The sequence below is a fragment of the Sinohyriopsis cumingii genome, chromosome 12 (assembly GCF_028554795.1).
Source record: "Sinohyriopsis cumingii isolate HCF-2022 chromosome 12, ASM2855479v2, whole genome shotgun sequence".
NCBI lineage: Eukaryota > Metazoa > Mollusca > Bivalvia > Unionida > Unionidae > Sinohyriopsis > Sinohyriopsis cumingii.
In genome coordinates this window covers 106,108,873-106,180,961 of record NC_142972.1, presented here as the reverse complement: position 1 = coordinate 106,180,961, position 72,089 = coordinate 106,108,873, and the positions used below count along the sequence as shown (strand labels likewise).

Below are 72,089 nucleotides of genomic sequence, written 5' to 3'. Positions count from 1 at the left end.
TAATCTTCCTTAGTGATTAGTCAGACAAACAAGAAGAGCTTACTATCAATAAGGATACTGGTAAAGCCACAATTTCTTCCTCACCCTTGTATCTTTGTACACATAAGATTATACGAAGTGAAAGCCAGCCAAAATGTATAATCTCCTTTAGATCCGTGGTCACTCTGCAAATATATATATTTCAGTATTAACAGAATCAAACAAATGCTGTCCTTAATTATCGTCTCTTTTTCAGCATAAGTTTTGTGTCAAGTTGGAAATCCTATTCCTGCAAGAATAGTTTAGATTTTATGGTCATTTTCGCACATTGTCTGACAATATAGATCTTCTTTAAGGTCATGACTTACATACAACGGTAATTTACAGCTTTTCTTAAAAATCAGTTCCTAAAAATCCATACACAAGATTTTTCTTTACTAATTAAAGTAGGAAACTGCCATTCTTTTTCGTATCGCGTTGTATCCGTGATAAGAAAAGCTGAAATGATTCAGATTAATTGGCACACCATTTCAATTTATTTCCTTGCGTTGTCATTAAAATCCTTTGGTTGAAAATTAAATGAAGACATACATTTGCACTGCTTCTACCACAAAGGGAAGATAAGCGTCGTTTTTGACAGACAATGTTCCATCCAAAAACGGTGTACAATACCGGTCGATTTTTATTTAATACGTAGTCTACTAATGTTTTATGTATTTGACATTCCATTTTTCAGGGACGAAATTGTAAGGGATCAATTTTCATATTTGCTGCTGGAAACTACGATTCCGAAGGAAACTGTAATGCAGACGGGTACATAAATACAATCTACGGAATTACTATATCGAGTGTAGGAATCAACGGCACGAAACCATTCTACGACCCTGTGTGCGCCTGCGCCCTAGCTTCGACGTTAGGGGATGGAAATACAATGACATCTTATTTACTGGTAGTGTATAATCTTCACAACATAAACTATTAAATGTATTTAAAAGCATAATAATTCCAACATTCTGTACTTATTCCAAGGAGATGGAATTCATTCCATTAGACGATGAATTATTATGGGTGGGTTAAACATGAAGACATTTCGATATCATGAGTTTCGTGTAATATGCAAGTAATATACCACATGTAGAATATGCATAATTAAGCAATACTATTAGTCGAGAACGTTAACGATGGAAATTTAAAGCAATAAACATTTCTAAAAGCTGTATTTTAATCTCGCAGTTCCCCTTTTTAAAGATGAGAAAGAGATTGTCAGTTTGAGAAGACTGTTATTACGCGATAACGTCCAACTAAGGAAGGTGTATACATTCAGAACACATTCAGCAAAACTCGATTTATAGACCAGTCATGTCTAATTTTATTTCTTCGTTAATATGCATGTCAATTGCGAATCGTTACAACTTTTGTAAATATCTGCAATTAACAAATTTTCTCAGTATTTTCAAACAAATCATTTTCATTTCACCAAGTTGAATAAGTACATTATAATCTGAACTGCCATTTTCTTTTAAGTCTACTACAGGTCGAAACAATTCGTGTGCAAAAGCTTTTCATAGGACGTCAGCGTCCGCCGCTTTAGCAAGTGGAATCATAGCCTTGACACTGGAAGCTAAGTAAGTAATCACGTTTAGTTAATAGTTTCCTCTAATTTCATGAAAACACAAACGGGTTGGGATTCAAAGCAAACGCTTATTTTAATCATTTGATGCTTAAACGTTTATCTGCATGAATTTAATTAAACTGCATAACACGGTCACTACGTGGATAGCAGTGAAGACAATTGCACTTTGATCATTAAAGTCAAATGTATACAGCCATAAGAAACACCAAGGCTGAATAACAATAATAATAGTACAAACCGCAGAGGATACGTGTAACACGATATCACGTGATCAAAAAGCAAATTATAAAACGTGGATGAAAGGCACAGAAGAAACTGGGAAACAAGGCGACCCTAACAGTGACATTTTCCGATCTTTTTTATCTTCTCTTTGAATAGATCAGCTGAGGAAGGGCATGAAAATCATTATATTGCATGCATCCCTGACAATTTATTAAACGTGCAATGTTTAAGAAAACTGGTCATTAACAACTGATAAAAACGTGCAATCTTTATGCAGGAAGAATTTTCAATTAAAAATGCACTGAAATTACACGCGTATATTTGCTTTCCTGTCTCTTAAGGCTGTCAGAATACATATGTGGCAATGCACAATAGGAAGAAAGATATACACTGATGAGTTATGGGTGTTTTACATTTAACTAGAGGAATAATAGAAGCTAAGCAGCAGAATTACCTTTGTTCACTCATAACATTGTTGTCATTGTCTAAAAAAGTTTTATTTAATGTCAAAACTTCACGAAATCTGTTTTATCATAAAATGAATAAATATCGCACATAGTTTGACAAAAGTAAAAAGTGTATACACTGAGAAGTTTCACGTAGTGATCAAATGTAAGCCTATATATTGATCTATTGTAAAATATAAGCGCTAGAGTTTCAGACGCATTGTTTGCTAGATATTTATTTCTCGTGAATGTACTATAAAGCGGTGAAAAAAATACCAGTCCTCATATAAACGTACATAAAACAAACTTGGCTACTAATCTTACAAACTTAATCTATGAAGGAGTTGGAGCTACTTGTATTTGGTTGTACCCATAATTCAGTTTATTTTCAAGCTGTAAAGAGGAAAATATGCCACTGTATATTCTTAATCCTATATATTTTGACAGTCCATCCCTGACTTGGAGAGACGTTCAACACATCATTGTTGAAACTGCCTCATCTAAGGGATTGGAACAGTCTGGAAAATGGATGGTGAATGGAGTTAATAAGAAAGGTAAATGTATATGACATTTCTTTTTTTAACATGATTGAAGGGATTGTTTTGCCCATTATCAAATTACATCACTTACCATCATTCAAAGAAATATTGGTAGCGTGATTCCATTACTTAAATTGGTGATGATATAAGCAAATGAAACTACAGTAAATATTAATATATAATATAATACATTTCCCAAAGATATCTACTTATATAATCATAATACACCTTTACATGTATTTCTGCTTAATTTAGTTAGTCCTTATTTTGGATTCGGTCTGATGAATGCATCAGCTATGGTCAAGAAAGCAGAGACGTGGCCATTGGTGGGACCTAAAAGAGTTTGCAAAACAAAGTTCAGTGGCAAGTAAGATACTTCAATTACCTCTTATTTTTGGCTATGTAAACGAGTAAAGTAAAATGATTTTCTTCCTTGTCGCTGAAGGCTATAAAAGTATGTGCGATTGTTTGTTCTGTAACTAGAGACAGACACCTTTTGCCATATTCTTAAACTAAAATACATACAAACTGTGGAATCTGTACCTAAAGGGAACAACTTCTTTTAATGTTGGCTACTGCGTATAGCTCACTATAACGATTTCTTTAACAACGAATCACTGTATTTGAACCTTTGGAAGTTATTTATCTTAATTGTTTGTGCGACAATTAAAATCAGTATTTGTAATCAAATTGATATTTGTAAAAGTGTTTGTGTTTGCTTTTTCATGCTGATTGTTTGTTTTTAAAGAAGCACATCATCCAAATGTTCATGAGCATGCCCATTTCCTTGTTTGGTTATCTGACGCAATATGGTGAACTTACGAATCGCTTGTTGTATCTTTAAATTATTTTATACCATTTGCTATTAGATAATTGGTTATTCGACCAGTAATCTAACCTCAGACTTCATGACTATCACTATGAAATCCGATCAATTAAAATACAATTTTGACATATTTACTAAACTTAATTTTATTTTACCTTTATACAATAAAAGAACCATGCAGGTACATGATACAGGCTTTAACTTATTGACTTTATTTTTAGGGGTGATGAACAGAACGTTTCACAAGGAGTTTGGGAAGTAACAAGTAGTGTATGGACGAATGGGTGCAATGGCACTGATTTTCATATAACGACACTTGAACATGTCCAAGTGAATATTTCCATAGAGACAAGTAACATATCTGGCATCGAAATATACTTGAAATCGGCAATGTCAGCGAATCAACTTTCATCTCCCTTATTTACTCGAACAAAAATTTCAAATATTGACAGAACTCCACAAAAGATATCCTGGGTTTTTAATACAGTTCATTTCTGGGGAGAAAATCCCAACGGAATGTGGATAATTTCGATCCAGTATAATAGTGAGTGAAGTAACTTTTTATATCAGTGGTCGGGTTTCGACTGGTTTTAGGAGTACGCTTGTGTGATTTTAGTTTTACAAAATAGACTTTTAAAAGTGACTTGAATATAGGGCTTTTTCCGGTTTGAAACATTTTCATGCAGGTATTTTAGGTAGATAATGAATGTAGTAAATTATAGATCATGTACAAGTAATGATCACATGTGTATTGTTGTGTGCAAGTATTTGTTAAATGACTTTGGAAAAAAGTAAACTCTTTGAATCAGTCTCTTTGCTCATGCTGTAGAAAACGTTTGCACGTAGGAGTTGATCATGTCAACGAATGTGTTTGAACCAACCTGCCCCAGCCAGATGTTTGTGGAATTTATTAAAAAAGGAAGAAGTAAAACAAATAAACGTGAAATTTTATAATGAATATAAGAAATAGGAGCGCTCTCAATAATAATGAACACAATGTATAATTCGATGCATTTTTTCAGTTTTAAAACAATTTATAGACCTTTTCCTGCCATGGACAGAAGAATATTCAATGTAGTTATCTCTTTTCAGCCGCTGAAAATACAAAAATACTTGAAGCGGAATTGATTTTGCACGGCACAAATACTAAATTTACATCGTCTGAGACATGCAACCGTACAGGTAAGACATTCTAGACGTAGGCAATGGTATAGTTATAGCAATCGTACAGGTGTACCGGTAAGAAATTCCATTCAGGCAATGATAGTGTGACAGCAATCGTGCAGGTAGAAAAGTCTAGTCAGGCAAACGTAAAGTGATGAACTGTTTGAAACGAAAGCCGTCAGTAGCTCTTAGTGTCAGCATATCTTAAATTACAGCCTTTTACAACTTTTATGGTAATTGAGTTTACTTAAACAAAACTCATGCTCCTTTACCTGCATTTTCTTAATAAATATAACTTTTATCATATACAGAATGATGAAATCTTTAGTGCTTACTTATTACACGTTCAGCTTATTGTCGAAAAACGATAAAACTTGAAGGAATAGTTTAGGAACAGGATATTAATCATAGACGTTATAATGTGAAAAATAAATAGATGCGGAGAGAGATTAACGGACAGGAATACAAATATATATTTAGATTGATCGTTCTCTTGATTTTTTTCAGCGAGCAGATTGATTCATTGATGATTGATTGATTGATTGATTGCAATAAAATCTGTTTATAATTATGTATGTTTTGTAGATGATACAGATGCGCTTGAAAAGTCTCCATCTGCTACAGGAAACGAAATGAACACAACATCCAGTCTTCCTTCAAATATAAATGTGAATGAAAGCAATATTCCAACTATAAGTCCAACGGTGATAATACTTATATCTGTGTTCGTGATAGTTTGTATTGCATTGTTGGTTTTCACTGCATATAGACTCGGACTATTGCAATGTTTTTCACCGCTTATACAAAGATTACGGAATATGCAGTCGCGCAATGCCCCAGTCACTTTTTCCCGATTACTAGAAAAGGAGCAAAATGACGAAGATATCGCTTGAATAATTTTCGCCCTTTCTCAATCAGTAGTGCCTGGCTTAATGGAACTGAACGTGAATGATTGAAGTTTCTTTTAAACATTATCGCAGATTTTGCCTTTCTATAATAAAACTTCAGAGTATATGCAAAAGCTATTAGCCAACTATATAATCTTTCGTCCCTTTTTGTGCACACCAAAGAATCAACGGCGTTTATTTTTAGTGAATTATAAGAATTGATTTATTCTTTGTTTCCATTAGTGTCAGTAAAATTATTTATTGGCCACCAATATTCTTATTTGGTTATTAATCTGTATAAATAAAATATTTTGGCAACTGTTTTTCCTTCCATAACCATGTTACAAGAAAGACATTTGTTATAATTATCACATAGTAGGTATAGTTTTCCTATTGTATGTACGGTTTCATATTTTGTATATCACCACGCGTCAAAATATCACTTTATGTAATTTTGATTGGTCTAAATAAGCCAATGAAATTGTTGCGTATTTCTTATTGATTGGCTGTGATCGTGGGAAAACTTTTGTACCCCCGACTTCTGGATTTTAATAAACATTTGTGGCCGCCATTTTTAAAATCGACTCGCGAAAAGAAATTGGGGGAAAATGGTCTCGTCTCATTCAATATGGCCAATTTACCTCGATGGGGGTTTGTTATGTAAAATTTGAAATATCATAACATGACAAATGGCTAACACCAAAAGAAAAAAACAATACCAACAACACGAAAAACTATGGGTATTGTTTGTGTGCGGTAGGGGTTAAGGAAGGCGGTATATATGAAGCATGGATCCACCCTATATGCCAGCGTGGTTTAAATATTAACTTACAGAAGTAATTAAACCCACCTCTGTTCACATAAGAATGTGGGTATAAACAAGTCTCCAAAATTGACAGAAATTTCTCCAGCCACTGCATATTTGCGTGGTAAATATATGATGCAATTCCAATTCAAAATGAATTTTTTTTGCATATTCTGTAGTCTACGGTTCGAAAATCCGGTCAAAAATACATTACAGTGTATATGGGGATTTCTGCAACCGGTAAACCTTTTTTTCAATGAATATGCAACATCAATGCAATGTTTAGTTGTGAAAGTGACACTTTAAGGTTATGTAAACATGGATAGTCAGCTCTACGGGTAGTGCATCAAACAATGCAACATCAGACATATTGGACAATCTTTGTTGAAAAATGATTTTTTTTCTGTGTAAAATGTGCTGTTTATTATTCGTTCTTCTACCCATCTGAACAATTTCCACTAAAACACTATGTGCTAAAATGTATATCAAATGGATAATGATGTAATTTTAAATTTATGAAACCCGTGAAATAATGTCCAGTTTTAGCTCGCCTAGGATCGCAAAAGCAAGACATTCTTAACTCGTTTCGTAAATCCAATATTATACATTACCCATCTGAGCTCCTCTATTGATCAAATCCGCTACGGCTATGTCATTAATATCAGGGCATAATTTGGCAATTACTTTGGAAATTCTATATCTGCATTTTTTTTCAATCCTAACAAATATCACCTCAATAAGGATATAATTGTAATATCCTCTTCTACTCTAGTGTCCCATGCAAGAAGAAACCTTTGCATGCTAATATTGGCCGTTTGGAAGTGACGTCATATCTGCTGTTATTTCGTTAGTCACAAAGACTAGATGACGTCTCATCACATTTACCAACGGAAGCAATAGATGGAAACTTTTAAAACTTGTAGTCTTTCTTATTTGATTCTGCTAAGTATGTGTTGAACATATGAATTTTCAATATCATGGTTGTCTCATAGTTATGTCCCTTTTACTAGTTTGACAATTTCTGGAAAAACCGTATGTCTTGCGTTGCACAATCGGACTCAGTTTTGTAGTCATCATAAGGTAAAATAGTTTACAAAGTGTTACCGATCTTATTTACTGCATTAGATTAGTTGATCGCAAATCAATATTGTTTCTGAAACTACTTATATGTTATGATCAGCAAATAAATGCTATTGAAACAGAGGTGAACTTAAGAAAATTGTGGGGGTAGGGTGGGATTTTTCACTGAGTGTGCGAACTAACCGGTTTAATTATAACTGTTTTATTGTTAGGTCTCATTGGAAAAGTAGCCATAGATCAGTTTAAGATGGGAATATTGTTACAAATATATTTTCATCCATGTTCAAAGTTCACGTCAACGTAATTTTGTTCTATTTTTGAAATTGTGCTTAAATTGGTCGCATCTCTAAAATTCATAATAACATACCTTCATTCGCGAGAGAATGCTTTTTTGATAGCCACTATAATTTCACATCAAACTAAAATTAGACACGTTAGTATTTGTTGAAATCTTATCACTGACTGAGTATTGATTTTTTCAACGTTTTTAGCTTTACTCTTAGATGGGTGTTTAATTTGCATGTTCATGATTCTATACACGATAGTATGCTCACGCGCTCTCAAATACATGTGCAACGAATTTATACAAATGTCCACACAGGGACATTTATTAAAATATAATTGCTTATAGCTACTTTACAATACATCTGAAATGTGTGTTCATCTAACAGGAGATTTAAGAAATTTGATATCATGTTTATAAATTAGCTGGCTAGAGCCATGATAAAAAATTAATTAGATATACCGGGAACAGGCAAGAGAATGTCACCATTCAAAACACTAAGTGGAGTTTATGCACATATATTTGTGTCCAAAAAGATTAGATGAAGTAGTTTAAATGTTACAAATCTTGCCTAAGTGAAGCGACACTGAGGACAGTATCCACAACGCGCATGAAATTATGATACATGTATTGCTACATTCAACAAAAATAAACTGAACATCTTTTCTGAGAATTCAACAACGAAAACATTCTATTGTGTTTGCATCTAGTGGGGAATGTGTCGTTTTATATTTTCTTCTTTCTACCTGTGAATGGATGTCTCTCCAGCTTTAATGTTTCATGTATAAATCTAACATGTCAGGCTGAAATGCAATGCATTTCCTAAACGATTCCATCTGCCAATGCCATGAATCGAACAACACTGAATGTATGTAAACTGGTCACGGTCTTCTTTTTTCTCCTTTACTCTTTGTCTGTTCTGCGCGTATATAGGTATAGAGGTACTTGATGCCAGTGACCACTCTATCTCCTCCACATATTCGGTATATTTTTTGTACGTCAATAGGCAGACTGCTACCAAATCTTTTGCATTACATTTAAGGGCAGGTAATTATTTTGTCGTAGGAAATCAAAGATTTCAAAAGATAACAACTATGCTATAACTAATTTGCAGAAACCTACAATGGATGAATTGAGGCGAAGAAATAAAAATGAACGTGTTAATGGGCAAAGGCATTTAATCGCCCTTGACTGATATCGAGAATTGTTTATTGATTCCTGACATTTTTCTATAAATGCGGGGCAAGCCCACAGACATATAATGAAGTCCAAAATGTGTAGGCACCTCTGGTTGAAGAGAGGTGCAAAGAGCAAATATATGTATTTGTATGTGATATTAAAAAAATATATGTACAGTATGTACGCTGTATCAGTGATATACCACTCGTTGTATAACTCTTTCATTAAAAAGAAACTCGACAATCCTCATTTCCTTTATAAAGAAAAATATACATCTCGTGGTGCATCATTGAAACAGCGTACATACTATACATATAATCTACATATTAAAATTTACAATTCAGGAACGTGTAACAAGGTATGTAGTCTAGGTATATAACTTGTGAAATGAAAACATGTCTTCGGGCGAGGATACATAAAACTAACTATGAAATAAACATTTTTATAAAACCGGGATAGAGTTATGGACTTTGCATTAAAGAAAAACGTTGACATCGATAATAAATGCATGAAAACACATTAAACGATTATGTAAATACTGTGCATTTAATTTTAATAAATTTTACAATCTGAAATAAGTTTCACTTTCTAAACAATAAAACAGAGCTTAATGTATAATATTATATTTAACACCTCCTGGCTGATGTTGATATTTCTTTTCCTATTTCATCAAAAGTCAGTCTCTAAAATGGCTTATATCAGAGGGAAGCACTCTCTCTCTCTCTCTCTCTCTCTCTCTCTCGTAATGCTAGTCAAGTCAAGCGGTTTTTAAATTATCAGCGACATATATATGTTTCCACTGATATAATTTTATAAACCAGATTCTTGTAACATTTTTCCATCCAACACTCCCAAAGTATGAGATTTTGAAACAAATGACATAAAAAAGACAATTTGCCGATGCAGCTCGACTTGTATATTTATAATAGTACTTCATACGAATATATAAATAGAACACTCTCTGTTATTTGTCAGGTGGTCATTGCGAATTTTCATGCAATGTATTCGTGAATTAGCATTTTGCAATGTTATAACGGAAGAAAGTCGATATCAGGTATTAGCTTTTTGAACCAGCTTTAGAAACTGAAGATAATCAGAATGAAGTTATTTGGAGAGCGATTCTTTTTTTAATTTGAACCATGGTGCGTTTATGGCTGGATACTAAATTCCATAAATTTAAAGCTTAAAAACCGTCATAAATCGGATTTTTCTATTTAAAAAAATAACACTATTTGAATACAATGTGGTGAAATGAGTTTTTGAATGCAAAAGATCAACCTTTCAGGTGAGAGGAATATTTTTTTATTCTTATAATAAGACCACGTAAACAGCCTATTCGTTTATTTGCCTGATTATTTCAACTGTCATCCTTATGTGACAACCGTCGAACATTAGCAAACTCTTTTCGTCCTTTCTCAACACAGGTGAAATAATAAAATGAGGAAGATATTATCTGTTTTTCATATTATATTTGTTTCAAAATCTAACCTAATAAACACTCTCTTGCTTTTATATAAGTTTAATGGTTGCACAATATCTCTTTTAACGGTAACTTCGCTTCGTTCTCTGTCTGCACCGCTTCAGCAAGCGGGTCAAAGACCGGAGAAATTTTAAATCCTGCAGATCTATAGAATTTAAAATTATATATCATCGCAAAAGCCTATGCCATGAAATTTGCGCACGCAGGGATTTCGACAATCGGCAAACCGAGATCACTCGTCTACATAGTTTGTCTGCATATAGGATATATTTAATTTATTGTAAAAATATCAGAAACACATCTAACTATACGGTCCTTATTTTAATATGATGCATTAGTTTTAGTTACTAGGTAAATTTAACATTAAAATATCTACGGTCCAGCCCTTTTTTATTACGATGCATTAGTTTCTATTCTTGGGTACATTTAGCGTTTATAGTGAATAACTGGAAAATTATACAGTTCAAACTAGATAAATGCGATAACAGTATAAAACGATCAACTCGTGATTTGATGAAATTATAAAATATTTTTAGATTATGATGAACAAATATTAAAGCAGATGTTGTGATAACTTATATATGAATGCCGTCATTGAGTTCGGAGTAAATTTATGGACCAACAGACTGGTAAACTGATGTCTAGAGAGTCAGTTAACAATACATATATTACCTGGCCAAGAGATAGTCATAAAGATTGTGTCCTTTAATTCTGTGAAGGGATTAAAGTATACAAAATCACACTGTATGTATTAACTCCCTGAATGTGAACCGTTCATGAAGGGTATTTACAGTTTTGTAGGATAAAGTCAGTCCACGCTGTCTGTGACGTCACATTGTTTAAAGTATCAAATTTATTTGAATAATTATGTTGGTTCTTAGCTCTAATATATGCGTTAGAAAGTATGCTCCACATTGGTCAAGATGTCTCATTCTCATCCGTCTGCATTGTTTGTGTCAATAATTAATTTCGTCCTTTTTTTAAGAGACACTTCAGACTATCTGTTTAAATGTCCCACCTAGCCATGTTGTACAATTGCCTCCAATCTTCATGTTTCTGTCGATTTTAACTGAATGTTGAGACTTGTGTATATATGACTTGATGCAGTGGTTCCTAACTTTTTTGACGGCGATCGTAAACATAGTTTTTTACCCTCGAGATTCATTACCCAGCTTCCATATTTTGATAAGCTTTGTCACCCTTAAACATGCATTCATTAAACAAATATTTATCCTGCAACCGTACTGTACTACTTATATTTCAGTTTTAAACATGCATTCATTAAACAAATATTTATCCTGCAACCGTAGGTCCAACTTGTCAGATATCCATAGCAACCAGATGTGTGTTCTGTACATCAGGTGACTAGCCAAGTACGCTTGCTAACGGTAACATTTCATTTTTTTGCTGCGGACTATTTTGCTTTTGAAGTACAGTTTCTGAATATCGAATGCATGACATTTTTGACAGGAGCGACTCTGGTATAATCGCCTTGATTTGCCTTGTCCACTTTATAACCATTAATTTAAGGTAGATGTAATTATCATTCAGATCGACGTAATCTTCGAGTTGTATTTTAGTTCAAATTTGACAGGCTCCAGAGGAGTCAAACAGGATGAAATTTTACCTATTTCGGATTGTTCCATCGTCATTATTGTCACTGGCCATGTCAAACAGATAGGATCATCTGCAACAAACTTGGTGTCTCATTTTCCTTCTTTACATTTAATAACTAAACATGTCCGATTTTCTAACTGCTGATGCTGCTCTTTTATTACCCTTTTTCTAATCCTGACCATGAGGTATGAAGCGTACTCGTCTTCCCTTTCTTAATTGTCATTTATGTATAGTAGACGGGGAAGTACCGAATCTGCAGTAAGTGTGAAGTGAATAATTATGGTTACTCGGCACCATAAAAAGCATTCTCAAGGTTGAAGTTTCTGACATTTTTTTATCAATGATTACGTTCTGAAGAAATTATATTTCCTTTCATGAAAGCGGCATCTTTTAAGGAACGCAATCCACAAGTCACTACTGCTTTTAACATCATAAAAAGCTGATTGTAACATATCTGGACAAACGGGTACAAACGATACTTATACTAATATTGGCAAAGTCAAAATGCGATTACTGACAGTAAGATAATGATGATAAAAATTATTCTAGGTGAACGTGATATACGTTGCCTCATCATCGTACTCAACTATGACAAATGCTCTTTGAAAGGAATTACTATAAGGAAGGGTAGCAACGGTGAGCCATACGGAGCTGTTCTCGCGGACATATGTCTACAGCAACATAAAATTAATTCCTGTATTCATTTCGGTAAGCTGGCGAAAATGCTTGCAGAGCCAATCGCCGCTGTGAATTTCTGTTGTAGGAACGAAAGAGCTACATCCATCCAGAATATTAAACAAACTAGGGGCAAAAGTAATGAAGTGTTCTGCTGTCATAAACATCCAGTTTAAGTATATAAGAAACAAAGAGAAACAAAATGTTATCCGAGTTGCACACCTTGGTGAATTTCATTCTAGAGCTCTGTCTAATGTAGCGTTGAACATAATTAGAATTCAGCATTAAATTAATATTATATAATACTTCTTACAGTATTTTCAGTTGATGATCGGATGAATATGAATTTTTCTTGAAGTTCATGAGGAGAGTAACTATGAATAGAAGACGTAGCTGTTGTGTTTAACGGCCTGTTTGCCACTTCTGTTTCTCTTTATGATCGATGATGTGTAAGGCTATAATCAAAGAACCAAACAATGTATCATCCTTTCCATCACACATTGGCTTCTAGCCCACTTTACTTGTTATTCTTTCCAACACTTCTGTCCTTTCCAACACACATTGTCTTCTTGCCCATTATACTTTTTATTCTTTACAGAATACGCTTGATATCATACAAGTTACTGTCTTGCTTACTCGTTTGTAGTAACTCAGGCAAGTGCAAATGTTCTTTGAACACTTAGTTATTTATATCATATCTTTAGTAATACATTATTCTGCACCTTAAAAGGAAATATAATAATGATATACAATCACAATTAGTATTTGCATGTTATTTTGGTAATACATCTAAGGAACACACATTTAGTTGTATTATCTAGTCAAGACCAATCGCCAAAATCATCTATATTGTTCAATGCAATTTGGAGACTCAAAGCCACCAATAACTTTCAAAATTATTTCCTTAAACTAATGAAACATGCTGTGCTAGTTGAACAAAGGAAAATTTAAGAACGAGAAAGAAAGAAAAGATATATACTCACAAACAAATAATTTACACTTCTTGTGTTATCTCTTTGAAAGAAGTATATCATAGAAAATATATATGATATTAGTTAATGTCAAGAACACCTAAACGAATTTCTGGTGGCTTTCCAGTGCAAAAGGTAAATGTTATGCTCATTATGATCTTTCCCACAAGAATCTTAATAACCATAATTGACAAAATGACACTTCAATGACTGACTCATATATTGCATAATGATTTGTAGAACTCGATAACATCTACAATATCATGACACAAAATATGAATGTTTAAGGTTCGAAGATTGACAACAAATATAATATTGTGTGTTCCTCAGACGAATGTTAATATATGATGACGACTTTACTGACAAGGTGTACCAATATAAGAATTGTGCAGTCTTAGTAGTAAACTATATGTCTTAATAACCGGTAACTATGTAAAGAAATAGCCAACTGTATCAGGAACTTAGCAATTGCAAGTAAACTAGATTTAGGGATATAAAGGGACTGATTGTGTATCAGAATTATAATTCACCAGAGGCTGATTTTAATAGAATCATATCATCAACAAATACACAATATTCTAATAAATCATGTTCCATTAAATGGGATATCAAACGTTATTGAGTGAACTTACACAAGACCATTGTTCTTCTAACTTTAACAATGAAGTATTCTCGAGACTCAGTAATAATTTGCTTCTTAATTTATCGTGATAACTCAAAAATGAAAACGTATGTGTCCTAATTCTTTAAATATCTTATTGTACCATTTATTTATGTTTTTTATATAAATATTTTGTCACAACTAAATCGTAGTTCGTATTTTCACTCACACATTGGAGAGATCTAGCATGCCCTAAATCAGTCCTCAGTTACGTTAGATATTTATTACTCATGTCTTATACAATTGAACTAAAATAAAAGAACCATTCTTGATTCAGACAAAAATATATTTTAGTAAAATTTAAATGATTTTTCGTTAGTTTCAATTTGTCAAAATTTGGGATTTTGTGAATTAAACTCAGAAAGTTCGTGCTAGTTTCAAAGAAATAAATCCATTTAGTAATTAGGAAGTCGTTAACTGCATTTCCGAAAACACCAATACCGGCTCTATATTTGCGACAACTCCAATACCGGCTCTATATAGCCACTTTCGAAGACTCAGCAGGATAGGGAATGTGATCTGTTGTTGTTCTAGGGTTTTAACGCCGTTTTTTTATCGCACTATATAGGCTATACATGGCGGCCAGTATTAATGGTGGAGGAAGAACCCTGAAAAACCCAGGGAAGAACCACCGACCAACGAGACCTTACTGGCAGGCTTTCCCACGTACTCACGTTAGCCGAGCCTTGGACTCGAACCCACGCAGACAGAGGTGAGATGGCAGTGATCCGGAATGGTGAGCGCTTTAGACCACTCGGCCACTCGGGGCTCCAAATATGCTTGTCAAACTGACATAGAGAGCAATGTTAGGTTGTCAATTTGAAAAGGGCAGAACCAGGTACTCCACTCGAAAATATTATAAAAAATATTCAATTTGATCTATACATTAATTAACATGATCTCACTTGTTAGCAAGAGACGGACATGTTTAAAGCCTGACAGTAACTACAACTCGAGACTTAACATCATTAAATACAACTCTTGCATAGTGTGCCTGTCACGTGTAGGTTCGTGTTTTATTCATAGTTTCACACGTTGCGCTGACCGCAAATACACCGAGTCACACTTTCCACTAAATAAAGATACACTAGGTCACTAACAACCATTCAGTCTGTAACATAAACCTAAAGATGACCTCCTTTGTATAGTAAATAAAATTCATGTATTAAGTCAGTATGTCACCAAATTGGGGGTGAATAGTGTGAAATAAAACACAGAAAAATGTCAGAAGAAAAACAACAAATATTACAACTCAAAAGGAATTACAAAACAAACAGGTGAAATATGTGTATCTACAATGGACAGCTAGCTTATGATATAAAGAAACAAAAGAGACAATATAAACAAAAAGAACATGTCAAGAAAAAGTTCCATAGCCTTAACTTAAACAAATATTTGGATCCCGTGCCCAACTGGTTTAAGGACAATCCCAGGGTACCTGTGATATTAAATCCCTTACAAACACAAGATCGTCAGCTGAGGCAGTGTTCATTTCCATCTGACATATACTGGCTAATAATTGTCCTAAACGTTAAATTCAATATGAATATCTTCACTTTGACACCAACAAAACCCTTCATCGACTTTTTAAACTTTTACAATTGGATAAATTACTAAATCAGTTGTACATACATTTGCATAAATGCTGGTGTAAGGTCTCGGTAAATTAAACAGTACTGTTATAAACAGGCACTGAGAAAGTGACCTTTAAATTATTGAAATGTCATGCATGGCATAAGGGAGAGAACTCGATGAAAACAAAATTAAAGTGTTGTCACGTTTTTTGTTTTTTTTTCCTGTACCATATATAATGTAAATTAGTTTCGGGAAATTTGGATTAACTTGTAAGGAGTAAAAGCCTCCAAATATAAAGTATTGATAAAGTGAAGTCATGTATGTAGCAGAACGCTTGAGAGTAGCTGAATGTGGATCTCAGACGTAAATCAGCTCCCACATACGAAATTATAATGTTTCTTTTTACCAGAATGCTGGTATGGGGAATGTAATCTTCCATCAACATGTTATAACCTCGTGCTGGTCTAGATTTCCTGCTATGGAACACTATGTTTGAATAATAGTGTACATTTGTATGCAAGGAAAGAACAAGATGAGACCAGTGTGGTTTCCGCTCAGAAGAGATTTGCCTTGTTTAATTTCAGGTCAATACGTTCAGGTCATAAAAATGGCCGTTTGCAGGGGAATGTCAATGGAATGTGCTCTGTTCTAGAAATTGCTCTAGACTGGTGATATTATGTCACTTTTAAACGCTAAGTTGATTCCAATGACATAAAGCCATCAAAACATACAAATCCCTGTATTCCAGAACGACATGTGTCAAATAGGCCCCTCCAATGTTATGTATGAAGAGTTCATAAAAGGCATTCTTAAACAGAAATAAAACATGTCAGTATTTAACATAAACGTGTTTACTGCATTAAACTATTACAGTTTATACAAAGTCGCCACATCTCCACGTTTATATGGATAAATTGACTGCAAGGCTGCTGTTCGGGTTTACGTATCACTGAAACAATTCTTGTACCTCTTTGCAAATGCTAGGTGAAATATATATTTTTTAATCCTATTTCAGCTTGCGCGACACTGTTTTTGAGAGCAATATTGGTTTTCTAATTGGGCATTTAAGATATAACTCTACTGGAACTAGACAGAGATAAGAGTCACCGCAAATATATTTTCAAGGGGGTATTAAACACCAAATCCAAGAATAATACAAGAATTAAATAATATAATTCCTAATAATAAAAAGTCCTAACGAAACTAAGTTCGAATCCCGATGAAATCCAAAATGGAAGGCGATGACGTATGCTGTGGACAGGGTCGTCCTGATGTGTCAATATATCTTTGTTAAATCACAGAAAATAATATTCCGGTATTATCGAACGAACATTCTTTTAAATCCAATTTGAAGAAAACATGAATAGTTAATCTCACACGTATCAAGTACAAAACGAAAAGCTTGAATATTAAACACTTCCGGGCCAACATTTAATGTGTGAACGAACACGTGTTTTGATTCCACGTAGGTGCCGTTTTCATAAATGTTTTGTTCTGATTGGTTCAAGTAAGGGATCGACGCACTTGCGGACAAGACATTAGTCAGTCTTGCCCTAAATATATTTGTATTTAGCAGTGAAATAAAAAGGCTTTGTTTCTCTCTTGTGCCGCATTAACCACTTATTAACCCAGTTCAACAGGTCATATGCGTGAGTATTGTTACTGATCCGTGAAAGGACAGAAGGGGACACTCTGGTATTCTTGAAAGAATAGCAAAAGCAGAAAGAACATGGGCCAGGAATTTGCATTAATAATAATAATAATAATAATAATAATTGTTACTGTTGTTTATATTATTATTGTTCTGTTTACGGTGTTGTAACAATAACTTATCTACATCCTCTCTTGGGGCCCCGAGTGGCCGAGTGGTCTAAAGCGCTCTCCGTTACGGATCACTGCCATCTCACCTCTGTCTGCGTGGGTTCGAGTCCAGGATTCGGCCAATGTGGGTATGTGAGAAAGCTTGCCAGTAGCTTCTCGTGGGTCGGTGGTTCTTCCCATTGGTTTCCCGGGTTCTTCCTCCACCATTAATACTGGCCGCCATACATAGCCTATCGTGTGCTGAAAAATGGCGTTAAACCCCACAACAACAACAACAACAACAACATCCTCTCTTAGGGGCCCCGAGTGGCCAAGTGGTCTAAAGCGCTCTCCGTTACGGATCACTGCCATCTCACTTCTGTCTGCGTGGGCTCGAGTCTCGGATTCAGCCAATGTGGGTATGTGAGAAAGCTTGCCAGTAGCTTCTCGAGGGTCGGTGGTTCTTTCCGGGGTTTTCCCGGGTTCTTCCTCCACCATTAATACTGGCCGCCATGTATAGCCTATCGTGTGCTGAAAAATGGCGTTAAACCCCACAACAACAACAACAACATCCTCTCTTCCGTGATTGTTATATCTGTGCCAAGGTGGTAAAATTTGACAAAAAATGGACTGCTTGCATTTTACTAATACACTAAACTTCCAGATTGCCTTGAAAAAAAATCATAGATGCAGTAAGTGTTGAACTTACGATGTGATTTCAAATAGCAACAGTTCTTGCAGGATTTACGAAAGATTCCAAATAGCTATAGTACTTGAATAAATTGAAGCTCAGGGTTGCAGAACCACTGCATACATGTTTATAGCATATCATAATGAGATAAAATATAAAATTATGTAATAACACTATTCCCCTCCTACCAACACCATACTCCTTCTCAGCCCTCTTGATTAACATTATTGCTCTGAGTGGGGGATGACTGTTTGCTCACCTACCAACACTTATTTTCAACCGTGAATTGTTGGAAAGACGGCAGTGATAGCAAAATATATGTAAGTTCGTCTCATATGAAAAGTTGCTGTAGTGCGGCTGAACGAGTCTTTCTCCAAATAAAACTTGTTTTATCCGCTGGTGAGACGAGTGAAAGAGAACTATAATATCCTGATGGAAAGATTAATGGCGAGAATCGTTCCACAAAATCTTTATTGACATTTTAGTTGCGATCGCGCCCCGTACGGCAAGAGTGCAGAAAGTAGGCTATACTTCCGCTAGCGAAATCGCAATTAATGATAACTGCTGCAGGATGCTCTTGATAGTCCATTGCTTGATGCCCGTCATCTATGCATCTTTGTTGCACCACAATTTGAACCGGTAGGTGTCAACCTAATGGAAACAAAGATAATTTAGCACCAGTAATTATTATTTATTGTCGATGTTATCAGCTTGCAGTGCCCGCAGCAACAATAATCTGTCAACATTGACAATGACAGGATGAACGGGTAACAATTAGTATTTTTCTTTCATATTGCCTGGTCTCTCCACCATTGGCGTGTCTTGGCTAACTTAACGCTGGAACTAATTATAAACTACGAAAATGGGTAGAGTATATGAGAATTCCTGTTTACTTTATACAGACATATCAGCTAGTAAAGACATTGATGAACCGGTTCTCTCTTTACACAATGATATGTGACAAAGCATGCGCTCAAAATGAGACGATGTCAATGAGTCTTGAAATGGACTCAAAATTTGCATCAATTTCAAAGGATGATATAGCCTCATTGAAGATTACAAGAAATAAAGGAAAAACTTTTAGAGAATGTAAAGCACATTTTCATGGGATTTTTGCCAAAGCATTAGACAATACGCGCATCCTAACGGGACCCCTTTTGCTGTGTATATAGTTGGAGAGAAAGAAGTTGCTGTTTCAATTCGTGTACCGAAAATGGTACAAATGTTGTCAACCAAAAGAGACTCAATCAAACCAACTAAGACAATATTGGTGGACATATGTGTACTGGGGTAGCCGTGCTAAGCCAGGGAGAGAAAGTAGGGCCAAATGATAAAGGCCGATACTACTGGAACCTTATCATTTTGGAAGGGAGGGAGAAATTTTACAATGAGTTTGAGGGCCATTATGGAAACTCACACTTTACCTGTATTGCTCTAAATGCATTCAAGACAAGAGCGTATATATCTTTGTGTGATGACAACTCTATCCATTGTTTCTGCATTGGCAAACCAGTTTGTTTTTTTTTAAAATTGAACCAAATGAACTTAAGAGAACTTTAGGTGTTGACCTAGATAGAGATGACAGCATATTTACCGTAGCAGCGTTATTCAGCTTTCACTCGATGGAAAAATCATCCATGTCTTTACTAAGAGACTTCCAGAGCAGCCTTTTGGAATTTGCTTCAAAGCAACTGTTTTCAAGTTTCATCTTCCTGACTTTTTAAAAGTCTTGCAAATGAAATGAGCACAATAAAGAAAATTTATTCACAATTTCGAATTGTTTGACAGTTTTGAACTGGAAGAAAGGTATGACATTGTACTGGAAGCAATATGGCTTCCCAACGAATGATATATTCCTGTTAAAACAATATATAACGAATGAATTTTTATAGAATGTTCCTATCCCGATTTTTATAAAATCATGTATTTCATGAAATAGTTATAATGCAACAAATTGCTTCCTATTAGGACTAGGGATTAATATGTATAGAATTATATGTCCGCTAATCATGGTAACTGTAATTGTCTAAATTTTGTTCTTTTAGTGTAACGTATTTCTTCTGATATACATTGAAAGAAAATGAAGAAGAAAATACCTGACCATTGGCATTCTTCATTGAACAATTAAGGTATTTAACAATCATTCTCGTAAAATGTATCCCGAAATTTTAGAATCTAAATTACTAAATAGATTTCAGTGTGCTGTTCCTTTTCAATGACAACAGAAAGGGGATAATTAGTCTGTTATAACAGAATTAGTTCCATCAGTTTAAGGGTTATGTGGTAAAAATTTGTTCCGATAAAGTTTCACAATTTTCTCTGTGTATATGCAGATTATTTCTTTAACATTTATCGCCTAACGTAATAATCAAATTATACAACCAGAATGAGCTTTAAAACTATATAGTAAATTGGATGGATTTAGGTTTATTTTACGTAATTGCAACAGGTATCATCATCATCATCATCATCATCATCATTGGCGGCTCAGGATAGGGCCGACTCATACCAAAGACTTACAAAAATGTTACTAACAGCTGTCTAGCTTGGCGCTCAGCATTAAGAGGCTAGTGATATGACTGGTTGGCCTGGTTTCGGTCAGTTTAATGTGACTGGGTAAAACATCATGTTCCATGTCTGAGGCATGATGCCTCAGTGCTAGACATCACTAAACTGCCACACTGCAGACATCGTAGCATATTAAAGAAAAATTGCTAAAGCTACGATAACAATCCAAGTCACACACGTACACACACAGAGAGTCTCGGGAGATCAAGCGAGTAGCGCCTTGGAGTTTCGTCTCTATCAGGGGTTTCGGCATCTTCTGTTGTGGCTGTGAGAGCCTATGCGCGAGTGACAGTCCATATTGCATTTGATAGAGACGTATTGGGAAGTCTGAGTTGCTGAGGTTGCTCCCACACTCTTCTTTCTGTCACGTTGGCCTGCACTTCCCAGCCGTGTGATGAAATGTCGCATGCCTTCATGTCCCTCTTGCACACATCCTGAACACGGAATGAGGTGCGGACAACTCTTCTGATGCCAGTAGCCAGCTGTCCATATAGGATATCCATTGGAAGCCTCCCATCCTCCGTTCGTCGGACGTGTCCAAGCCATCGAATTCGTTTTTTCCTCAGCAGGGAGTACATGCTGAGGATGCTTGCACGATGCAGGATCTTGCTGTGTGGGTCACAGTCTTGCTAGCTGATTTTCAGGATGCGTTTTAGGCACTGTATATGAATTGATTTGAGCCTCGCTCTTGTCGCATGTAGCTGATCCAGGTGTCAGGCCTGGTAGACTCGGATCCTGTTGTGCTCTGTCAGCGCGTTGTTTTCCGACAACCTCTTTGTTAGTCGGGAAATGGTGGTGTTTGCCTTTCCAATCCTTCTTTCCAGATTCACATCACGCAAGAGAATGTTCCTGTTGGTTGACCCCAGGTAAGTAAAATTGTTGACTGCTTCCAGGGTGACACCGTCGATTTTGATGGACGGGGAAATGGTGGCATCTTGAGCGCTGATGTTTGTCTTTTCCAGGCTCATGGCTTGCCCGATCTGCTTGCAGGCATCACCGAATCTGTCTCCCAGTTTCTGGAGGGCATCCTCGGTATGAGATACAAGAGCCGCGTCATCAAAAAATAGCGTCTCTCTGATGAGCATCGACGTCACTTTGGTGTTCGAGCACTTTCGTGCCAGATATACGCTCTCAGTGGACGAGTCAGAGGTATAGAACAGGGAGAATTTATTTCCCGAAATGGATCGGCACCAGACCGCAGGCTTGCTTCACGCCGCTTTGATGGGGAAGGAGTCTGAGAAGGATCCATCATGCATGACTGTTCCCTTTATATCGGCATGGAAATAGAATGTTATGCTGAGGAGTTTGAGAGGCAGCTGAACGTCCTGATTAGTTCAAATAGACCCTTCGTGTTGACCAGGTTGAAGGCCTTGGTGAGGTCGATGAACATCATCTAGACTGGCTGACCTTGCTATCTGCTCTTCTCTTGGAGTTGTCGGAGGGATAAGATCATGTCTGTTGTCGACCTACGTGCTCTGAAGCCGCACTGGGATTCCTGATACAGACCGTCCACCAGCAGCATCAGCCTGTTGACAAAGATGCAGGAGTACACATTGCCAACGAAACTCAGGAGCGAGATCACTCTGTAAGTGTTACAGTCACAGCGGTCGCCGTTGTTTTTGTAAAAGGTCACAATGCTGGTGTCGCGTACGTCTTGCAGATGCAGAGTAGCTCGTCCAGCGGCGGATGCAATGTTTTGTTTTACCACGTTTGATTGCTTCTGGCGGGATGCTGTCACTACGTGGTGCTTTGTCTTTTGAGAGAGAGTCGATGGTTTTTCTGAGCTCCTCTAAGGTGGGCACCTTGTCGAGCTCCTCCATGGTGAGTAGTTTCTATATGCTTCGGTTACTGACGTTTCTCGGGAGTATAGCTCTCAGTAGTGCTCCACCCATCTGGCCATCTCTTGCTCACGGTATATGATTTTCTCTCCTGTCAGAGATTTCAGGGGGCGATCCCTTTCGCTATAGGGTCTAGGGAATTCTTGATGCCACTGTACATGCCTTGGATGTGTCCAGATTCGGCACTGTCCTGGATTCCTTCACACATTTGCTGACAGTACTCGTTCACGCACTCTCTAGCAATTCGTTGGGTGATGCTTCGGGCACTTATGAGGGCAGCAAGCGCCCGTTCATTGGGGCATTGTTTGTAAGCTATGAAAGCTTTTCGTTTGTCCTAGATTATTGGTTGCATCCTTGAAAATTGTGCTTTGAACTAGCCCTGCGTGGGCCGTTTCTTCTTGCCAAACGTGGACATGACCGTCCTGTATATGACACGTTTCATGGCGTTCTACTTGGCTATGGCATCGTGGTCTGGCAGGTCCTGGAGAGCCTGGTCCCGGGCTCACACGTACTCCTTCACCTTGGAGGGGACCAACATCTGCGCAGTGTTGGTGCAAGGGCGACCTTTTGGTTTGGACTGGTGTAGTGTGTATAGCTGTAGGCGGACCCTGCTGCTCACGAGGTTTCATAGCACGCTGTTCAGGGCAGAGCGCCTGGTGATGAACAAGTCGCGCTGGTGCCAGCGATGAAACCTGACGTATCACCATGATATTTTGTGTTGTGGCATACGCTTAAAGAAGGTGTTTGCAACGTACAGTTCATGGTAGGTGCACAGCTTCAGCAGTCTTTTCCCGTTTTTCCAGTGCCCTGATATGCGAGGAAGATAGGCCATAAACACATATAAACATCATATATATATATATATATATATATATATATATATATATATATATATATATATATATATATATATATATATATATACCTAAGCCAGTTTTTGTAGGTACAATAAGAATTTCCAGAATGTAGTGTGGTATGTTTTATTCGTAATCCAAGTAAGGTCCTAGATCTATAGACTTCTACCAATTCTGGAGCATGATTCAAAGCATGGTTTCATTTACACAGAACCCTAAAATCATATTAAAACTTATATTCCTGTTTCCGAACCCACCCTTTATGTTGTAGAAGATGCACTGGTAAATTGCTCAAACCATCCCGAACTTCCTGACTCTGTATCATCAAACTATATGGGATAAGTGTCACTGCATACACCATAATTGTAAATCTCGTGCATTAAACGCAATTAGCAATGATTGTGCTGCCACGTTATCGAATCTTTAAATCGGATAATAGGATTTGTTCAATGCTACGTTGTTTGTGAAAGTGAAAATCAATAGTAAATGAAATGGAAACCGATTTCAACCCGAAAGAACGAGAACGCTACTAGGAATCGTTTGTTTGTGAAAGTGAAAATCAATAATAAATTAAATGGGAACCGGTTTCAACCCGAAAGAATGAGTCTCTTTGAAGGAAACCGATCAGATGTGTAGCTTTTTTATTATTCATTATTTAAAGTGCAAGAAATTTCTTGCAAGGGTAGCTGTTTATCTTTGAGATTAAGCAAATGAAGGTGACTGGTAAGCATGTTTCAGTCTTGGTGACTAGTGGCACGAACCGAACTTGTCATCAATGTCTTTAGATTATGATCTATACGTACCGCTAAATGATTCTCAGGGTAGAGACATTCAAACCCAGCTAGCTTAATATAAGCGTAATTCATAACGGTATTTCTTGTATAATAAAAATAATAATAATAATAATAATAATAATAATAATAATAATAATAATAATATTGTCATTATTGCCAGAATATCATGAATTACGCTATACTGATTTAGGTGGGTAGGAATATCTCGACGCCGAAAATTATTCTTCGTAATCATCATTATCAATAATGAGAAGTATACGCAAATCAAGCTCTTTGTCTCTCCAATACGCCATTATTTATATTTATGAGTTTAAAAATGAAAGACAAAAATAATTATTTGGATTAAAGTTCGCATTGTAACATTGATTTTATGAAAAATTACGTTTTAATCAAAAACATAATTCAACTTTCTTCTTTCCTTCCTCTAGTGCACAGTTTTTAGAATACTTTAATTCTTTACCTTTCTGCACCTAATACCAGCTGAACTAGGTTAAATATGATTTTTTTCCTTAATCATTTAGATTGCAACTTTCAATGAGAAATTATAACAAATTAGGTAACAAAGCTCATATTTTATAGTACATATTGCATTATCAAAATAAAAGTTTAAATCAGAAGAGTTCAAATTAGCTACTTTTTTCTGGTCACCGTCGTGAAATCACAAACCATGTTTCTTTGCTGAAAAAGACCGGCAGTGGCAAATATCTGTATGTACAGATAAAATTTAACGGACTTGAAGGCTTATAAATCTTCCCTACTCAATGACATGATGTGAGTAAGCAAATAAATTATCCGTCAACTTATCCGTGTGCGTGCAGGTACCGAAAAATTATTGATTGTAGGTTTCGACCCATTCTTATCTGCCCACCTGCCTGTCACCTATGGTTGCTCGCTGTGACTCTTAATCACATATCAGTGTGGACTTAAATTCGTGTCAGAGTCATCTAAGACAACACATCAGTGTGAATGGAAATTCTCGACAGACTCATGTTAGACAACATATTAGTCTGAATGGAAATTCTCATCAGACTCATCTTAGACCACAAATCAGTCTGAATGGAAATTCTCAACATATACCTCAAAGACCATATATCGGTATGACTAGAAATTATCATGTGATAAGTCCTCAGCACAGTAAGTTCATACATCACGGATTATATTACAATTCAGTCAGCCCATCAAATCATTAATATAGAATTATATTACAATTCAGACAGGCAATCAAATCATTACTATAGAATTATATTACAATTCAATCAGCCCAATAAATCATTAATATAGAATTATATTACAGTTCAGTCCTCCCATGAAATCATTAATATAGAATTGAGTTACAATTCAGTCAGTCCATCAAATCATTAATATAGAATTAAGTTACAATTCAGTCAGCCCATCCATTCATTAGTATAGAACTGTATTACAATTCATTCAGCCCAATACAATTCAGTCAGCCCATGTAATCATTAATATAGAATTAAGTTATAACTCTTTCAGCCCATCCAATCATATAATATAGAATTATATTCCAATTCAGACAGTCCATTAAATCATTAATATAGAATTATATTAAAATACAGTCAGCCCATCAAATCATTGATATAGAATTATATTAAAATTCAGACAGTCCATCAAATCATTAATATAGAATTATATTAAAATTCAGACAGTCCATCAAATCATTAATATAGAATTATATTACAATACAGTCAGCCCACCAAATCATTGGTATATATTTGTAATTCAATTCAGTCAGCCCATCAAATCATTAATATAGAACTATGTTACGATTCAGTTAGCCCATTAAATCATTACTATAGAATTATATTACAATTCAGTCCGCCCATCAAATCATTAATAAAGAATTATATTACAATTCAGACGGTCCATCAAATCATTAATATATAATTATATTACAATTCAGACAGTCCATCAAATCAGTAATATAGAATTATATTACAATGTAGTCAATCAATCAACTCGTAATATTTCTGCAGCATTATTCTACAATTTTGTCAACCTATAATATTACGATTGAATGATATTACAATTCTCTCAGCCCACCAGTTACTACTATTACAATATGATTATATTACCATTCTGTCCTCTCATAGTTTGAATAAAGGCTTAATTTTCTTGCTATATACATATTGCGGTAATTATCTATTCATTCGATGAGTCTCCAAACGCCATATCTATATCACATGTCACAATTCGATTATTGTCCCTTTCATGTCGTAATAATTCGTGTTATGTTAAGGTCTTCTCTGTGTAGGCACGTGTAAGTTTCAGTACATAAACTGTATCGTCCAAATAACATTTTCTTCCTTATTGTTTGGTCCCATTGGTGTGAAATTGTTACTATGAGCCTGAAAAGAAAAGAAAAAATCAGTTTTACAGACATTTCTTTGATCATGGTTATGTGTCGCTTAATAGGCTGATTTGTATTTATCCTTTGACAAACATGCTATTCGGCCTCGGCATTATGACTGGACCTTATGTTATTACGTTTTGAAATCGCTGTATCTTCAGCTTAGGAACACCCCATAAAACGTACGATTCACCCAACTAAATAGATATCGTCTGTTGTCCATCAACATTGTTTTACGTCCAATATGCTGAACTATTTGTAAATAAGGTGAACTTTTAAAATGCAATCGCATGCTAAGACGCGAAGAGATATCGTGGTATAGTTTAAATTGTAGTTTTAATGATTGTGCTCCACTCTAGGGTTTTAAACTAAGTAACAGACAAGGGCAAAACCATAATGTTAATTAAACTTCAACAAACAATTGATTACCCTATAACACAAAAGTGAAGATTTAAAACTTACATAATTTTGAATTTAATCTCAAATGATAATAAAACTTCTATTACAAATCCAAGAGTATAGGTATCTCCAAATGAATTCCGTTCGTTTTCTGTATCAGTTCTGATCTTGAATATGCGGATATACCAATCGCATCGAAATTGCCAATATGCTAATTATCTTGATGTATCTCGGTGATCTAATCCAGAATGTCCTTGAATGAATTCACAATAATTCCAGAATAATGATGTAGTCTTAAAGTCAATGAACACTCTGTAAGTCCAATGTATACTTTAAATAAATCACATCACATTAAAACTGAACATGATTAAACGTCTTATTCGACTAGGCAGACATTAAAAGGAAATAAATAATTCTCTGTAAGCAAACGTTTTGTCATCTTAATGGATATTTCTATCAAATTTACAAATAAGATCAGGTCTGTTTATTTAAATATTAGCAGCTAAACTGTAACGTATCCGGTATATCATAGAATTGCCAAGGGGGAACACCAATGTCCTCAACTCAAGTCCAAGCAAACATGGTTAAACATAGTATCTTAAACCTTAGGCTACGCTCATAGACAAACGTTAGCTATGTAATTTGTTACTTACAAAATGACCCTTACAATGTTCAATCATGAACAAACAATTATTTGATGCTGATATCAGTCATCTTGTGGTCTCGTATTGCTATTCTTAAGAAAACATAGGAACTTGTTTCTCCTCTTGAAAACGTGTATCGAAACATATTATTTATTTCCTTTTTAAATGATATATTTTAACATATGACAACGATAAATTACTGTTAGTAGTGAAGGGGGATCCTATAGGGTCTATGGGATTTATCATTAAAAATACCCTTGGGACAATATAGGGTCTATGTAAATTTAACATGGAGAAAAATCGTGGGACAATATAGGGTCTATGGGAATTTAACATGGCCAAAAACCCTGGGACAATATAGGGTCTATGGGAATTAACATGGCCAAAAACCCTTGGGACAATATAAGGTCTATGTAAATTTAACATGGCCAAAAAACCCCTAGGACTAAATAGGGTCTATGTAAAATTGAAACAGGGAGGGTCTCTATTTTTTTTTATAAAAAATAAAATAAAAAAGGGGTAGGCAATGGAAAGGCTATCTCTTTTCGAGATATATGGCTGGCCCTGAAAAGGGCCTTTTGTTTATGTTAATATGCCCTTAACATAAAGGGCATTTGCGACATCTTCTTGTCCTCAAACTTCGTCTTACAGCAGGGCCATACATCAGAGTTCTCTTGAGGCAACCTTGTCTCTCTATATAGACTCTTCTTATCCACAGGCTGCTGCTGGTCCTGTGGACAACGGTCCACTTGGATCGGACATACATGAGCATGTCCGTCCTGAACATCATTGTTGACACAAGGGTTGAAGATTCAACGTCTGTCCACATGTTGAGGCTCCGACAATAGGTGAATCAATGCAGTGAACTGCGCTTATTTATAGGGACAGAAAGGATTGAAACGGATTGAGTTCATTCACCAATCCGAACACGCGTTACAGAATTCAGTCAGCCCGCATCCAATCTGAAGAGAGCAGTCTGTGACGTCACGTAGTCTATATAGATTCGCTAGCGCTTGTGTGCAGTCAATCTATGCGACAGTGATTCAACATGACGGAAACTCAGAAAACGATCCAATGGGGTGCACAAACAGGGGAGACCGCCCAAGGGAACCCGGACTTACTTTCAGAAGAGGTGAATTGGGATTTTGTGGATTTTCTCTCCTCGCAAGAATTTGTTCCGGAACCTTCGTTACCTTCTTCATTACCGCAAGTGGAAAATTTTAGACAGAGACAGAAAGAAGAATTGGAGAAATTTATACAACGACAAAAGGAAGCGGAACAGGCTTTTCTCCTACAGCAACAGCAACAAGAAGAAGAGGTAAGAAAAAAACAACAGCAACAACAGCAAGAAGAAGTAGCAGCAAAGAAACAAGAGGGTGAAAATCAAACGGTCACGGTACTGTTGGACATTTTAGCGGAGTTAAGAAGTCTGAAACAAATGTATCAGACTTCTTTATCACGACCGAAGAGAATACGACCTTCCCGAGCTAAACACGTCAACCCTGTGACTAAGCCTACCGTACCACCCTTAGTGATTTCAACCCAATCATTATCATCATCATCAACATTACGCAGTCCAGAAGTAGGCCTTGGCCGTGGCAAAGGCATAAGGCAGTTAAAGTTGATTGCTTAAACTCACCCCTTCACCATGAAGAAAAAAGGCCCTTTTCAGGGCCACCCACATTTCTCGAAAAGAAATACAATTTCAATTTGCCAATAACTCAAAAAAATAAACCCCACCCATTTTACCCTTATAGTACGTGTCTGTGTATGAGTGCGTGAGTGTAGCTTCTTATTTTAAAATCAAAACTCAAAGACACTTACCTTATATCATTAATTTATTCTTTTCTCCATTTTTTACAATCCAATTCACAATTCACAACACAACACTTTAATTAAAAGTTCATTGACTTCTTCTTTCTCCTTGTTTAGTCTCTCTGTTTTTTGAATTTCTTCACCGTCTTTTCCTCATTTTCTTCCCTTCTTCTTTTCTTCTTCTCCTGTTTCTTTGCCTCTTGTAAATAGAATTGTCTTTTTTCTTCCTCTTCTTCCTCTGAAGAATCCCTCTCTTCTTTCGAAGAATCCCTCTCTTCTTTCAAAGAATCCCTCTCTTCTTCTGAAGAATCCCTCTTTTCTTCTGACTCCTCTTGTTTCTTTTTTGGGCAATCTGGAGACCAATGTCCTTTTTCTTTACAATAATAACAGGTATCTTGACTTTTGTCTTTTTTAGTCCCTGTTTTTGTTCTTTTTTGACGGTCTGGACACTCTGAAGACCAATGCCCTTTCTTCTGACAGATATAGCAAGTATCTTGACTTTTATCTCGAAAGGAAGGAGAGTAGTCCGTAGGCTGGTCTGAAGAGAATTTTCTAATGACCCCTCGCAAAGCTCTGACGAAACGTTCCATCTGGTTAGTCTCTTCCATGGTTGTGCTCGGTTTGAGAGTGAAATGAATAGTGAAAGGACAAGACACACACCCTTTTATATACGCTGGTCTGCTATGACTATAAAGAAGCTCATGGTGTTTGAACTTGAGTCATTTGACTTTTTGCTTTCAAGATGAAACGATCTAATTCATTCGAGAAGAAAGAAGAAGAAAGTAAGAGGCAGAAACGTGATCTATCGCCTCGAACCAGGGCTGAAATCTTGGCACAAATTCATGCCAGTGACTTTGAAGAGGACATGAGTGAACCAGAATTTGAAACCTCTAAACCAAGTTCACCACCCTTAGTCAACCCTGAAAAATACTATTCCATTCGAGAGACGGAAAAGCGCTCCTCTAGAAAATTTAGAACCACGGCTTACAAATACACGGTGAAGTTTAAAGATTTCAAGTCCGAAGTACCGTTAGAGAAAGCAGAAGGGTTCATCACCGGAGTGTGGGATTCTCTGCTCACTGCACTCAAGCGACAATGTCAACCCAAAGAAGACGATCGCTTGAGACTTTCCATACAACACGACGGTTTGAAATCCCCTGTTTGGATCGAGTTTAGCACCCCTGCAGAATTGACCGCTTCCAAAGTCATGGACAAGATTCAACACGTGCAACAATCTAATGACCAGTTTGACATCACCGATGGAAAAGCCACATTGGACATGACCCACGTCTCTCCTCCTCAAGGGACCGGACGCAAAAAGATGTTATTGGTGAATGACCTTCGCAGCATTAAGCGTAGCCTTGTCCAAATTCACAATCCTCATGACCAGATGTGTTTAGCCCGTGCCATCGTGGTGGGACGAACCTATGTCAACAAGAACGACACGGCAGAATGGAAAAGAGACTGGGAGAACATTCGACAATCGGACCGAGCCAAACAACGAAGTGAAGCAGAACTCCTGTTACGACAAGCTGGCATGTCCAAAGACACACCCTGTGGCATTCCTGAGATGCAAAAATTGCAAGATGCCCTAGCTCCACGATACACTTTGAAAGTGCACCCTCAAGAAGTACGCGGGTCTCTGTTGTTTCGAGGGCAAGATTTTAAGGACGGAAAAAACATTCACGTTTATCATCACGATGACCATTTCGATACCATTACCAGTATCACCGGATTCCTGGGATACGGTTATTACTGTGAGAAATGTGACCATGGTTATAATAATCGAGAGCAACACAAGCATTGTGGATCGAAATGCACAGGATGTTTGGCCTCTTCACCCTGTCTGAGCGAAGAACCAGTGCCTTGTTCGACTTGTCTGCGCACGTTTGTCAGCCCTACCTGTTACCAACAACATTTGAAGACGCAAGGTTCACAGAAGAAATGCGCTTGTCAACTGCTGAGATTGTGCTCTACGTGTGAACAAGTCATACGTACCAATAATAAAAAAGGCACACGTATGTTCAGGAAAGAAAAAATGTCACATTTGTCACCACATCGTGGACTTGGAACACCAATGTTACGTGCAAAAATACCAACCCCCACCAGAGAAAGAGGACGGTCACAAGAAGAAAGGCAATTTCATCTTTTTCGATTTCGAATGCATGCAAGAGACCGGCATTCACATTCCTAATTTCTGCGTGGCTCATCGAGCGTGCGAGAAGTGCATTCAAGAACCTATCTTCAGTCATTGCCCTCACTGCAGCAAGATTCCCGGAGGGCGTGAAAAAATCTTTCGGGGGCCGAACACGTTAGCCGATTTTGCCCAATGGGTCTTAGACCCCGTCGACAAGACGTGGAGCCAAGAGGATATCGAAAGTTACGGAGATTGTCATCGTCATGCCACGGTGATGGCTCACAATTTCTCCGGATACGATGGACAGTTTCTTTTGAGGTACTATACGGAACAAGGCACCGAACGTCCTAAAGTCACTTTGAACGGAGCCAAAATCATTTTCATGCAAGTGGGACAAGTACAGTTTAAAGATTCGATGAGTTACTTGGCCATGCCTTTGAGTCGAATGCCTAAAACGTTTGGAATGACAGAAATGGCTAAAGGGTACTTTCCACACTTTTTCAATACGGAAGCCAATCAACACGCCGTTCTACCCCATTTACCTGAGGCTCACTATTACGACCCCGACAACATGCGTACCGAACAACGAGAAGCTTTCTACGCTTGGTACCAGGCTCACGCCTCGGACCCTTTCGACTTTCAGGAAGAAATGCTAAAGTATTGTCGTTCCGACGGGGACATTTTACGGCGTTGCTGTGGAAAATTTCGAGAACTGTTCATGGAACACGGAGGGGTTGATCCTTTGAAAGAAGCTTGCACCATTGCCAAAGCGTGTTCCTTAGTGTATCGACAACGATTCATGCCTGAAAACACCGTGGCTGTCATCAGTCCTCAAACGACCCACTTTGTCAAACGTCAATACTCGGTCAAAGCCCTACGTTGGTTACATTACTTGTGCGACAAGGAAGACAAGTGGATTCAACATGCCCGCAACGGAGGGTGCGAAAAGACCATCGGAACGTATTCGGTCGATGGCTGGGACTTAGAAAACCCCAAGATCGTGTACGAGTTTAACGGTTGCTTATTTCACGGATGTCCCGTCTGTTACCCTGACCGTGGCACTAAAAATCAGTTTTTGCAACGAACCATGGAAGACTTGTACCAGGACACTTGTCAGCGGCGCCTAAAGTTAGAACAGGAAGGATACCAAGTGGTGGAAATGTGGGAACACGAGTACGATCACCGTATAAAAACCGATCCCGAGTTTAAACGCCTCGTGGAAAGTTACCAGTTCATGGACCCGCTGAACCCGAGGGATAGTTTGTACGGAGGAAGGACCAATGCCACCTGTTTGCTGTACCAAGCCGACGAAGAGAAAGGAGAAGAAATCAAATACTTGGACGTGTGTTCGCTGTATCCCTACGTGTGCAAATATTGTCGCTTTCCTGTAGGGCACCCGCAATTGTTCACGGAACACATCGACCTGGTCAACATTCGACAATACGAAGGCTTGATCAAGTGTAAAGTTTTGCCTCCCACGAACCTATACCATCCCGTCTTACCTCACCATTGTCAAGGCAAACTGATGTTTCCCTTGTGCCGTACTTGTGCCGAAACGTGCAACCAAGACCAGCCTTGTCAGCACACCCAGGAAGAACGTGCCTTGACGGGAACCTGGGTCAGCGTAGAATTGTTCAAAGCTATGGACATGGGATACCAACTGTTAGAAGTGTACGAAATTTGCCACTTTCCCAAGACACAACAATACCACAAGGGTGACCCTACTCAGAAAGGCATTTTCGCAGACTACGTGGATGCCTTTTTGAAACTGAAACAAGAAGCCAGCGGCTATCCTTCCTGGTGTCACACTCCCGAAGACCAAATAAAATTCAAAGAGAAATGCTACGAACAAGAAGGCATCACTTTAGACCACATCGAGAAAAACGAAGGCAGGCGATCGTTTGCCAAAGTGATGTTAAATTGCTTGTGGGGTAAAATGGCACAACGACCGTGTTTACCCAAGACGGAATATTTGACAGAACCTTCCCGCTACTTCCAGATGATTCACGACAAAACCAAATACATGAAACACGTGGACGTCGTTCGAGAGAATTTGATCTTGGTCAATTACGAAGAAGATCTGGACTTTGTACAAGACGACCCTTTTGGAAATGTCATCATTGCGGCTTACGTGACAGCCCATGCTCGCTTAAAATTGTACGAAGCTTTAGAACTGTTAGAAGAACGCGTCCTGTACTTTGACACGGACAGTTGCATTTACATCCATCACCCGATTCAACATCACCCTAACATCGAAGGAGACCGTTTAGGAGCCTGGACAGACGAGCATCCCGACGACAAGATTCTAAGTTTCGTCAGTGGTGGTCCCAAAAATTACGGCGACGAATACCGGGACAAACAAGGAGAAGTGCACACGACGTGCAAAGTGAAAGGACTGACTCTGAATTATCGTACCAGTCGAGTGGTCAACTTTGGGGTATTGAAAGAAGCCTTGCAATCGGGAGAGGATGGAAACTTTAAAGTGACCACCTATCAACCGAACAAGATTGTACGTTTACCCACTCACCACATCGTCAGTCGACCCTTGGAAAAAGTCTATCAAATCGTGTACCAGAAGCGAGTGCGACTTCCCAATCATTTCACCTTACCGTACGGTCACGTCGGTATTGGTCTGTAAATAAAAAAGGAACCCTAGGCAAGATCGATAGTTCATTGGGACTACCAAGACCGAGCGAACAAGATGAATACTTTGAAAGAGACATCGTTCCAGTTTGGGGATTGTAAAAAAGTTGTATCTTCCTCTAGTGTGACTAATACTGGATGGATAAGACCCAGGCATTGCGACGAAAAATGTCCGGAAGGAAACTGCGATTGTCCATGTGGTTACCATTGTAATTGCGTAACGGAGTTTGTAGACGAGTGCGATTGTGAGCCTTGCGATGTGTACGATGCTGTACGTTGTGACCTGAGCGATGCCGTAAAGCATCATGGGAACTTTAGTGTCCCTACCCCTATCATGGAAAGGGATGCTGTGCGTGTCAAACCTGAGGGATGCGAAAGTGATGCCGCTCGTCCTCTTGGACATTTTACTGGGTTTCGTTTTAAAGGGGAATGTCCACCTTCACGTCTACCCCCTTATGGATGTCATCCAGCCCTGAGCAAACTCCTACCTATGTCACTTAACCCTCATCGAAACGAACCTGTGAAAGACGAATATTCGTTCCCTGTGCGTTTGTCGGAATACTGCGACTTTGAAAATCGTCTTCAATCGTTCAAAGGAAAATGGCCAAAGTATCTGGGAGGACCGACCCCCGAAGAATTAGCCAGAGCCGGATTTTTCTACTTGGGTGAAGGAGATAAAGTCAAGTGCTTCAGTTGCAGTGTGTCACTTCACCACTGGGAACCGCAAGATTCGGCCTACGTAGAACATGCTCGATGGTCACCGAATTGTCATTACTTACCCTTAGTGGGACCGAGGCATTGAAGTAACTTACCATGTCGTTGACGAAGAAGAAACCAGATTGGCTAGGAGTCAAATGTTGGACATCACCGAGACCAGTATTTAAACTTCATTTCAAAAACGATATTGAATCATTACCTAAAGAACTGCAAGAGAAGATTTACAAGGAAGTTTGGCAGGGGTTTGCCAGAGTGAAATCTCAATGGGTCACTGTAGAACTTTTGTGTCGAGAAATTCATAAGAGGAAAGTGAAAAAAGTCAACCAGTGTGTTAGATTTCTTTGGGTCAAGGTTGCATTCCTCCTATTATATCGCTTTAGACCGTTTACATCAAAAGAGTTCAGTGACATTCTTGGACGTTACCCTGAATGGCAGTGGTCAGAAATTACTCACTATGTGGATTACTTTTGTGAATTGTACAGACTGACCTATTCATGAGTACTTTACAAGAGAACATTCGTGCTTTGCCTGTGGAGTTGAGAGAACGTATTTATCGAGAACTAGTTAAAATACAAGTGAAACGTAAAGAACAATTGCATCCGTTACGTCACCAGATCTTTAACCACTGGTACCTGAATGGTATAAGAGAACTGATTCGTCAGAAATTCTTTCAATGGTCAGACATTGTTCAAAACTTTGAGGTCTCTAATGATCGACATGTTCATGATTATGGTTACTTCGAGATTCACCTAGTGCAACGCATTGAGGAAGACAAGTTAAAGGATTACAAACATATTTTACGTGGAATCTGCTTAGCGGAAGAGGAAACACCTAATCGAACTCTGACGTTTCGGTTACAGTATGCAAGATTTAGATTCCCTACTGGAGAACGAAGATCTCTGCCTAGAAAGTACGTGTATTGCATCCGAAAAAAAGAGAATATAAAAACAGGCTGCCATGCCACGGTTTATGTCACATGTCATCCAACAGATTCCGTGGAAGGAACTCAATGACCATATTCAAACCGTGGATCATTACCATCGATTATTACAAGAACTGTATCCATTCAATTTGGGACGACAAGTGGTGTGTGTCTTAGTGACTTGTTTTCTGGGATTTCGTTTACCAGCCGATTCTTTGTGGACTCTTTACGATCAGTACTTACCACCTCCATGGCCTTAAATGGTCACGAAAAACTCCTTTTGCTCAAAGCCTTGCGTTTTCATCTGGATACTTCTCGACCTCAACAGGAAAAAAAGATTCGTCAACTTTTAGCTACCCAAGACGTGTATGACGATGTGTGTGTAGCTTGTGACTTACATCCCCATTGGACAGATGTCCGTGCCTGGAAAGAATGGGGTTTTGAGGCTTGGACCCAAGAAGTGGCCCAGTATGCACGAGAGTTGTTCAAGGAAAAAAGTTACTTTTCAACCCGTGTTAGTGACGGTGCCAGAAGAACCCGTCACCCAGGACAGGACTGTCGTGGACAGGCCTGAAAGACCCTTTCGGGAGGACACTTGTGTGACCTTACCCCCTACTATAGAACTGGTTAGAACATTACCCAAAACATGTTGTTGTACAGACACTTGTGTTTATTCCACGTTCATAGTTATCATGTGCCTTTTATCCTTGTACTTAAGCCTTTGGCTTTTATGTATTTTTGTCTTTCGTATTCATGTTTGAAAAAAAACATTCAATAAACGTGTTCTGAAAAAGTATATAAACTCTTGTCTTGTTTGTTTTTCGTGTCACAAGTGACATTTCTCACACCATGACTACCTCTGCTGTCTCTGCTCCCTCTTCCTCTACTGTCAAAGTCATCGACGAACACTTAGATCGTGCCAGTTGGGAGGCTTTGTATCTTCGCCATCCCTTTAACATGCTCATTGCTGGACCTAGCGGTTCAGGCAAAACCGAATTCGTCAAACGTTTGATCGAACATAAACATCATTTGATCGATCGACCCCCTCAACGAATCGTGTGGTGTTACAAAGAGTGGCAATCGGCGTACAGCCTCTTGCGAGAAAATCAAGGCGATTCCATCGTGTTTGTGGAAGGCATTCCTAAAGAAGACGACGGCATCGTCTCTGACTCCCGTCAAACCCATTTGGTCATTTTCGACGACATGTTAGGAGAAGACGAAGAAGAAATTAAATTGTGGTTCACGCGCAAAGGGCATCACCGTAATGCCAGTGTCATTTACATCACCCAAAATTTGTTTCAACAAAGTAAAGCCCATCGCACCATCAGTCTCAATGCACATTACGTGGTCTTGTTTAAAAGCCCTCGAGATAAATCGCAAGTGCAAGTCTTAGCCAAACAGTTAGGAACGCCTTGGCTGACTCAGGCGTACGACGATGCCACTCAAACGCCACACGCCTATTTACTCGTCGATTTGAAACCTACCACTCCCGAGGATTTGCGATTTCGTACCCACTTGTTTCACCACTGGTGCCAAGACGGAGGGCCTGTCCTGTACACGTCTCCGTCCTCGACTTCATTTCACTCCCCATCAAAAAATCTATAAAAACCTCAGACCCTTTTTCGTCTGTCTCACTCTCAGTGCGAACATGACGTCCCTGCAGTCGCATCTTCCCGTCAAATTGATTCGTGCCTTGTATGGCATCAGTCGAGAAAAAGATCCACAAACACGAGCTCGTGTCTTAGAAGCTAGTCTCAAAGAAGTCTTACGATGGTTCACGGTGACGGCACGTCAATTACTCCAAGGAATCATTCAGATTCCTCATCAAACCAAACGCTTTTTCGATCGAAACAAAGTCGCTTTGGTCCAACTGGCCGATCCCCGCATCGACACTCAAACCAAAAAACAAATCATTTTGAAACCTGGAGGGAGCGGTACTCTAGGAGGGGTCATCATTCGCTCACTCTTAAGATGGGATCCTAATGCCCCCAAAGTTATCCCTAAGACAAAAGTCCAACGAAGCCCCAAGAAGAAAAAGAAAAAGACCAGGTCCCCAAAGAGAAGAACTTCTCCAGTGGCGGGACCCTCCTCTTACCAGACACCACCCCGGAAAAAGAAAAGAAGCCCCAAGAAAAAGAAACAGAGAAAAAGTTCCCAGAAAAAGAAAAGTCCACAGAAGAAAACTAGTCGCAAGAGAGGCACTGCTTCCAGGACGCAGCCTTACACTCGCAAACCACGACCTGCCACAGCGGTGACTGTGTCTCCGACAGCCTCACGTTTATCCACTTCTCCGTTGATGTCACCAGGAACTGAAGAGTACTTGGAGACGTTAATCACACCAAGAACTTCTCCGTTGATGACCCCCAAAAGAACTTCCCCAGTGGCAGGACCTTCCCATTTAGCGGCAGCAGCTCCCATTTCGAGTAAGATTGCAGCATCCTTGTTGACCCCGTCCCCTACACCCCAACGAGAAGAAATGAAAGCTTGGGTTAAAAAGATGATGTCCACGCCTCCTTCGACAGAAAGAAGGGAAACCAGAAGCGAAAAAAGAAAAGAAGACCAAAGCCATTCCATTGCCACCACCACCACCACCACCACCACTATCTTCGACTTCTACTCCCGTAGCCCATCGGACACGTAAATCCGTTTCCAAACCACCCTTTCGACCCACCCAAAGTAGCATCACCGAAGAGTGGGTGACTTATTAACACGCCAACACAAAATAAAAAATGGAAAAAGTCTTAGCCAGCATTTACTACGATCCCTCACATCCTGCAGGTTACGCAGGAGTTCAAAAATTGTATCGTGCTGCCAAAACTCGACTGAAAAGTCTCCGTTTACCTCAAGTGCAACGATGGTTACAAGAACAAGCTACCTACACTTTACACAAACCCATTCGACGCAAGTTTGCCAGAAGTCGCACCCGAGTGGAAGGCATCGATCATCAATGGCAAGCCGATTTAGCCGATGTCTCTCATTTGGCCAGCTACAATCGTGGCTACAAATATTTGTTTTGTGTCATCGACGTCTTTTCCAAATTTGCCTGGGTCGTGCCCTTGACTTCCAAATCGATCAGCGAGTTAGTGCGAGCCCTACAACGGGTGATGAAACAAAGCGGTCGTCACCCTCTTCGATGGCAAACGGACAAAGGCACCGAATTTCTGAACCAAGCTTTCCAAAAAGAATTAAAGAAACGTGACATTCATTTTTTTACCACCGAGAATCCCGAAACCAAAGCCAGCATCGTGGAACGTTTTCAACGTACTTTGAAAGAACGCATGTGGAAATATTTTACGCATCACCACACTCTGAAGTACATCGACATCTTACCGCACCTGGTGCAAGCGTACAACCAATCTTACCATCGAAGCATCGGACGTGCCCCGCAAGACGTGACTCCCGACAACGAAGTGCTGGTGTTCGAGCGTCTGTTCGGTACGTCCCCGACGAGGGCTGTCCCCGAGAAAAGTGGAGAGTTGACCGTAGGAGATTGGGTACGCATTGGCAAAACCAAACGCACTTTCGACAAAGGTTACTTACCTAACTGGACCACCGAATTGTTTCGCGTCACTGGACGAGTGCATGGCCGTCATCCTACCGTCTATAAATTGGAAGACATGAACGGAGAAGTACTCAAAGGAACGTTTTATTTGCCCGAGTTACAACGTGTCACCAAAAAAGAAGACGACGTGTACGACATCGAAAGCATTCTCGAACGCAGAACCCGTAAAGTGGGCAAACGACGTGTCAAAGAAGTCAAAGTACGTTGGAAAGGATATCCACCCAGTTTTGATTCTTGGATCGACGCTTCGTAAGTCATCGACTATAAAAAGAAGTGACCATCATGCCCTTTCACTCAGCAGACGCAGCTACGTCGACCACTCCTTCTTCACCCAGTTCTTCTGTGCAAGATTTACAAAAACAACCCTTGTGGGTGTGGTGTGGAGAACGTGTGCCTAAAACGCAAATCGTCTTTTTCTGCCAAATCTTCGTGGTGTATTGTGTCATCGGGGCAGCCATCGCCAATTTGAGTTTGCAACAAGGAGACAAACAATTGTGGACCATTTTATTGAGCAGTTGCATCGGTTACCTGCTTCCCAATCCTTCTCTGAAATTCTCCTCGAACGGGAACCCCGGGAACCTTGTTTCCAGTGCCAGTGCCAGTCACCAGTTCAACCACAACCAGAACCCCATTTTTGGTGGAGACACGCCTCTGACGTCCAGTAATAACCCCTCGGACAGCCACAGAACTCTGGAATTATGAGTCACGAAAACCAATTTTACTTAACCTTACCCAGTGACAGTTCCATGGAGGTGTTTCCCCACAACACGTTGTGCTGTTACACGGCCAAATTACCTCAGGCCATCCCCTTAGATCACGAAGCCCATTGGGAAGTGGCTTTAGTGGAAATGATTCACCCAACACAAATCAAAAACATCACTGAAACTCAAAACACTTTTGACGTCGAAATTCTGGACTCAACAGTGCAGCAAACCATGACGACCACTTCTCAACATAAATCACTTCCCAAGACCCCAATACCCCGCAGCAGTGACACTTCTCCTCCTCTTTACGTGTATCACTTTAAAATTAACTCAGGCCATTATTTTAGTGGTCAACATCTGGTGGAGGCCATCGCTGACAAATTCTATGCAGACTTTGACAAAGTTCTGACCGGACTAAAAAAACGTGTCACCATGGAGTACCACAAACTGTCTCACCGTCTACTCATCAGATTTGAAAGTGAGGAAAAAAGTATACGTATTAAATTTTGCCCTGGATTGTATGACATTCTGGGTGGAGACCTCAATATGGTCACGGATAAGCAGACCAAAACGATTAAAATGGCAGAGATTGACAACAACGGGCATTTTGCAAGGTATTTTCGTTACCCGGTAGAACTGAACCAGGGACTGAATTTGATCTTTGTGTACTCCGATGTGGTGGAGTACAACGTGGTGGGACACACCTCCGTACCGTTACTGCGTGTCATTCCTTTCAAAGTAAATTCTGCCACGGCCACTGACGAGGAAGGTGGAAACACTTATCACGTTCACCGCGAATTTGTCCATCCTCATTATTTGCCCGTCAGCAAGTCGTATTTGGACACGGTCAACATTGCTATAAAAGGAGATTTGGGACAAAATATTCCATTCACCAAAGGAAAAGTCACGGTGAAACTCCATTTTCGAAAACGGTTTTCTCACGACTCGTAAGTAAGTCATGTATCCAGTGTACCAAGGGGTTGCACGACAGCGAGGACACGGTTTAGGAGATATGTTAAAATCGGCCTTTCGTTCGGTGGCCCCAGTCTTGAAACCGATGGTGACACGCGGATTGCACGCCTTGAAAGATGCGGCACTGACGCAAGGCAAAGAATTCCTCCAAAATGTCATCATCGACAAACAAAACCCTAAAGAAGCCTTCATGAGGGCAGGCAAAAATGTCTTGCTGCAAACGGGCAAAGACATTTTGGGTCGACGAGACACACCTATAAATGCCCTGCACGCTACCGAGTCAGGCATTCACCAAGGACAAGGCAGAAAGAGACGACGAAGAAAACACCCTTTCACCAGACTTCAAGCGAGAAAGATCAAGAATAGAAGAAGAACCGTTCGAGACTTAGACGTTTTCGATTATTGAGAAAGAACAGAACAAAAAAATGATGCACCGAGAGTCTTGCGCCTGTTCCAAGACGGAACTGGATCTGTTTGCCATGCCCCCCACGATGATGACCATGCAAGAATCCCAATGGGTGGAATTTCATCCCGTCTCCTCATTGGCCGATTCCGCTCCCATCGAGTTTGAAATCAAAAGACAACCCGAAGATTACATCGATCTGAATAGCAGTTACTTGTACTTGAAAGTCAAAGTTCTAGATAAGGGAGGAGATACTATAAACGGCGAAGAGAAAGTAGCTCCCGTCAACAATTTCATGCATTCCTTGTTCAGCTCAGTGGACTTGTACTTGAACAACAAACTGGTTAGCAGCAGCATGGATACTTACCCTTACCGTGCCTACCTGGAAAATCTCTTGACGTACGGAATAGATGCCAAGGATACTCATCTCAATGCCTGTGTGTTGTGGGAACCTGACGAAGCAGGCCAGTTTGAAAGATTCGAAACTGATGCAAGCAAAACACCAAACAATAACGGATTTGTAGAACGAAGAAAGAGAATCAAAGATGGAAAGAGTTTAGAACTGATGGATCGTTTACATCTGGACATGTGGTTGCAAGAGAAATATTTGCTGAACGGGGTGAATGTCCGCTTGAGACTGAATCGCAGTAGTGCCGCTTTCCATTTGTTGGCTGAAGATGATGCTACTAATGGTGGCAATTCCAAAAGCAAAATCGAGGAGGCCAAACTCTACGTACGACGCGTGGAAGTGTTTCCTAAAGTAGGTAACGAGATCAGTCAAACGTTGAGCAGAACGACCGCCAAGTATCCCATACGACGTGTGGAAGTGAAAACGTTCACCATTCCTGCTGGACAGCATTCCATGATCGAAGATCATCTGTTTCAAGGACAGTTACCCAAGCGTTTGATCCTTGGTATGGTCGAGAATTTAGCCTTCAACGGAGCCTTCGCTGAAAATCCTTTTGAGTTTAAACACTTTTTTGTGAAGAAAGTCGAAGTCAGTCGCGATGGCAAGACCTTGTGTACCAGACCTTTCGAACCTGTCTTTAGTGACGACGAGACTAAGACGAATTACTTGAGATCGTACTTGTCCCTGTACGAAGCCACGGGTCAGTTAGGAACCAACGCCAGTCACGGCATTACGTACGACGATTACGCAGGAGGTTATGCTTTGTGGGCTTTAGATTTCACTCCAGACCAAGGCAGCGACGAGGGACATTTCCACCCTATAAAATCAGGCCAGATTCGTGTGGAACTTCAGTTTGCAAAAGAACTGCCAAAGACAGTGAACGTCATCCTGTATGCAGAATTCGATAATACCATAGAAATCAACAGTTTGAGAGAAGTCATCCTAGATTATTAGAAGCCATGGAAGACTGTTATCCCTCTTTACCTAGTGGAGAAACTTTGGACATGGAATGTGAGGAGACCGTGGAAAAAGAAGAAGAAGTGATCATGATGAAATCGAGATGGCCAGAACAAGAAGCCCATTTAGTCTCCTGTTTTGCCAAACACTTGGTGGAAAAAATGACGGAATTGATCAAGAAAAATTGCTATGGATGTCAAAACGATCATCCCAGTCAAATTCAACACGATAAATGCCTGATGTTGAGTCAAGAAGAAAAATTGGACGAGTATCTGGACGAAGCTTGGAGTCTCATCTCGGATAAAGACGTGTTGCACCAGTGGTATAAAGACTTGCGTGAACATTCTTGTCCACCATTAACCACTCAAGAGATCCATCGTATCGAAGCTCTCCTGAATCAGAGTGAGGAAACAGAACGAATAACCGTTTATTCGTCAGACATTTTCAAGCAAAAAGTCAGGATCGAATTGACGACTTATTATTACCTGTGAAGAAGAAAACAAAACAATGGATACCTGGGAACTTTATTACCTTTTGAACCACAGTTCGTATACATCTTCTTGGAATCCTGTCGTCTGTGCTAAAGATGAACTCCCTCATCGCAAACCTAAAGACCATCAAGCTTACGTGATCAACACGGACGACAGTCATCTCCCAGGAACCCACTGGGTAGCCGTCTACTTTCCTCAAGAAGGATGTGTGGAATATTTCGATTCGTACGGATTGCCCCCTTTGGAAGACGATATCATCGACTTTATGAGACGAAATGCTCAAACCACCCGATTCAATAATGTGAAATTACAAGGCACAGATTCCTTGGTGTGTGGACAGTACTGTGTGTATTTTCTGCATCATCGCAGCCTGGGCTATTCCTTAGAACATTTAGTGACTCATTTGATCCTCGTTCTTCTGCTAGAAATGATGTGAAAGTAGATCGATGGTTTTGTGACCATTATGCTTATCTTTTGTCTCAAGCTAGGAAACGTAGTGTCCATCAATGGCCTAATGATTTCCAACAGTGGAAATCACAATTTCATTCACAACGTTGTCAGCCCTGTTTAAAGTAGGTTGTAAATTGAGAAAAAAATGTTAGTGATTTGAAAAAAATTGTTTGATGTTATATTATTAAAAATGTTAGAGTTGTTGTTAAGTGTTAAGTGATTTTTGAATAAAAAATGTTGTGTTTTGAAAAAATGCTTTTGTCTTTTGTTTAGCTATAAGAATGTTGGATTGATGCTCTTTCATTTCTTACTATCCCTCTCATGAACGTTGCGGCTCGAAAAACCGTGTGGGGATGTTTTCCTTCACGTCCGCGCTTTGACTTTAAGAACCAGTTTGTTCCCAGTCCAACCATCCATTGTCGACTCATCCTCCTACGAAGATGTGCTCCAAACTAGCTAAGCTCAACGAAGCCTACGTGAATTTGCATAGGGTCAGACACAGTCTGATACCAAAGCCAGAAGAAATAGAGAATGTGAGAATGTTAAAAATCACTGAAGACCTGATAGAAGAACTCTTCAGAGAAGAAATGAACAGGGAGAAAGGAGAATGGACAGAGAAGTACAGACTTCAGAGACAGCAGCAACAACAGCAACAACAGCAGCAGCAACCTGAAGCTGACAGAGGCTTTGTCGATTGCCGTATCGACACCAAAGAGTTCTTCTTTTCTTTCCGAAGAAGCAGACCTATCGCCAGAAAGTCTATCCTCAGAGGACATCGCATTCTTAGAAACTAAAAAAGAATACCATAGCAAACAAAAAAAACAGCCCTTTTCAGGGCTACCCAATACTCTAGAAAAGAAATAACGATAGATTTGCCAATGTGTGTAGGTAGAGTAGTGTGAAAATAAACACTAACTCTTGCTTTTAAAAATGTGAGGGTATGTGTTGGTGTGTTTGTGTTAGTAAGAGCTCAAGTAAGTTGGTGTGGATAGTAGATTAAAATGATATCTTTTCTTAGTGTTTGAGGTGTATATTTGGGGTTAAATTGGATTGATTTGCGTATGTGGATAGTCTATTGAAGTGATTTATAAAATATTTTACAATAGTAATGGGTAGCATAAAAAGTGAGTGAGTGTTTCTTTTAGGTCCGCGCGTTGTTGTTTTTTTAGGTTATGATCTAGGTAAGATGAATTTTATGTTATTAGGGGGATGTTTTCCATCACGTCCGCGCTTTCAGTATAAATTGAAACTCGTTCGGCAGTCCAGCTACCCTTGTTGATTGATCAACACCAAAAAATGAACGCGAGACTTGAGAAACTGTTGGAGCTTCATGTGCATCTGAAATATGCCAGGCGCATATTAAATGAACTGGCCGCGGAAGCCATTGTCGAGGAGGGAAGGATAAGAGAGGAGGAAAGAAGAAACAAAGAAGAGGAGGAGGAAAAGGAGAGAAGAAATTTCAAAATCCCAGAGAGCGAAAATTGGGATTCTGAAGCGACATATCCTGCCTCTGCTCTCTCCCCCCAAAAGGTAAAAAGTAACTGGGGGATAAGATGTGTATGTGGCGCCAGGCCTGGAAGGTGCCACCATTAACCAGGTGTCCATGAAGTTCCAAAAAAAAACAGCCCTTTTCAGGGCTACCCAATACTCTAGAAAAGAAATAACGATCGATTTGCCAATGTGTGAAGGTAGAGTAGTGTGAATATAAACACTAACTCTTTATTAATAGTGGAAGTGTATGTGTTTGTGTGTTTGTAAATGTTGAAGTAAGTTTGTGTGTTTGTGTTAGTAAATGTTGAAGTAAGTTTGTGTGTTTGTGTTTGTAAATGATGAAGTAAGTTTGTGTGAATAGTAGATTATGGGTTTATTTATTGATTCTTAGTGTATGTAGAGAGTATAGTTGAGGTTTATATTATATGAAATGAGAAAGTAAGGGGATGTTTTCCTTCACGTCCGCGCGTTGTTGGGTCATGATCTAGGTAAGATTAATTTTATGTTTTTTAGGGGGATGTTTTCCATCACGTCCGCACTTTCACTATAAGAACCCACAGTGTTAGTCGTTCGCACCATTCTACGGAATAACGGAAAGAAAATGGTAGCTGTATCTGACCTGTTCAACAACTTGAGACACAGTTATTTCTGGATAGTTGATGGAGTATATGTTGTGGAAAGAGTAGAAAAGGAATGGAAATATCCAGTTACAAGGGATTTTGTGACAAGACAAGTGAGGAGTCTGAAACTAGCTATGGATCTCCTTGACGGTATGTTGGAAGAAGAAGTGAAGAAAATAAGAGGATTCATTAACCCTCCCTATGTAAGAGTAGGTAGCTTAAAGGAAGCTCTGGATAATACAAGATTAGTAAGATGCTTCCTACAAGATATATTAGTATGTAGTGAGTGGTCATTTGTGAAATGGGGTGTTGACCAACTTATAAAAGCCGAGGAACTTATGAAACGAGTGCTGACCCAAGAAGTAGAGAACATAAAGGAAAGGTGGACTAAAGAAAGAAAGGAAGAACAGAATAAGAAGAAGAAATTAGAATTCGACCAACTGAATAACAACTGGATGAAAATACAGGCCAAGTTCCGAGCCATGGGTCACCCGGACTGGATGCCGGAAAAGGAGAAAAAGAAGACAGGAATAGTGACAAAAGTGAGAAGATGGTTGAAGAAGTGGAAGTGTTAGAAGAAACCCAAAGGCCCTTTTCAGGGCCAGCCATATATCTCGAAAAGAGATAGCCTTACCATTGCCTACCCCTTTTTTTATTTTATTTTGTTAAAATAGAGACCCTCCCTGTTTCAATTTTACATAGACCCTATTTAGTCCCAGGGGTTTTTTGGCCATGTTAAATTTACATAGACCCTATATTGTCCCAAGGGTTTTTGGCCATGTTAATTCCCATAGACCCTATATTGTCCCACGATTTTTCTCCATGTTAAATTTACATAGACCCTATATTGTCCCAAGGGTATTTTTAATGATAAATCCCATAGACCCTATAGGATCCCCCTTCACTACTACTGTTTTAGACGTATTTTCCAACTTTTAATATACTTTCATTTTGATTTTGTTGTTGAAACTTTTATTCCATTCTTTTTTTCTCTTTTTTTATTCTCGTTTCGGAGGGGATGGTTTCAAGCGCATGGATTATCTAAGACTTGTCTCTAAAAAGAAAAGATTTAGTTGGGTTTTAAGGCATAAATGTCTCAATACTATGATTTCCAGAATATTTCGTTTAATTTTAAACTCATTTGGGTGCCTTTTGTAAAAAAAGAAAAGGTTATAATTACGTTTCAAGTTTGCACACGTTGTACGCTCACTGCAGGTTTTTGTTCTTGTTTTATATTTTTAGTGTTTAAGAAATTTGTATCAAACATGTTAAGGAATATTTAATGTGTATTTTCTGTGATTTACCTAATGTTCTTGTAAATCTTTTGTTCTCGTACTTTGTATTAAACATGTACAACATTTATAATTTCAAGCGTTTTGTGATTTATGTTTAAGAGCTACCAGGTTTATGATTCCAAGAATTCTTGTAAGTTGTGTTTAAGAGGTACAATATATATAGTCCCAAGAGTTATTTACGTAAACATTTCATCCTAGAGTACATAAACAACTCAAATATTTGGATCGTTACGATAGTATTATTAATCCATCTTTAATGCCTTTTGAAATTTTGTATACCTCATTGACCTGAAGGAAATCATACAAGTTACAGTTCAATAGTCTATTTGTTTTAGTTCAGTTTAAATAATAAATTACAACGTTGTCTGGACCTGGCCAGACCAGATCAACTATGTTTTTTTTTTTCATGACGAATTTTTAAACGATTTTCATTTATGTAGAATATTTATTCACTTGCATTAAATATCATGGAAACAGTCATTTAAACTTCACAGACTGAATTTTATCCCTTTATTTTTCTATTAAAATATTGGTAACTAGGTACCTTAATGTATTAATATTTTAATTTCTTCTTAGAGCAGAAGTATTTTTGCATTCGTTCTTTCACGTTCATATTTAGATGTGCCTGTTTTGTTTTATCCTATATATCCTTACCGTGCACTATGCCAATTGATGATTTTAATGCTTTTTATGCAAATATACCAAGAGTTGTAATATTATTCAGCTGACTGTTGAATTTTGATTAAACCTTTCAATACGCTTTCTTAAGTCATCTACCCTCAATAACTTTCAACGAAATGCCAATCCTCTTCTAACGCTGTAGAATAAAATTCGTCAACTCTTATTGTTCAGTTGCAGGTTTAAACTATGCCGTATTTCACTTGTTTGTTTACTCGATGCCGTATATCACTTATCTGTCTATGCATACCAGGTTTACAGTGTGTACGTGGGAAAGCCTGCCAGTAGCTTCTCGTGGGTCAGTGGTTCTTCCATGGGTTTTCCAGGGTTCTTCCTCCACCAGTTATACTGGCCGCCATGTATAGCCTATCTTGTGCTGAAAAATGGCGTTAAATCCTAGAACAACAACAACAACAACCCGGTTTACACGATGCCGTATATCACTTGTCTGACTGTGCATGCCAGGTTTACACGATACCTTATGTCCTTTGACTATGCACCAGGTTTATAAGATACCGCATACACTTGTCTGACTGTATACAAGGTTTGCGCAATACCGTATATCACTTGTCTGACTATTCATACCAGACTTGGAACGTATTATCTGATGCACGTCAGGTGTTGTTATAGAAAAGTAAATTCTATTCCTGTCTCCTTATTTTTGAACAACGTTGGGGGTATAAAAGAAAGAACCCATTAACTTTTGTGATCAAAAAGGTCAATACTTGAGGTCACTGTGACTAAATGAGCAAAACCGGTTTCTGTATAATAAGTTTAAACTTCGCTAGCCAAGGTTTTGATGTATCTACACCTTGTCGTACTGAGCAGATATTTATGTGCTTCGGGTCTGTGAATTTCAATTTCACTGGATACGGAGGCAAGCCACCGCAGCCAATCAGTATTAAGCTGCTTAAATTTGAGTACTGATCCAAAATGATAGAGACAAGGGGAGTACACAACTTAAATAGATTCAGAAATAAGCAAATTTACGCTGCCAGTCCATGTTTGTACAAAACACCTTTCACTCAAATACACCTATAATGGCTTCCCTCTAGTAGTAGTCATACTTTAGATGTTAAACTTACAAGTATCCTTTTTAGATCAATTGACTCCACCATTTCCGGCTGATGTACAATACAGCGCTGTAATACGCTGTTGGTTAGTTGGCAATACATACTAAGGAAGGCAGCTCAAGAAATCCAATAAATGTCGCATGGACAAAGCACTGAAATATATGTTCGACCCGCATACGTGTAGATAGGCTTATCATATCGGAAACATGGCTAGTGAAGATGAATAATTTTAGATCTAGGTTGTGTATCTTGATCAAAATTGTGGACAGTTTGCCCTGGAGATATGGAATAGACCTGCTGAGTCGGGATTAAGGCAATACGTTGGATGCATATGCTGTATATTTTGTCCGTTTGAATATATCTGACCCAAAGTCCAGGCCAAATTAGAATTGCCTCCATGACAATAAGACACGATATATAAATGAATATCCTCAAAATAAAGTCTAGATAGGATTGTCCCAAAGGTGACTGAGGTTGAGATTGTGAGTGGGGGATCGGATTTGTTTTCAGGGGATTTGAAGAATATGAAGTCTATTGTATCAATGCTTTCAATATGCCAACATATTTCATTTCATACGTAAGCAATCATAATTGCTCAGGTAGTCATAGTATTGTAGTAGCTGTTAATATTGTTATTGGTTTTGTCCTACCTGGCTGTAAGGTTAAGTTACATTTTGATAAAACCGTTTGTCCGTTGTGGGTCTGTCCGCTCAGTGTGATATTTTCTGCATTTCTGAAATTGTATGTGTTCTTTATTTTGTACGATAACAAACTTAGTTGGTAGGTCCTAGATATTTGATCACATTTAACAATAGCATGCTTTAAAATGTAGCGATCTCAACACAAAGACTAAAAAAGCAATACCACAACGTAGCCAGTAATACACCCATCTGTTTTAACTCTCCTCTTTTTACCATCAGTTTTTGTTGATTATTTCGTGTTCGATTTACTTTATCTGCTTTAAAATTGTAATATATGTTGCCTTGCTAGTTCAATTCTACCTAGATCTTTTCTCTGAAGTTACCTTCTTCTAATATGTTTCAGTCTTCAATGTTTCTTTTCTTGGGGGGGGGGGGGAGGGGGGGCGGGGCTGGGGGTCTCCAATTTGTATTTTTTTTACAACGAAACTATCAATTTAGTTTCAAATTAGTTTATACCATATTTCTACCAACCTTCTAATCATTTTAAATTCGTCTTTCTGTTTTTTATATATGTATGTTTATTTGATTACAGAGGAAAAGATGGGTGTTTTTCTTGAAAGTTAAAGCGATATATTTAAAACAGTAAAGCCTTTATTGTAACTAAAAAATTAATTGTGGATACTGGCGTTTTGTGATAGTCAACACGCATATTCATAAAGTGTCATAACTAAGTTTCATAAAGGCAATAGTTTCTGCTAATCTCGTATAAAGTGATAATGTAAAAAAATAGGAAAGCAATGTCACGATTCCCGTAACATAGGAATTTTAACAAATCCGATAAATTTTATCATATTTATGAATCATGAAGGTGTAGGGAAGGGTGTTCTTGATTGAGATTATAGTATTCCTTGTCGATATTTGTTACTTATTTGATCCTGAATAAAGCAGAAAATTGTGGTTACCTGACGAAAGCGATATAAGAAGGCTAGTAGCGATAAATTAAAACAAAACTTCCGTATGCCATCTAAAAATACATACAGGAACACATATAATATGAAGTCCTTGAAAGCTCAAATTTTTCACAGATGATGAGGTTATGCACTGACGATATTAGACTGTTCCGCTGATTTCTTAAAAATAATATGTTTGAATATTACATAATTAACACATAGTTCTGCGAATGTTAACTATAATTTAAACGGTAAAATATCCAGCGAATTATCTATTACAATTTGATAACGTGTGATGTTATTTAACCTGTGTGTAAGTTTACAAATTAACAAGTGGTGAACATTTACTAAAAGAAAGGTATTATTACTAGGAACCAACATCTAATAAGGACTTAGATATGTTATTTCTAAAATATGTTGTACAGGTTGTATCCTTTGCTTTTCAGCCAATTGTTCCAACTCCTTTCCACGTAGAGTTGTACTAGTTATCTCTTTTTCTCCATTTTCCACTTTCCTAGGCATCCATTCGCGTCTGTATTATTTATTCAACTCTGGTTTAAGAAATGACAAGTTTAGTTTTCGCTTCAGTGAAGCCTTATTCATTTTAAAGTTGCTTATATACAATTTAATTAGTGTGGGATTAAAAAGGGTATAATTTAAGATTTTGGTCATACATTAGAAAGTCATATTTACGATTGAAGTGCTTAAAAAGAAGAAAATACGAATGCAATAGCTGAAAATCCCATCATGTGAAATATTGTCTGTAATTAGAGATTTTACGCTTCTCAAAATATTCCTACAGTAACACCTTAAGTCGATGAATACGATTATTTGCTTAACAGCATTTTGACATAGAGATAAAATTTTATCAATAAAACGTTATAGAAAAAGTAGTCACAATAACATATTGCAACCTACTTTATATCTAAATAATAGGTGACGGTAACTATATTGCTCAATGAAAGAAGCATATGTAAAGGTATCGTCATAATCATCAAGTCTAATGCTCAATGAAAGAAGTATGTGTAAAGTTATCGTCATAGTCATCAAGTGTAATGCTCAATGAAAGAAGCATATGTAAAGGTATCGTCATATGATACGCTTCCAGACACCTTTACAATATTGTTTAGGATCACCAATCACTATCCAACGGCCTATAATGATTCTTGATGAAATAGAGACGCAATCAGTTAAAACAAACAAACAATTTGATCTGCATATAGTAAAACCAGAACCTTAACATCCGATTGCAGCGAAATAATTCAGCGTGTAAAACTTTCTTCCGAGTATTATTATATTATTTAACGAATATTATTAAATCGGCAAGAAAACGGAAAACAAGGTGGTTATAGAATTGCTGTAGAAATTGCTGCATTGGAGATATAAGACATTTAAAGTATTGTTTTACAATCTGATAGAGTGATAAATTATTTTGTTTATTTACAAAGTCACAAATGCAAGACAAAGTCAAGTCGCAGAATATTTTGGAAAGCATCAGAGTAAAATAGCACAGAAACATTTAACAGTTCTAGATTGTGATTTTAGAATCATTATTAGAAATACATCTCTTCAAAACTGAGGGAAAAGTGAATGGCAAAATATTTGTTTCAGAAACGATGTCACAATTGTTACCGTTATTTCTGCTGCAGGTATGCAACAACCACGTTTGATAAGCATATAGCAATTACTTCTTTAAGGTGTTGTTTTCTCCTACAGCTAGCTGTACATACCGCAACTCTGTCATCACGTCACTCCATTTCCTGTTCACACTACAACTTAATCGTGTATTTACATCCTCGAAATGCTCGAGTACTACATGTACTACAAATTATTTGTTTACATTACCAATCATTCAGCAGCAACATTACAACCTATCTTTTGACAAACTGTCGCACAAGATTTGTCAAATGTTTGAATCATATGTTTTACTACATCGATGTGAATGACAGAGTTCAGTCCTTGTTCAACACTAACTGTTTCTTATATTATTGTTACTCAGTTTGCTATGCAATACAATATATCATCACCACCGACATTATATTCAAGTTCAGCCTTAGAACCTAAAATGTATTGCTGAAATCTCATTCTCTTGTTTGCATTGGAGTCATGGCCTTCCTCCTCCAAAACTAAATTTTCAAGAATCATTTTTTGATGAAAGTTAGACAGTCGGTGAAAGCGATGCTCTGTTTTGGGCTTGAGAAAAATATTTAAATAAATTTAATCCAATGTATTTAGCTTTCTCTCTTAATCTGCCTGTATCTTCCAGCAAGAAGCCAGCCAAAGCAACATGATCATTTGGTTCGACATAAATATTATAAGCATTATACATTTCTTTAATTTTACCTAAACAAAATCCCCAATCCCGATTTTTTCATTCATTAAATATTTTTATTGGTTACATATTTTCGTAATTCATAACGATGACTATTCATATTAAATGTTTTATAGAAAATCGATCTGTGCATTTTATTATTATTGTTTTATTATTATTATTATTATTATTATTCCACATTCAGACAATATTTTTTGTATTTTAATGTTGACAAAAATGTATTATCAGATCTAGGTAACTGTTGTAGTCATCGATTAATAAAATGTTAATAAGATAGTCCGAATATACCTGTTACCTACCACAGGTAAAAACGATTAAGCCAAAATCTCAGGTCTCACAATGCTCTGTATCTGTTAACAGTCATCACTGTCAAATGTGCTGTTCAATAATGTTTCATGGCTAGTACGTAAAATAAGTTTTGTAGTGTTGCTGATTTTTTTTATCTCTAAACGTTTCTCAAACGTTTGCAGATCCTTAATTGTAAGAAAAAGATAAATAAAAAGGTTTTTCATTCGATTGTTTTAAAAACAAAATCTAAATGTTTTAATCAGGTTACAAAGTACGCCTTATTTAAATCGTAGTGGTTCGTAAAGCACTGTATCTAGTTCTGGTTATACTTGATCTTTACGATGGGTGACCTTTAATGGCGGAAATTGCGATGGTGGTGGCCTTGAAAAGAAAACTGTTGTTTGGGTTTATTTTTGTAAGACCCAATATATTTGTTTATAATTAATGGTTCTAAAAAATTATAAAAATATGACCATGCTGAACTAGAACAAGTGCATGTATTTGGTTCATAAGCACTTTAAAAGTTTGGAACTGTTTTAAGTATAAAAATCTAGATCGAGGCTGTCAAAATGAACATACGTACCGTTGTTGAATGAGGCACAGTAGGATAACCAAACAGGAAACTGGACAGATTGGGTGATAGGAATAAAGTCATACCATATGCAAGGAAAATATGAAAGTTCTCCACGACAACATACCAGAAAGATCAGAGCATCGAATCTTTGCCTTATAACCTATACAGCCATATTTAGCTCCATTCTAGTTTTGGCTGAATCCCATTAGCAATGATTTCAAGATCATTATGCATTTTGAAATAGTGTTTTCCAGTGTGTGAACAAAATACCCAAAGGTGAATACCAAATGACATTTAATAATTGGATTCTCGAGCTACAAAAGTGGTTAGAGGTGAACGGAGGGGGTACTTTGTTTGCTAATACAAAACTATATGTTTCATAGCATACTAATCTTCATCGCGTTTTAAATATCCCTCCTAAAATACGATATATGAACAGTTATTTCAATCATAGAGGTATACAAAAGTATGCTCCTTTCTTCAGCTATGTTTCTGTTATTGGATCATTACTTCAAATAGGTATGTAAGTCATAATTTCTGATTCACTACGTAATTAAACTCGATTGTAAGCTTAGAATGTGCGACATCTGCCTTGACATGGTGTTTTTGTTCCAAGGAATGAGCTTTATGGTCAGCTAATGTTTTGAGTATTATTACTTCCAAGAAGCTAATAGCTTGTAGATAGCTGTTAACTTCCAAGTAGTCAATAACTAGCAGGTTAATACTCATTGCAGGAAATAGTTCGAACACTGGACGGGGCTAACTGCTATCCAAAATAATATATTAAACCTCAAAATCTCCAAGCACCTCAAAACACTCATACCCAATCCCTAACCATGACCCCAGCTCGTTCCTATCCTTCATCCCCTTGCAAAGGCCTTTAATTACTTTTTTCATTCCACTCCAGGTAAAAACGCTTCAGGGATATTATGACATTAACACAGCTTCAACCAAGTCACTTCGTGAAAATTCGCGCAACTTATGTATATGTTACCTTTGTCATCCATTGCTCATATCGATGGGGTCCCAATAGATCATATTTCAGACACTTCAAATACAATGACACTTTCAAATGCTTCTTTACCAAACTTTATATATAGAGTCACGTCACGGAGATCAACTGATATAATGACGGATTTTGGAGCATGACTCATGGGTCGTTGTGTATATGTGTTGGATGTTAATACGTAGCGTATAATGTATAACACCGATTAAGTAACATAATTTTTTTTTGGTGATGTGTACTTAGTCGTAAAGAAATATGGGCTCGTATGTGCAGGCAAGGCGATGGGTGCCCTTTACCCACGGATCTGGGTTCGAATGTCCATATAGTACGAATTAAAAATTCTCTAACCTGTATGATAGTATTCTTTGTATTAATATATTAATTCCACCTATTATTATCAAGCATTCTTCAATAGAAATCCGGGGCCCCGAGTGGCCGAGTGGTCTAAAGCGCTCGTCGTTACGGATCACTGCCATCTCACCTCTGTCTGCGGCGGTTCGAGTCTAAGATTCAGCCAACTGGGCATGTGAGAAAGCTTGCCAGTAGCTTCTCGTGGGTCGGTGGTTCTTTCCGGGGTTTTCCGGGTTCTTCCTCCACCATTAATACTGGCCGCCATGTATAGCCTATCGTGCTGAAAAATGGCGTTAAACCCCACAACAACAAAAATCAATAGAAATCCAGGAATAACACTTTCCGTTCTGTCTGGTGTATTTTTATAATTCTCTATAATTAATTATATATACCTTGATTTCTTTCATATAAATCAGGAATGACTGTCTAATACATGAAAATTAATTACTAGGTCGCCATGCAAATGTATCTGCTACACACGAGTGCATATAACACAGATTGAGTAACATCATATTTTGGTGATATGTACTTAGTGGTGATGAATATGGGCTCGTGTGTGCAGGCAAGGTGATGGATCCGTTTACTCGCGGACCTGGGTTCGAATCGCCGTAGAGTACGAATTAAAATTATCTAACCTGAATGACAGTATTATTTGTATTAAAATAGTATTTCTGTCTGCTTTATCAAGCATTCTTCTATAGGAATCCAGAGATAGCACTTTCCGTTCTGTCTGGTGTATATATATATATATATATATATATATATATATATATATATATATATATATATATATATATATATATATAATTTTGATTTACAACAGTACCAGTTACATTTATACATTTACAGGCTGATGCCTGCATAATGTTTGACACAAATACATGGGATAAGAAATGTATGTTTACATGAAATGTTTGACTTTAGAATATTATTAATTAAAGTGTTCTCGGAGCTTTGCATGACGGGTGAGAGCTTAAGATGGGTTATAACGATAAAAAGCATATCAAGGACGTTCTAATCTAACTTGAAGGCTAGATACATGTGACGATTTTTAAGTAAAGACTAAAACTGTATGAAATAGTTTCGATTATAAAGAAGGATAATCAACAACTGTATGGAATTTTTGATTTGTAAATGTACGTTTTTAATTGAATATTTCTTTAGAATGCTAACACCTAACGCTTAAATTTATTTTGAAATAGATCTCGTGTTTAAAAACAAGTTGGAGTAAAGAATTACAGAAATATACCGTGAAAATGATAAAAACCAAAAGTTTTTGTAGAAACTTACCTGTATTGCTATTTACGTCTTCAGCGGAAACAAACAGTATTATTGGAAGTAGCTGCTTCTGGCGTTCTAAATATGTAATTAAGATAAGCATTTGACATCAGACTCTACGGCATACATCAAGTAAGGAAAAAAGATGGTGGGATTTATATGAGTGAGTACGGTAAAAAGCGGAAATGCTTTTACCTGTAGTAGGCATTTCACGATTTAAGGAAGTAACACCTAATTATTATACATGTATCGCCTGTCAATAATTTATCTTGATCTACGTGTAAGTTTCTGTGTTATATCGACGTGTCCCTTACTGCGCATATATTCTAAAACTGCACTGGACTGCTCTCTCTGCATTTGACCTTCCACGGAAAATTCTATTAGTCTTTAAATACTTCTGCAACGCTAACTTTCTGATTCGATATTTACACACGGATATAGATATATTTTATACTTATTAAAATAGATAAGAAACTTTGAAAAACTATTATCATGGTGGACTGGGAGAGAAGATGCATGTCAATCATTCTTCTAAGCATTTTGTGGTTTTTCTTGCCCGGAACTATCGTAAATGGACATATTTTTGGGAAGAATTTTGCGACAATTTATGATCATGTGCGATATGGTGAACCATCCAAATCGATGCAAATTACATCTGAGTTAAGAATCGTGACCGAGGTGAGTACAAGATAAACGCAAACAATTACAATATTTATATAAATATTTTGAGTAATACATAATTCTTCTCGTCAGTAATACACATCTATAACATGGATTCGCTGACCAGAAAGTTGTAGTTTTAAGAATCGAATTGGAATCTGATATCAGGATTGTTTTCTGCGATATGCTGTCGGTTTTTACTTTGTGGGGACTGAGGGTCCAAAAAAGATAGAATGGTTTTCACACCCTTGAATTTGTAGGTAGTGGTTAACTAATCTGAGATAAAACTCGGTCCTCGTCCCATGACAGTTTTAATGTTTAAGGCCTAAGTGCAAATCAAATCATATTATTGAACGAAATATTGTCTTAAATGTCCACCATAATTTATAGATTCGGTTCGTAAAGTAGATTGATTCATTTTCTCAAAACCTGTAAGGTAAAATGGAAAAGAAATAGTCTTTCACATTTTCGTATGTGGTAGTACTGAATAAAATATGATTCTTTGTTAGCGTGTTCATGACCTCTGACACCCATTTTTAAGGATACATGTCGTTTTCAGGATAAGAGATATGACACATTTTTGTAGTTGCAGTCAATCTTTGTACATTAGCTCATATTTTTATAAATACTTTTTTAATGAGACTGTTTTAAAAATCAAAATACAAGATGTATAGATTTTTTAATTATATCTATTTTTGTCAACATTTAAACGCAAACAGTGATAAAACAACCGGCTTTTTAAGAAACAGAAAAATGTAACTTCGTCAACTGTCCAAGCTACGTCGATGGATATTTTTTCCCATTTGGACGCAACCGGATATTCAATTGTTTGCAAGACATGCTCAATATTCTTTCTAATTTCGGGGCAACAGGTGGGCGAGTTGTCGAAAGGTCGACTTTATCGATCACAGGCATCTCTCCTTTGTCAAGGTGGGTTCGAGTTTCAGACTCGACCAATATGGTCATGTGGGAATGCTTGCCAGTAGCTTAACGTGGGTAGATGGTTCTTTATTCACTTATTATACTGACCGCAATGTATAGCCTAGCATACGCTTAAAATGGCATTAAACCCAAAACAACAACAACAAATATTTTAGATCTAGAATTTATATGTGTGAATGCCAAGGCTGAGGAAGAAACAAAATAAGTCTTGTCAAACATTTTCATCACAATGTCAACAATAATTGATTCTGACTTATTGTGAATTTCATATGTACAACCGTAACATAAAAGGATACAAACAGATCAACATTGAAAAATTTGGTTATAAAGAAGCTTGCGCAAAGTGCATTAAGCGCTTTTAATTTTAATTTTAATTTTAATTTTTTTCTTTATGTTTTTTAAGATAACTGATACAATATACTAAATTTGTACGTCAGTTATTATTATGTGGTTCTAATAGACTCGTGTCTAGCCTATTTAAAAGTAGAAAATGTGTTCATCTAAATTAGATGCCACAATAGAGTACCTCAAAACTGACCCATTTCCAATCTTAACAGAGGCGTGATACTGAGACATCCAAGAGGAGCAGTATATGTTCTACCAATGTCATTGATATGTACCGTCTATTCCTTTATTCTTACTTCAGTACCTTCCTGAAGAGTGCCAGCCAGTAGATGAGCAGGATCTTTTCGAAGATCGACAGGCGGAAATAGTAAAATTAAAAGGCAAATTGCGACAAATCACCGCTGAAGGAAAAGACACAGTCACGCTTCATTATACAGTAAGTCTCGTGCATGTATTACGCTTGCATGTCATTTGTGTGTGTGTGCGTGTGCGTGTGTGCGTGCGTGAGAGAGAAAGGTCACGTACAGACAGACAGAGGAGAGACAGACACAGATAGACAGACAAACAGACCAAGATAGGGAAAAAGTTCTAGAATGGATGCAATCAATGAAACTATCTCTCATGTCGTCGAAATTTTAGAACTTGCGATTATGAAGGGAGAGAAATGGAAAATGCTATTTTATTTTAATTTTAACTGGTATATATGTGCTTAAATAAAATGATGTTGTAAGAATAGATTCATTATATTTTAAATCTGCTCTTCCGTGTTTCTTTACAATAATGACATGAATCTCGAATGTTGTATCCCCATACACCCCCCGGGCTAATTACGCTTGATAGTTGTGTTGCATACCTTATCAGTGACTGTTACAACTCTTTCATTACAGAAAGTGGTTGAAAACTTCCCAATCTTTCCTGAATGTCTAACTATCATCCAATATTAACTGATACTCCAAAAGTTTATTTAAGTTTTTATAGATCGCTAAGCAGATCCCAATGGTGTGCGATATATTGGTAGAAATAAAGAATGAGAAAATTCAGCCCCAAAACACACACGTTCATCTGCCGCTGATGCAGAACATTATGTTAAGTACTAACATTGCTAACAGGCAACCAGATGCACAGACGGACGAGACAAGCTGATCCTTCCTTCTATGTTCTATAAGAACAATAATCCGTTGGGGTCATCCATTTAGTACGCACGCACAGAGGAAGGAGGGGGTTAAAGTTTGCGTATATTTGCATATGGGGATATGGGGAGCAAGACCAAGTAGTACGTACGCACAAACAAACTATAATATAGCTATTATGAGTAAAATCTCTGTGCATTAGCCACACAATAGTATTTGCACACCTTCCCATTTGTGTGTATTTCCCCATATCGATTGTATGAATAAAAGGCATCGAGGATATACAAAATGCATACAAGTTTGACATTTCATTTATCAATTTATAATTTCTAACCTGATTATCGCCAGGGGTCCCTGACCCTGAAACTTGTTCATGTTTCAAAGAAAACGAAGTTCTTGTTCTAAACAAGCATACAGACTGCACGCTGTCCTTTCCCGTTTCCAGATCAGTGCACTGCAACTGAAACTATGTCGTCTGCGTCCAGTATTTGCAATGTCAAGTTTTAATATTTCTAAAACAAAAATGTGAACAAATAATAGGGACGAACTCTTGTGCAAACTTTTTCAACGAGATGTAACTCCAAATTTTACAGAATTATTGCGATTATCAAAGACAGCGAACAGTCACATCTGGTGCTTAATACAGACTGACACATGCAAATTTGAGTGTTAGCGATCCTGCAGGCGACAGTTATAAACATTTTTCATTTTGCAAACTTGTGCTGTTAAAACTATAAAACTATGAAGTGAGGGTACTAATCAAAGTGTACGCACGCACGGAGCAGAGGTAGAAGGAAGTACACCATGCAACGGAGGGAGGGGTGTCTAAAATGGCAGATTAATTACGTACGTAATAAAAAGATTCCCATTCACAGTATTCACGATTATTTTTGTCTCTCCCACCTTAGCGGATTGTTGTTGTTATGGTTTTTGTAGAGTTTGACGCCATTTTTCATTACACGATAGGCTATACATGGCGGTCAGTATTATTTGTGGAGGAAGAACCCAAGAAAACCCCGGAAAGAACCACCGACCCCCGAGAGGCTACGGATATTAGCCGAATCCGAGACTCGAACCCACGCGGACAGAGGTGAGATGGCAGTGATCCGTAACGGAGAGCGCTTTAGACCACTCGGCCACTCACCCCCCCCCCCCTTAACAGATAGCAAGATATTTGGTTATTATTTTATCCCCTTCGGGGGGCGTTGACTTTGATCACTGTAGCATCATTATTTGTAGTTTTAGTAAGTCATATATGCATTCTGACACCTTTTGTCGGTAAAACAATCTTTGATGACATCAATGCATATTTTTCATTCATTCTGTCAATATTTACCTTTATTTTCAGCTGTCATTCATAAACGGAACAAAGATAATATCTTCCAGAGGGGAGGAGGGTGAAGAGACGCCACCAGTATCATTCAAACTAGGGACTGGTTTAGTTATTCAAGGTACGATAACCGTGATACGTGTTCATTTGTCCACTAGTAACTGGATTAGTTGTTTATGATACGATAACCTTGATACGTATTCATTTGTCCACTAGGAACGATGTTAGCTATTCAAAGTACGATAACCGTGATACTACAACTAATATCAATAGTAGTAGTGCCAGCGCTATTAATGGCAATAGTAGTAGTAGTAACAGCGCTGTTAATGACAATAGCAATAATAGTGCCAGTGCTGTTAGTGGCAATAGTAATAGTAATGTCAGTGCAAGTAATGGCAATAGCAGTAGTAGTACCAGCGATATTAATGGCAATATTATTAGTAGTGCCAGTGCTATTAATGCAATAGTAGTAGTAGCATAATTATTAGTAGTAGCAGTAGAACAGTAGCAAGAGGACTTCACGGGATAAGTTCTAATAGTAATAATAGTGGCAGTAGTAGTAGCAGAATGGCAGCAAGGGGCATTACATAAGTCATAGTAGTTGTAGTAGTAGTAAATGTGGTAATAGTAGTAGTAGTAGTAGTAGTAGTAGAATAATAGCAGAAGAGTATCACATTACAAGTCCTAGCATTCGTAGTCGTAGCCGTAGTCGTAGTAGTAGTAGTAGAAAAATAGCAAGAGAGTATCACATTAAAAAGTCTTAATAGTAGTAGTAGTAGTAGTAACAGCCTGATAGTAGCAGTAAAATAATAGCAAGAGAGTATCACATGAAACGTCTTTGTAGTAGTAGTAATAATAATAATAGTAGAATACTAGTAGTAGAGTATCACTTGAAAGGTCTTAGTATTAGTAGTTGTAGAATAATAGCAAGAGAGTATCACATGAAAAGTCCTAGTAGTAGTAGTAGTAGCCGTAGTAGTAGTATTATTTGTAGCAGTATTAGTAGAATACTAGCAAAAATAATAGTGGTAGTAGTAGAATAGTAGCAGGATCAATATCAGTAGTAGTAATAATAATAACAATAGTTGTAATGGTAGTAGTAGCAGTACCATGAGTAGCAGAAGTCAGTAGTAGTATTAATAGAAGAAATTGTAGTATTCCTGTGCTATTAATATCATTATTAGTACTAATGGTGGTAGTAATAGTTGTCATGGTAGTAGTAGGATTTGGAGCATTAGAATAAATATTAGTTCTAACAGTAGTAGCAGTAGAAGCAATTGTAAATCACTTCATAAATTTTCGAGTTCCTATTGTCTAACATTAGAGAATCTAGTAGTAGTAGTAGTAGCAGCAGCAGTAGCAGTAGGAGTTTGAGCATTAGAATAAATATTAGTACTAATAGTAGTAGCAGTAGAAGCAATTGTAAATCACTTCATAAATTTTCGAGTTCCTATTGGCTGACATTCGAGAATCTAGTAGTAGTAGTAGTAGCAGCAGTAGCAGTAGCAGCAGTAATATGCATATAAGCACGCTGCTAATTTTATTAGAAAAATGGACCAATTGTTTCATTGCATGAACTGTATCAACTCGCTTTTTTCTTTCGTTTCAGGATGGGAAGAAGGTATTAGGGGAATGTGTGTTGGGTAAGTTTTAATCTAGCAGAGTTCATTCCAACTCCAATCTGTATAGACCCAGATTTGCCATCATATAATTAGACAGCAGTTCTAGATCTAGGCAACTTGTTATACATGATCAGTAGAACCAATCAACAATGACCGATATATATGCGACATCAGATCAGAGACTATTAGTGTTTTTATATAAGCTACATTTTAAGCAAGTGAATTCGATATGTGTAGAATGACACATCCTATACACAAAACTACTTAATGTTTTTTTCTTAGAAATATATAAAATATACCTATCACATGCGTGTTATTTCATGCTAGCCTTTCATCGACACATTACATGTAACTTCTATTTATAAACAATTAAAATTCGAAAATGAAAGTATTATTATTATTACTATTATTATTATAGAGAAAAAAGACGTCTGGTCATTCCTCCTCAGCTGGGCTACGGCAGTGTCGGAAACAAGGAATTAAACATACCACGTAAGTGAAGCTTTGAACATGTTAAATTTCAGCTAAATACCATATGACAACTATTTTCTCTTTTTTTTTCTTTAATATGAAATCACAATATCTTTAGTGATTATCTGCAAAACAGAGCAGAACTGAAAGATAAATTTAAGAAAATTTTAATTGTATTTAATAGTTTAAGGAAATGGTACAGAGTGTAATGTATTTGTTGCTGACTTGCAGTATGATAAAGAAACAAAGCCGCAGGCTTGTAACTTCTTTCCAATGTCATTTTCTTTGTTTTTTGTTGTTTTTTTTTTTTGGGGGGGGGTTGTTTCTTCATTACAATCTTCATCTTCGCTCTGATACTGTTCATTATTGATAGTCATGATAAATAACAGCCCTTTGCAGTGCAAAGGGTCCAGAGTGTGTCCGGAATCAGGATTTGACCAGTGCAAACGAAAAACAAAACAACGAATGATTTTACACCTGTTTTACCAAGACTCAGTGTTTCATCTCCCACTGAGTCTTGACTATTACAAAACAGAGTAAAACAAAACAAATGAGTCAAACAAGTCAAACAATAAACACAAAAGAAAGACTTGTATTTACGAACGTACAAATGACTGTCGGATGAAAGCATTGTTTGAAGCTTCTATTTTAGTACCTCTTTGGTTTGAACTCCAATTATAAAATTCCAACCTGGTTTTGTTTGACCTATAAAAGGAGGAGGAACATCGCAATCTAGTTTCATAACGTAAAGTGGTGTAACAGTAGATTAAATTACGAATCATTCATTGTCTTCTGCCGGTAATAACCACAGTAACAATAATGCAAACAAGAACTAAAAAAAACAAACTTGTAACAATTATCAATGATAGGCGAGTTGACAGGATTTACACGGTTTACCATCATAGGACCCAGACGTGCCAGCATTGTCTTTACTTATGATTGGCGGTAGCTTTGTTCTGACTAGGATGTCCCTGAGGTTGATTGGTCGGCGGTATGCTATTACTGGGGGGGGGGGGGGGGGGGGGGGCGGGCGAGTTAGAGTAAACGTTAGCGTGTTACATAATGTCACAATAGATTATCGTTGTTTATGGATGATTTCACTTACTTGGGGCTGTCTTGATGGCAGGTCATGATGAATGATATGTGATCAAATTGTTATCTTTCTCAATACTTTAATACGTCATCGCAGTTTGTTTGCTTAAACCTCTGTGTTGCTTCGCTATCATGGCTTTGCCATACCCTCAGCTCAGCCAACTGTACAGGCCATTCATAGTGTTTCATCTTTGCATAAATACTCAGTGGGAATTGAATGATATATATATATATATATATATATATATATATATATATATATATATATATATATATATATATATATATATATAACCCATATGATCATGTCCTTGCATGCTCTATCTCTATTGCATGCATCTAATAGCTATTCATATGTTACTAGTTTACCACCGTAGTTCTACTTAACATCCAGTATATGGTGTATTATATGTTAATTGCACGGTATGACTCATATCAAAATTGTTAAATGTTCTAAATAAACTAAGCCATAATTTTCAGATGAGGCATATGTGTATCATTGTCCATGATATGCATACTGTCAATGAAATTGAGGCAGCAAATATAACCTTATTTTGGAGGTTTAATGACAGTGTGTGTGTATGTATGTATATCTGTATGTACGCGGTGCAGAAGTGAGCTACTAACGCTTAGGCGCAATGCCTGAGATGGCCGTTCGTCAACCTGATACGCAGCGGTGTTGTCCATACATTCCGCTTGTGCGTGGATCAGGAGTGGTGTCCTCTATAACAGCAGTCACTATAACTGCATGAGACTCTCGGCTAAGAAGACCTTGTTGAGCCAAGTCGTTAATCTGATGTAATGCCTTGTTTGTACGTGTTAAATTATATAATAGAATTGAGGACTCTAATACCTAAACGGATAGTTGACTATAGCTTCTTGTTTTCAATTTAAGTGTACTGGTATAGTAAAAGGGAGATAAATATCTAAATTGATATTATAACTTACAATAATTGTTTAATTACGAGATTTTAAAAAAAATATCTTTTTTTTCTGTATGCATCCTAATGTTGCCATTGAACGACAAATATTATATTATGTGAACGCGTTTCCACACGACAAGCATGGTACTGACTGTATCCTTTCCACACGACAAGCATGGTACTGACTGTGTGTCCTTTCTTCATGACAACCATGGTACTGACTGTGTGTCATTTCCACACGACCAACATAGTACTGATTGTGCCCTTTCCACATGATCAACATGGTAATGACGGTGTGCCCTTTCCACACGACCAACATGTTACTGAGCGTGTGTCTATTCCAGACGACCAACATGGTACTGTTTGTGCCATTTCCACATGAACAACATAGTACTGACAGTGTCCACTTTCCACACGACCAACGTGGCAATGTGTGTCCTTTCCACACGACGAACGTTGTACTGACAGTGTTTCCTTTCCACGCGACCAACATTGTAATGACTGTTTGTCTTTTTCACACGACCAAAATGGTACTGACTGTGCGCTCTTTCCACATGACCAACATGGCACTGCCTGTGTCCTTTACACACGACCAACATCATGCTGATGGTGTGTTCTTTCCACACGACCAACATGGTACCGACTGTGTGTCCTTTCCACGCGAAAAACATGGTACGGACTGTATGTCTTTCCAAGCTAACAACATGGTAATGACTGTTTGTCCTTTCCATACGACCAACATGGTACTGACTGTGTGTCTTTCCACGCAAACAACATGGTAATTACTGTTTGTCCTTTCCATACGACCAACATGGTACTAACTGTGTGCTCTTTCCACAAGACCAACATGGTAATGTGTGTCCTTTCCACACGACCGACGTGGTACTGATTGTGCTTCCTTTCCACAAGACCAACATGACACTGACTGTCCTTTCACATGACCAACATGGTACTGACTGTGCCATCTTTCCACACGACCAACATGGCACTGATGTATACGATGCGTATACATATATGCATCCAACCCTCTTCCCAATGAAGAGCCGGCTTACACCTTAGAGGCAAAAGACAATGAACATTGTGCATTTCTAGGTCAATACAATGTTGCTCTTGAGAAGCACCTACTTACGGCCAATCCAGAATTGTCTTACTAAGGCCATTGGAAAGTTGACCGTCCTGAACAATCGTGCAATGTGAATGACAAGCCTTGTGAGATGTGTTGAGACAATGCAGAGGTTTGGCTGCGCAAGTGACGCCTACCTGGCATAGCTATTGACATTCATGACAATGTGGTCTGCAGAATTCAAATTGAGCGACACGACGCACACGTCAAACCAATGGGAGTAACAACCACTTTGGGATTGTAAGCAAGAATGTCAAGACCTTTAAGGATCATTTCGCCAACAAACCTGTCCAGGTGGAGTCTCCTCCACTAATGACTATCAGAAAGTGGCCTCGTCCTAGCAACTTCGTCTCTGTCAACGATATGTTGAATGAACTCAACCTTGCTTCCCAAGAGCAAGGGGACACATGACTCCTCTGCATTACCGGAGAGGACACATGAATTATCTGAATTACCGGAGACTATAGGACTTTTCTACATTACCAGTGAGGAACGAGAGCATACTTTCTCACCTATGCGACAGAGAAATCAACCTGATTTTCTGACCATGCCTTTCCTATCTCGGTCGGGTTGTCCTAACCCAGTTGTTCAGTCATGGTGTACAAGCGCTAGGAACTACTTTTCCAAGGGAGAAACCTCGTTGTTTTCTTTTGTTTTTACCTGACGTAGTAGTTCTTGAAATCAAACAACCACTGATACTTTAAGAAAATTATCAAGATATACGGAGGAAAGTAAAGAATATTTTATATTAAACAAAGAACGAAAAAGTTAGACGTGTGCATTTGTACAGCTTAATGATAGACAGAAGAAGACATGAACAGGGAAGGGAAAAAGAAACACAAGAAACGAATTGCACACTAATCAATCTTTCCAATGTGGTGTCTTGTAACTATCTACAAAAATTGCTAGAAGGAACGTCTGGGTGATTTTTGTGACACTGACATTCCGGTCTACATTACTCCTGTAACTTGCATGGATGTACTTTTGCCAAATATACAGCCCTTTTTCTAAAGGCACCAGTTTGTGCAAGAAAGCTTGATATCCTAATGCCAAAAAATGGAAATGAAAGTAGATTTGCCCGAGTTTGCTTCTAAACGCTTTACAAAATCAAGCGTGAGAAAATATTCCTGTCTGAAACTAATAGAAAACAATATTTCAGACACAACGGCTATTCACCTCACTGGCCGGAAAATTCCTAATAGTAAATTACCCCAGACTTAATAAAACAAAAAGAGAAATGTTAGATCTGCTTTCTTCTATTTTTACCAAACACGCCCTTTCTGTCCTAGTTGAATCAAACATGAACATGCAATCAGAAATGTAAAATGAATCATGCATTTAAAAATCAGAATGGATCTTTTATTCTTCCACTCCTTCTTCCCAATACAGAATTTCGTGTAGCATGTTCTTGCAATAATAACAGCAACGCTTGCCATGTTTCCAAGACAGAACATAAATCATTTTAACACAAAGCCATGAAGTCGAAAGCTTCCCACACTGGGCATCAAATTGGTACTGTGTTTGGAGGACCTTTCATAATTATGGTCGTAATTTTAGGACCTTTCATAATTATGGTCGTAATTTTACAATCACTATCAAGTACAATACCGATATGTTGTCATAATCAATGTCGCCTCTTCCAAAGGAAACTAGAGTTATATATGATAGACAATCATCATATATTTTACTCTGCGTTAGGGCTATCTCCCAAGTATGACAGATGAGACTAGAATGTTATGCCAAATTAAACTTGAATGCACTGTTAGACTAAACTTGAAAATAAATTAAACCATTGTGCCAAATATAACATAATCACAAATTTGGAAAATATTTTAATTTCATTCATTTTTGTAGGTTTCATTTTGTGACACACACATGCACACACACGCGCGCGCGCGCGCGCGCACACACACACACACACACACACACACACACGCGCCAAGCCAAATACATTTTATTTAGTACTTAAATATATCGTGAACGCAGAAATTAGTGATATTGTCTTTAAATTGAAGGAGGAGGGGGTATTTAAAATCGTTGCTCGTAGTTTATCAGTAGCTGATCCAGAACTGTTGTTTCAAAAGTCGTTCGATCTGAGAAATGGTGGTTTAATTTGCTTCCAGGTGTCACATTTATCTGTTTTCAATTGAAAACGTGAAACAATTTGATCAATAATGGATGATCAGATCAAATCTCAAGTCCGAACTCACGCAACCACTGACTCCGCCACTGGTATGTGGCAGTGGTTATGACACAATTGAATTTGTAACCTGAAATTAAAAACACAAAACTGATAATTGTTATAAAAATATTCCTGATGACAATTTATTGCATTTTTTAAACTGTTATAAATTCCCTTCTGTATTCATTTGCGTGCACGAATTCTCTTATATGACCGTAACCTTTATAAATGATTTATACGACTTGACAATGTGGTACTTTTGCCTTTCTTTCAGCTGACGCCATGATGGAGTTAGAAATGGAATTACTACATCTATCAAAGAAAGATTATGTGGACTACTTTTTTGACTTTTTACACACCATGCAATACTTCTCCTTCCTGATTCTTGGACTTTCGTTCCTCCTCCAAGGTTATTATAAAAGACATCTCTCACCTCAGACACTGATTAAGGAGCAGAAACGCAAGCAAAGGATAAAAAAGATCCGGAAGGTACCAGAATCAATTTCCGATGATGGAATCTTTGAGCTGGATGTTCATTACTTTAATGAAGATGCGTTGGACGAAAACGAAGAAATGTCGCCAGATATTGAATACTTAGCACCGCAAAATGCGAAAACGCGCGATGATTATCCGACAGAAGACGAATAACAAGCCAAAGAACAGTCCTTGCAAAATAATTAATTTCGAGCGATTTATCCTTGTTGGACTGAAAATTGCTGGTATTCAAAAAACTTTAAAGGAAATTTACGTTGTTATTTACTATTGGCGTTTTCTAATAATGTGCTTTGAATACACATTACTTACCTAGTGCTTACCTACCTAAATATAGAGAAACATATAAATTTCAATGGATCTAACCACTTTTGAAAAGAAGAGAATATGTTCCCCGGTTTGACTCTCATATATTAGGAATTAGAAACCACAGTAATAACAAATAAAATAAATGTCATATTAATTTAATATAAAAGACATTTAAGATTTACCTTGTCGTATAACATGCAACACCGATCTATATTTGTAAATATAATAAAACGCTATTTTATCTCCTCTCTTACGTTGTACTTTCTTACCGTTTGTTTCATTTGATTAATTTGTTTGCTACTCCGCTAAATGCAAACATTACATACATACATACACAAACAGCAGCAGGGCGGGCGAATCGGACATTTTGTCCAAACGTCATTTGGTTTAATTGATACTTTCTGCACTCAGCGATCCGGTGTCGTCAGCGCCTGGTAAAAAAAAAACGACGTCGTCGTCGGGGGGGGGGGGGGGGGCAAATCGAACGCCATTTAGTTTAAATATACCCCGTGCATTTTCGATCCGGTGTCATCAGCGTCCGGTAAAAAAGCGCGACGACCGCGTCGATGTCATCGCCCGCCCTGCTGCTAAGGAGTTATTTACAATAAAAATTATTTACAACTAACCGAATATTTGGTCGAGTCCGATACGATATCGTGTCCGAGGGTCATGTAAATTTATCGTTACAAATCCATGTGGGGTCGACTGAGCATGACTAAAAAAGTTTCGAAAAACATTAAAGTCCATGTCACCGCCGCACCATGTCTGCCAAATATTTCGTAGCGTGTGTGTATCAACGCCGTTGAACACAGCAAGAATATTACAGTTGTCTCTGATTACTTTTGGAATCTGAGTGTATCGTTGAGTGACATATATCACGTCGGTGTTTTTATGCCTGCCTCTGGAAAATAGTCTAGCCGGGTTTTTTTGATTGTCTAACATAACATCATCGTACACGACTAGATTGTTAACGTCGCCATCAATATCATCGATACCTGGTGCATCATTGATATCTGTAATAAACTCAATAACATTTTTTTCAGCGATTGCTGATGCATTCTCGTTGAAATCTTTCAACACCTCGTAGCATCGTTGATCATCTACGCTAGGGGCGATTAAATACAACTTATCCCACTTCATCCATCTCATTATTAAATTGAGTAACAATTGCGTCTTGCCGGATCCAGATGGTCCGATGATAATCATCCGGATCGAGTTTGGTAACGCTGCAACATGCTTAACTGGTTCTCTTGTTTTAGTCGCTGAAAAGTCAATTATATTCATATCTCTATACATAAATTATGGATCTATATTGTGTGAAGTGTAGAGTGCGTACTGGCACAAATGATATGACAACCGTTACAACAAGAAATAACAGATCGGCGCTTACTGGTAAGTGTGTACAATGCGGTATAAAGAAATTTAGATTTATTTCTATTAGACCCGGAGATGTTTTAAAAAAAGCGAGGAGGTGACATCGCAGCCAAGTTATCAAAACTCCCCGGAACCCCGTGGGCAAAGTATCCAGGAGAAAAACACCTCCCAGGATATAGCTACTGTGGCCCGGGAACACGATTAGATATCAGACTCGATGATCAAAATCAGCCCAAACCCGGTGAGTATCCAATAAACGCTATCGATAAGGCGTGTCATGCTCATGATGTTGCTTACTACAAAAGTAGCGATCTGCAACAGCGTCATATCGCGGACGTAAAATTAATTCACGCGTTAAATGCTATTCCTGATAAATCCTTCAAGGAAAAATTGGCCTCATGGTTGGTAAAATCGGCTATGAAAGGTAAATTAATGATTGGAAGCGGAGCTTCTCGCGCTGGTAATTGAAAACGCTAGCGTTTATAATAACAACATGAAATCCATCTATTATTCTCCAAGAGGATACTGGAGGGGGAAGGCCGCAATTGGTAAGCTTGCAAGCGTTGCAAAAGTAACGAGGGCCACTGCGGCTAATTGGTTATCCAAACAGGCTATATGGCAAATCTATCTACCACCGCCTAAACAAATCAACTTCTCGCGCTTTGATGTCAGCGTACCTAATGAAGTTCATCAGGCTGATATACTATTTCTGCCGCATGACAACGGTTACAAATACGCGTTAACCGTAGTTGATGTTGCGAGTCGATACAAACAAGCGGAGCCGTTAAAAACAAAGTCAGCAACTGAAGTAGCCGATGCGTTTGAGCGGATTTATCGAAGAGGCCCTCTGCGCTGGCCAAATCTATTACAAGTTGATCCTGGTAGTGAATTTCGCGGCGCTGTTTTATCAACGCTGAAACATCATAGCGTCGCGGTACGACGAGGTCATACTGCGCTACATCGTGATCAGGCAATTGTTGAACGATTCAATCGGACTCTTGCTGAACGGTTATTTGGGTATCAATACGCGAAGGAATTCATCCAAGAAAAACGATCTCGTGAATGGGTCAAAAGGTTACCAGGCGTAATTGCAGCGTTAAATAACGAGATTACCCGAGCAATCAACATGAAGCCCAGCGACGCGATTAAAAAAAAGTATATACCCGGAAGATCAAAAATAAATAGCGTTTCCAAGCCGATTCTCGGCGATGTCACTGTTAGATATCTGTATGAACCAGGAGAGCTTGAAGGCGGTAAAAAAAGAGCTACTGATCCTATCTGGAGTGTTACCACACATAACATATCAACGATAACACGATCAACTAATAGACCACCGATCTATAGACTGGATTCAACT

At 37.9% G+C, this 72,089-nt stretch overlaps 2 protein-coding genes across 3 annotated transcripts in view; both read left to right on the top strand.

Annotated features, from left to right (window-relative positions):
• The window catches only part of LOC149787192 (furin-like protease kpc-1), a 22,902-nt gene extending 14,859 nt beyond the window's left edge, over window positions 1-8,043 (top strand). For both annotated transcript variants that reach the window (XM_089977696.1, XM_089977695.1), the window contains 7 exons: window positions 716-928; window positions 1,504-1,604; window positions 2,728-2,834; window positions 3,075-3,186; window positions 3,867-4,189; window positions 4,738-4,827; window positions 5,395-8,043. In XM_089977696.1, the coding sequence (XP_089833822.1) occupies window positions 716-928; window positions 1,504-1,604; window positions 2,728-2,834; window positions 3,075-3,186; window positions 3,867-4,189; window positions 4,738-4,827; window positions 5,395-5,702 (1,254 nt within the window). In that variant the 3' untranslated portion in view covers window positions 5,703-8,043. The remainder of the gene's footprint in view (window positions 1-715; window positions 929-1,503; window positions 1,605-2,727; window positions 2,835-3,074; window positions 3,187-3,866; window positions 4,190-4,737; window positions 4,828-5,394) is intronic.
• A 14,315-nt stretch (window positions 8,044-22,358) lies between these two features.
• On the top strand, window positions 22,359-69,543 carry LOC149787191 (uncharacterized). The gene is made up of 6 exons (XM_089976061.1): window positions 22,359-22,454; window positions 58,986-59,120; window positions 61,163-61,265; window positions 62,754-62,787; window positions 63,185-63,258; window positions 68,832-69,543. Exons 1-6 carry the CDS (start codon window positions 22,359-22,361, stop codon window positions 69,203-69,205), a joined length of 816 nt encoding a protein of 271 aa, XP_089832187.1. The 3' UTR covers window positions 69,206-69,543.
• Window positions 69,544-72,089: the final 2,546 nt, after the last annotated feature.

Excerpts from the sequence above, each read along its gene's own strand:
- LOC149787191 (XM_089976061.1), top strand. The coding sequence starts at position 22,359 with ATGGAAATAGAATGTTATGCTGAGGAGTTTGAGAGGCAGCTGAACGTC. Across the intron at positions 22,455-58,985 it reads TGACCAGGTTGAAGGCCTTG|TACCTTCCTGAAGAGTGCCA; the intron begins GTGAGGTCGATG and ends TTCTTACTTCAG. Across the intron at positions 63,259-68,831 it reads CAAGGAATTAAACATACCAC|CTGACGCCATGATGGAGTTA; the intron begins GTAAGTGAAGCT and ends CCTTTCTTTCAG.